At 48.5% G+C, this 72,089-nt stretch overlaps 1 pseudogene; it reads left to right on the top strand.

Moving 5' to 3' along the window:
• The first annotated feature begins 40,728 nt into the window (after positions 1 to 40,728).
• On the top strand, positions 40,729 to 40,863 carry LOC135908906 (U2 spliceosomal RNA; annotated as a pseudogene).
• The last annotated feature ends 31,226 nt before the right edge of the window (positions 40,864 to 72,089 follow it).

Consider the following 72,089-nt stretch of genomic DNA (forward strand, 5'->3'; position numbering starts at 1 on the left):
TACTTAATCAATTATAAAGTATACAATGAACAATGCAATTTCGCTACAAATGCTTTAACCAGAGTGACTAACCAAAACTTTCGCTTAGTTCCGGTTTCACGAAAGCGGTTCATTTCCGGTTGAACGGTGGAGCGAAAACATAATTGTTCAAACCGGTTAGGACTGGTTGAAGGTGATTTGTATAACCAAAAATATTTACCGAAAAGCAGCACAAACGTATTTTGCACAAATACTCGACTCTGCTGCTAAGCTACACTGTAAGATGACACCTGTTTGTTTTTCAGGCCCCACGTAGCTATAGAACTATGCCGATCCAACACCAGTGCTGGAATGTATGTGAAACGACGCTTCATTGAAGAAGACAGAGAGATAGAAAGATGAGAATATATTAAGGAGACGCAGAAAGTCCTTCATCTTGCCACTCTACTCAGGGAGAAAGGGAAGAGGAGAGGAATAGGGAACTGAGGTGAAATAATAAAGACAGGCAGTAGTATTCCATTACATACACATTCCTGTTCGAAGGACCCGTTCACAGCCTTCGATAGGTCTGTGTTAACTAAATATCCTAAGAGCGCCTTGATGGTTCGCGATAGGTCCAGTGAAGGGTGCAATAATACTTTTTCACTGAACGGCTTTTGTCAATTGGCGCTAACGAAGAGACCAGTGTTTGCCGTTCACAATCATACTGGAGACAAGCAACAACTGCATACGTGCTCGACTGTATCCGGCACTTTTCCCACATGACAGTCTCGTGAGTCCGCGCGTCGGACGCCATTCGAATGTCATCATGTTAAGATAAAACCTAGTCTGCCCTCGACACAATAAGATGAAAACCGCACTGATGGTGTTGCTACTTTTAAAATCATGGGAATACGGCATGCATTTAAAAATGAGGTAGCATAGTGGAGCCCCAAGTTTAGCGTTATCAACCGATGGTGCCAAAACCCCCGTGACCAAGTGATGACGTCATGTTGAAGGCGCTGCACCTGCTGCGGCTCACACTGCGAAATGCCACGATGAACAGCCACGGCGTTGGAGATGGCCCACTCCCAAAATTGGATTCAAGGAGGTTACAAACTTCAACTTCTGGAGTGAAGGTGACTCGCGATAAGTGATGCCTATCTCCGCCATCTTGTTAGAGGCAAGAGGCCCCAAGTTTCGAAGCTGCTGTAGCAATACGGCAAGTGCGTTTGTCGTGGTTAGTGATTGTGCGTTGTTGGATGAGTGTTTATGTGATTGTGGATTGCGTTCTGAGGGCATTACAGCACTTCAATAAATCATGGCTGCGCTAATCACGCAGAGATGGTTCCTGGTATAATGTTCTAATTGCAACATAAGCTGTGGTAATTTGCAAGGCCTGTACGCATGTCTTGCGTACCTTCGCTTCAGTTTGGAACTGTTGGGTAGGTGCTCGTACGCACACGCATGCCAATATTAAAGTTACGCCTTAAATACCCGCTGGCACGTCTCTGCGTGCGGTTTCTATGTATTCCATGCCTGAGCTCCATGTTAGAAGAAGTGGTTGGGATTTAACCGCTGGCTTGCATCAAGTTCTTTGTGCTCTAATAAACAGTTGCAAGTGTAGCGGAAGTCCTGTGTGCTATACCTCACTGGTATACGGCGCGTCTGCATGTATCGCTGGTTTCCTGTTCATTCACAGGTATATGCTAATTAACTCGCCTACAGCAAGAACTCTTGTTGTGATATAGCTTGAACACAAGAGCTGTTCTGCTCAAGCCCTATCACACACAAAAGAAAGGAAAGAAAAAGATTGCAGGCTGTTATCTAAGGTGTCGGATACATCACATCACTAAGCAAACTAATCGAACGAATTGTGAAGAAATGAGGACGCACACTGGTTTCAAGGCTTAAAAAGTTTAAAACACAGAACGTGACACAGAACGTGAGTTTCAAACTGAGCTTTCAGTGAACCAATATGTACTTAGAAAAGTTGAGCTATTAATTGGGAATGTTTTCTGCTGTTCTTATGTCTGTTTAGCATATCCGTTACAATAACAATAGCTATCCTAGACGGGATAGATATGTGGCATTAATTACTTAAGGTGCACATCATATGTAAGAGGACGTTCCAAAGTGCGGGAAGTTGGCCTTGTTGGTGATTCATGACTATAGACACAACGCAAGGCAGACAGAATGCACAGAAGAAGACACACACGGCGCTCACTCTCAACGTTTTTTGCTGCTGTTGTTGTTGTTGTTGTTGTGGCTGAGAGTCAGCGTCCTGTGTCTTCTTCGATACGTCCTCTCTACTTTTCGCTGTGCCCATACTTTACAGTAGGGTTTGAGAACGCAACACCTGGCTTCGGTATGTGAATACAAATTCTTCAGGACACTAAATGAATGCATAGTTTGCGGTGCCTTTCTCGTGTAGATCAGCTCGGCAATGTTTTGTACTATATAATAACGAACACTTGATATGCTATTGCGAATTAAATAATGTGTCCAGTGGAGTGAGGCCATTTGTAAAACTACCTGGAGCATATACAAAAAATGAAGTGCAGTTTCTCCACACGTACGCACCCATGCGATAGCGCTCGGTAATGATAAAAGAAACCAATAAAATAGGGCTTTAGTCGCGCTGTATAGTCTTGCATTGGTGAATGGTAAGTGTACTCGGTTTAATACACGATGGCTGAAAATCTCTCAAATCAACTATAGGGGGTAATTCACATTTAATCACAGTTATAAGAAAAACGGCTGCAGAAAGACGCTTCATGTTTTAGCTTGCCGAACAGATGACATCAGATTAATGACGTTGTGTAATAACAGGCGGCCGCCCCTAAAACCGGCCATGGCGTCAGTATACACGTTGCGCCGGTCGAGGTAACATTTTACCTGTGTAAACATCATCCTTTACATTACCTTCCCGACAAAGCTCGCATGGGCAATAGGTGTATTTGATAATAGGTCTAGCGGAGACAACCAGAGCTGGCAGCTAAGTAATCAGCTGGCTACATTTCTATTCTGCAGAACGGTAACACGCTAGCATTCACTGCAGTGATCGAGGAGGAACTGGCGTGGGGGCTTCCTGGGCAAGATGGCACAAGGCGGCATACGGTATCCCGCCGGGACTGCAAGGCCACGACCGTTTTGAGGTAGCCAAACCTTCTTGAAGTTCTTTCATGGAAAACGGCACATCCATATTTCAGTCCTGTATTTCAGGGATATTGTGCGGAGCCGCACCGTCCCGGAGAACTGTCTCGCCAGCTGCCCTCATACAAAATTCGTCGACGGTGTCAACTTCTGTACGGCTTAGGTGGAAGGCCAATACATAGAAGGGGTGATGTTGTTGAGGGGGAGAAGGCCCGGTAAGTTCTCGACAGACACGACAGTGGCCTTCGAGGGTCAAGTGACTAGAAGCTAGCTCTTTCAATGCTGGGCCTGTAACTTGACCATCTGACGCTTCATTTTTTTCTGCATGCGCCTGGCGAGCCTTAGGTCGAGGATCGACTGCGTGCGTGCGTGCGTGCGTGCTTGCATGTGTGTGTATCGTCTTTCAGCTCGCCGTCGAATTGCCTGAAGCCACTCAAGTCCCGCATGAAAATCCGACATACCAGTTAACATTTAATATCTGAAAGGTGCATGATCTTGCATTGTTTGTACGATGGCATCCTCTATGTGTTGCGCTGGCCCGTTTACGTTTCGTTGGTAAGTAGCTGAAACGTTTGCGAATGAATTTGTTGTGAGACTATTGAAAACGAGGTCGTCTTGAGGTTCTTTATGATGAGACAAGCTGGGATATGGTTTCCCCCGCGAGTTTCAATATCTGTGATCCACTGGATGCTACAATGTAGGCTTTGTGACGTTAAAGCTAAGTCTAAACAGATGCTGTATGTTGGGCCGCGAGATTAAGTTGGGTTGCGTCGTTTAAAAAACAATTAATGTCCATGGTCAAAAGCCAATGATGAAATACGTGTGCCTTTAGTATTTTTTTTTCGCACTTCCCCAAAGCGGATTATGGGCGTTAAAAATTCACCGACGATTATCCATGGAGAAGGAGTCACTGTAAAAATGTCAGTTAACTTGTAGCGGTTGAATGCACTCGACGAGAAAAGATGAGCACCTATGAGCGTGAAAGGAAACCTCTTATACTTGATGCGTAGGCACACGTATTGATTAATGAGGCTGAACCACGTGGGGAACAAAGGTCAATTCCTTCCTGACATAAACGATCACTTTGCTTCTTTCTGCGCACGCCGGAGACATGAGCGATTCATATCCAGACATTATGATAGGCTTGTTAGGTGAAGTTAACAGATGACAAGAATGAGAAACCAATAGACAAGAACAAACTGTCGAAAATGGGAAATATTTAATTTAGGCCCGCGCATACCATTGAAATACCGAAGCGCTCGTCACCGTATCCCGGAAAGGTCAAAGTGTAAGTGGACGACAAGCCACGATCATACCGAAGGCTTGCAAGGCCTTGTTCCAAGGTGTCCAGAGCTTGCAGTACGTTGCGAGCTAGCGGAGTTACACTTCGTTGAGGAGTGTTCGAAGTGCGCTTATTAGTGATGCCAAACACCGAGAACTTGTACGTCTTCGCCCTGGAGATCACCAGGACTAGATGCAGAATCTTGCGGCAAATCTTGCATTTGCTCTTTAGGAGAGGGATGTTATGGCAGTGCGGGCCAAGCTAGGTCCGCTGCTGTTTTCAGTGCCTCTCCATGTTCTCGGCTGTCTGAATGTAATGAGTTGGATGGTGGCAGCGGCTGTCGCGATGGGGAATCCCGGCGCACTGCTGGAGTAGGAAAAAATGGGGACGGTGCAGCAGGGGTAGCTGTATGCCTCGGCCTTTGTCGGCGAGCAGGAGCGTCGTGATCATCGCTTTCTGACGACGTCGGCGACCTTCTCGTGTACAGAAACGTAGCGAACCATCTGCTTCAATATGCTGCGTTGTTTCGTGACTAACGGGTAGTCTTGCGATGAACCTTCACGGTATCTATTGCAGTTAGGACATTTCAGGACAGTTTTCCCGCATGATTCTGCATTCTGGAGCTCTGCGCAACGAGGGCAGACCTCTGAGTTCTGGCAAACTCCACTCGCATGGCCCATTTTCTAACATTTGCAGCACTGATGTGGTGTAGGTACAAACGGACAGACTGCACGACCAAAATGACCAGCCTTCACGCACGACGGTAAAGAAAACTCACGCAACGCGAGTTAGCAATACGGGAAACCAGAACGATGGTCAGTAGAAGGTTTTAGCAGTATCGGAAGGTCGTCACAAGGAATGGGATCGTCGACGTCACAGGTAACGCAGTCACCATGTCACTGTGGAGCTCGAAGACGGCACGAAACTTGATGCCAGCGAGGAGCGTGACAATGCTCACAGCATGCATAACGTTCGCGCGTTCAACGACACTGGCCGAGACATTCTTGCGAATATCCTTGATTTGGTTTGGCACCAGCGACTCAAGTTCTACTGCGATGATTTCACGGTTCAGTTGCCTTATGTTGTGCTGAATAGTCACCGGCGCAAAGAAGATGGAGTAGCCTTTGGAAGCCTGAGCATGGTAAACAGTCTATGCAGTTGAAGCCAGCGAAGTAGCAAGTGATCTGTTAGCCTTTCGGCGCAGAGCAGGCACGATAGAGAGAGAGAGAGAGAGAGAGAGAGAGATGAAGAAGAAAGGCAAGGAGGTTAACTAGATATTAGTTTCAGGTTTGCTACCCTAAACTGGGGTTCGAAGATAGGGGTTAGAAAGAGGACAGAGAGGAAAGGGTTAAAAAATGCACACAGAGACACACACACACACACGAAGGGCGTTCCAGTCAGAGACGTTCACAGAGGCCGGTAGATCGCAAGAAGAGCAGTAGCGCTTGCACAGCCTTCTTCTTTGACGTTAGGTCCTGTAAATCGTGCAGAATTCCTTCTTCCGATAATGGTCGGTCGTCCAGCTGGTTCAATTCGTGACGAAGGTATCGTCCGAACCCTTACTGCTACCAGGGTTCGGTGAACTCACTGTCGGCCTCGCTCGATCGGTTATTCCGCTTCATCGACGTGGCCGACGAAGGTCGGGAGGGTGCGCAGCCAGGTCTTCATCTAGCGTGGCCAATTAGGCTGCTGATGGCCTCCCGAAGAACACGGAATATCTGCAAGAAAACTAGGACACGGTGAGCGCAGCGTGTTGGAAGAGCCACACTTTGTCGTCCTTCTGCAAATTTGCAACTAATGTATATATATTGCAGGGATCATCACTGAACAAGTTAGCAATATCGAAAGCACGAGCTGCGACATTGCACTGCGAGCATTTAATGTGCCCACCTCCGCTTCCTGCCATTCAATATATAAGAGCAAAGCTATACCAGCTTTGCTAGTATCTCACCCAAGCTAATAGCTTGGGTGAGATGGTCGTAGTTCATAACAGCGGTATTGCGCTGCGCGTTTTAGCTTATCTCATACGTAAAATAAACAAACAGCCTCAGAAGAAATGCCCAGTCATTATTTATTTACTGGGTTACCAGACACGGCACTCTAGCTCTTGGAACTGTGAAGAGAGCATGGAACGCGTATTGTTTTGTTGTTTTCATTGTTAGGGCATCGAACGAGACATTATTCGGACTATGTTCGACGAACTATATTTTAGAAGTCTTTTTCCGAGACAAAGATTCTTAGATCATGGTTTTATGCGTCACAGGGTTAGAAAGCAACACGGGCATTCCTACAATCCAAGAAATCGATGCCCCTCCGTGACGAATTGTAGGCGTGATGGGCAGCCCCATGTGTTCACCATGCTAGTGCCTCCCCAATCTCCTTTTCCCCCCTTTCTACCTGCGTAGGCTAGCAGACCGGGCACAAATCGTTTCTGCCTCCACATCTATCCTTTCTCTCCTTCTCTTCCTTAGAAAGATTGGAATAAATCGTATTTAATAAGAATACGTTCGAAGGGAAAAAAAACTACTTAGAACCGGGCAGTAGAGAGGTACTATGACTTTGCGCATTGTTGAATCCCTTTGTACAAAAAGAACACTTCTGCGTCTAAAACAGGCTTCACGAAAGGTTCGTAAAACCACTTTCCATGTTCTCAAGAGTGTGCCTGCTTGGACAATGTATTCGCTCATAACATACACAACTCGGTGTACCTGTCTGCAGAAAAAAAAAGGGGGGGGGGAAGTGCGGTATACGCATTTAAAGAACGGAAAGAACAAAATGTATATAAAACCAACGCCCCTTGGCTGTTGAAATAAAGCAACAGCCTGTGGAGAGAAAACCATCGTGCCAACAAGACAAACGCGCTGCTGTGAAGGCGCCATCTGGAAAACAATAGGCGTCTTCACGAGAGAGAGAGAGCGAGAGAGAGAGCAGCAGCAGATCGCCGCCAACTCTGCGGCTACTCTTCGAGCTTCCGCTATCGCCGAATCTTGTTTTACTCATTTTTCTTCAGCGTCGCGATGGCCACGAACGAGCGCAAACGCATACCGGAACCTATACGACCAGAGCCATCCGGCAGAAAACGAAGGAGGCATGGCGCAAAAATCGTGGAAACAAGCAGGTAAGCCCAACTTATGACGACTGGAGGGACGGCGCGAAGGAACTGGCGGCTATAGCGGCACAGAAAAAAAACAAAACAAAAGACGAGAGAAGAAGATCGCGGGGCCGTTCTTCTTCGCAGATTGTTTCTGTCACGAGAGACTCCCACTCTCGCCTCCCTGTCTTTCCTTCTTCCTTCCTTCCTCTCTCGCTCCCTGCAGAAGAGAGATGTACACGCTCCTATACCGTCCTCTCGGTTGTCTCGCGTGTGCTTCTTACCCTGTTGTTCACACCCGCTGGTTTTCTATTAGCCTTAGTTTTTTTTTCTTACTTTTTTCTCCGATCCTTTACATCTTCTCCATTTCCAGTTGTGCCGTTTGCCGCTCTTTCCGCACACTTCTCGTACTTTCCATCACGGCCCTCTGTCGTTCTCGGGCACAATAAATACGCGCAGCGTATATAGAGCCGTATATATCGCGTTTCAGGCGACGTGCCATCAATTGTTTCCCCTTCTATCGAAGCCCTCGCGAGAAAAACAAGCGGGTCATCGTGGCTGTCGCCTGCGTGCTCGTGCGTGGTTCCATGAACCTCTTCGGTGTTTCGCCCTTTAAAGGTGGAACACTTTCAGGATCTCTCACCACACTGGCCTCCAGCGACTGTAGCGGCCAATAATTCTGCGTGACGCGCGGCGTAGTCCCGACTACTCCGAGGGGTTCAGTGGCCTTCCCTCATGGCGCAGCCAAGGGTTGTTCAGAGACGGGTGCAGGCACGGTTCTTCAGTACGCGGATTTGTAGCGTACATGGTGGTGAGGACCACGGAGTCACTAGAAAGAAATCTGCCGCTAGTGTCTATAAAGGAGCCGCAGGCATCTGCGCCTCGGCCACCATCAGATGCACACAGTACGTGGATTTTCCTAAACTTCGCACTTCCGGCTTCAAACGGCTTTTCGATGCTATTCAGCATTAATGTTGCGATATAAATGCTACAATTCACAATGACTCCGCTTCTGTGCCGAGTGCCCTATTGCCTCTGTGGGTATTGGCCTCGAGCTCCACAACTGGAAAAGCTGGCGCCACCGTCAGCGTGACTTGCTAGGAGGGATCACGTGGACATAGCGGCCGCGTCGGCTGCTTCGGGAGCGCCGAAGCGAGCTGAAAACGAGTTTGAATTCCCTCGTACGCTGCGGTCCTCATTTAGTGGCGAAATTTTCCCCCTTCGAGTGTCTCCTTTACAACGCTTGAAAGCACTACAATAGGTGGCTGCCTTTGAAGGCGCGCAACATGGTAGGCTACTGCTCGGTGCCGCAGGGCCGGACGCACGTAACAGAGGCCGGTGTCAGCCTTATTCACACGTAGCTGCAGGACAAGAAGCTGCGTGAAGCTTGGCTCGCGAAACATAAAACCGGCAAACAGTCATCGGCTACAACTCGGGTATGCAGCAAGCACAGACGCGAGGAAGATTTCTGCTACGGCGCTCGGTCTGCGATGTTCTGAAAGCGCGCACTGAGACGCTCGCCCCAGTCCGCTGCCCGACTAATGCCATGATGGTTTGGTCTATGAACTTGTCGATGCTATAGATACTAGCAAGTTCAGTGGAGTGAAAAGGCAGCGGTAAGAAGCACATTTAAAGAAAGCATGGCATATGGTCATGTTTATGTTATGAATTAATGCACTGGATTACAAAAAAGGAGCAGCGGGAAATTTCACGCTGAGAACAGCGATAAACATACAGTGCGACGCAACTCGAGAAATAATATTGAAAGTTCAAAGAATTTAGAAGAAAAAAATATTGAATCGTCGCGACGGCACATCACAGTCCCTGTAGGCATCGAAGTCTCTACAATGAAATTATTTTTGAACAGCTCTGATTGCGCCCACGCAACAATGGTTGCTTGTATACTGTCAAATGCTCATATTCTGCGGCGTAAAGCTCATGGCACGGTGCGAAAACGCGCGCGCGGTGAAAGCGAAACGGTGCGCGGACAAGCATGCAGACGCGCAGTCGGTCGCTGCGGAGTCGACCACAGCCACCCGAAGTGAGCGGACGTGCCGTCGGCGCTCTCCGGACCCCGAAATCTGCCCGAAGAGAGCGTACGTGCCGTCGGCGCGCACTCCGAACCTATCCGACGTGTAGCTTGCCCGTCGCCCCCTGCCCGGGCCTCCCGAGGCGCGAGCTTTGCTCGTCGCCCCCCGCCCGGGCCTCCCGAGGTGCCGGACTCCGGCTCCCCAGCTCCGGAGAGACGCTCAGCCGTCGAGCTAAGCCTCACTCAGACTCGCCTGCGACGCCAGCCGTTAACATGGAAGTAACGGTTGAAGGACACACCGTAACCGCACAAGAGCTCCAGTCAGACTATTGGACACCAGTTATATATAAAGCCTATGCCTCCCGACCGGCCAATTCGCCGAAACCACCTCAACGCTCAGACAACGCTACCTCCGAGGCAGCAAACCCGAACGCCAGGAACGCGGCACCCGACGCAGCAGCCGCAACTAGCAGCGGCAAGACGCCGGCCCGCCTACCACCTGCAACCAAGGAGGCTCGCCTCACAGTGCAACGCAGCAAGCAACTGCCGCCACTCCCACCCAACGCTATTAGGCTGCGTTCACACTTGGTCTTGGAGCAGGCGGAAGCGGAAAAAACTTGACAAAATCCGCCCGCCTAGGCGGAGAAACGGGCGGAAAACCAGGCGGCGAAAAAATCGGTCTCGGACCGATTTTTCCGCCCAGGCGAAGCGGAAAGACGTTCCGCTTTACCGGAAGCTGCAATCGCATGTAAACATCCGGTCGTAAAATTCAACATTTTCCGTTGCTCATTGTCTATATTTAGGAAAAGCAACTAGCTAAAGCTATCGAAACTATGTCTTGTTTATCTTCCATGGTAGACGAAAGTTAAAAACGACACGCGCAGTTGCGCGAAATGGTAGCTTTTAGTAACTGATGGGTCAATGAATGAACGTGTGTCTTGAAATAGTGTGATAAACAGTGCCACCACGCGGACAAACGTACGCAAACTAGATAGATGTGGGCGAAAGCGGAAGTGATTTCCGCTGCAGTGGCGAAACAGATGTGAACGTTTTGTACATGCGCGAAAAAGATTATCCGGCCGCTTTGGCTTTTCCGTCCGCTTGCGGTTTCGCAAGTGTGAACGTAGCCTTAGAGTGGTCGTTCGCCCGCGAGGTGAAGTGCGACTCCTTGACATCCCAACACCTCGACTCTGTAAGGCAGTGCAGACCCAGCTCCAAATCACTCTACCGGACGACTTCTGCCTTCGCATCCACCCCACCAACAATACTTTCACCATGGCAACAACACATTTCCCAACTGCCGAGACTCTGAAGACGCTGACCTCCCTCACCATTGGAGACCGAACCTACCCGTGCGCAGCTTACGTGGCACCCCCACCGGGGGCTACCAGAGGAGTCATTGCAAACGCCTATGACGACGAGACCCCAATGCAACTCTACCAAGACCTGGTCAGAAGAAATCCAGAGCACACCATATTAGCAGCCCGACGCATGGGAAAGACGCACTCCATCCTAATCACCTTCGACGCAAGCGCAGTCCCGAACTCCATCAAATACATGGGAGCCATCCACCGCTGCACCCAATACCGCGGCAGTCCGGAAGCCTGCACAAATTGCAGACAACCGGGTCACCGCCATGACGTATGCCCAAGCCCCAAGACCAATCTCTGCCCCCGCTGTGGGATACAACATCCGCAACAAGAACCTCCTTGCACGCCTAATTGCATTCTGTGCGAGGGCCCTCACCTTACCGGCACGGGATCCTGCAAGGGACGAAACCTTCACCAGACACGGAAACAGCCGAGCCACCCGCAAACGCGGCATCAAGAACTGATCACATCCGGGGACAATTTTCCCCAGTTGTCGCCCAATCAACACAAGCAAGCCTGGACAGCGCCGTTGAAGCAAGCCTGGGACACTCCCCTCTCTTCCCACAAGCACATGCCATCCATGACGGCGACTCCCAATCTGCAACACGCCCTTGCAAAATCCCAGGAGGAGGCAGCGGCGGCCAAAGCAGAAGCTACAGCAGCCCGGAAAGAAGCCGCCGCCCTTCATCAACATATCGCCAAACTGGAAACCCAGATAAGTGCTCTTGCCTCTGGATCTCCCATTCCACCTGCTCCCGCTCCTGCCGCATACCAGCCTCCCACCCCCAACCCACCCACCGCCCATACCTTACCCAGTCACTCCAACCCTACTTCCTCTTCTGATTTGCTAGCAATGGAAGCTGACACCGAACCCTCCGCAAATTCAACTGCATGCACAGCACCCACTCCCCCCACCGCTACCTCACCAGACGACATTCCAACCCTGCTTGAGTCCTTCGCTGCTCGCTTTGAGGCAAAATTGCAGGCCGCTATTACTCACATCAACCAGGAATGTGCAACGCTCAAAAACGCGGTAATCCACTTAACGCAAGATAATACTTCTTTTAACCAACGATTAGACGTGCTAACCCAAGGCTTCTCTGACCGATGTAGCGATCTTGAGTCCCAGCTCAATTCTTACTCAACCGCCCTCCCCAAGCGGGACCCCACCCCAAATAGACGCAAGAAGGCTAAAGCAACGGAGGGAAACGACAACCCTATGCCTGTCATAGCTTACGACTCCCACCCCCCCGTTATTCCTTCCCCTGCTATCGATTCTCATGATGGCAGCTCCAAACCGTAATCTTACACTCTGGCAGTGGAACTGCCGGGGCTTTCGCCAGAAGCGTCATGTGGTCCACCAACTGCTGTCCTGCGCAACGGGGCCCGACATCCTTGCCCTGCAGGAACCCTCCAACCCACTTACCCTCCCTGGCTATACTCCTATTTTGCCCACATCTCCCCTACCCTCCCGGGTAGCATTTCTAGTTAGTCGCTCAATCACCACCATCTCCCATACCCTACCGATTCAAGACATTGATCACCTTCTAATTGAGCTTGTGCCGCAACACGCTCGAGCGAACAGTCTCTTCATCCTAAATGTATATAGCCACCCAAAGTGCCTACAAAGCAACTTCGAACGCCTCTTTACACTTGCGAAGCGCATAGCAAACAAGTGCCCCTTACTCGTTGCAGGAGACTTTAATGCCCCGCATACGGCTTGGGGTTACCCACATGACACACCGAAAGGCCGTCGTGTGTGGTTAGCAGCGCAACAAGCCGGTCTCTCTCTACTCACCGACCCTACCTCTCCTACACGCACGGGAACCAGCGTCTGTAGAGACACTACGCCAGACCTTACGTTCGCACATCGCCTCCCTCACGCCACATGGTGCAACACACAAGAGAATTTGGGTAGTGACCATTGCATCATCGAAATTCTCTTAAACATTCAACTACCCCGCAGACCTCCCAGAGGCTCCACTTTCACGAAGTGGGACTCTTTCCGATCATGTAGAGCAGCCCGCACCTCCGCCCCCATTAAGGACATCACCGAATGGTCCAAACAACTACAAAGTGATGTCCGACTCGTAACTCGTCCCCTATGGGAGGACTACCCCAGCGACACAGTTGACTCCCACCTTCTACATTTATGGGAAGCTAAAGCAAGCCTAGAACGACGCTGGCAAAGGCAGCGTTGGAACCGGACACTTAGACGCCGCCTCGCCCGTCTCAATAAAGAGATAGAGACACACGCAGCGACTCTTTCACGACAAAACTGGGAATCACTATGCAACAAGCTAGATGGCAATATGAGTTTACCTCAGACCTGGAACCTCTTTAGACACTTAATAGACTCCACACAGTCTAAGACTACACAAAGACACAACCTCACCAAACTCATACATACTTCCGATACACCTCCATTGGAACTCCTTCAAGAACTTCGAAATCTGTACTTCCCCACACACCCTCCTTTAACACACCCCGACTATGCAGGCCCCCCTAACGACTTCATCGACCAACCCATTACAGAAGCAGAAGTTCAGGCTGAACTACAGAGACTTAACACGTGCTCAACCCCCGGTCCGGACGGGGTACATAACAAGGCACTCCGGAATCTCGACGCCGAATCCATTACGGCCCTTACCGAATACTTTAACGGGTGCTGGCAAAAGGGCACCCTCCCATCGCAATGGAAAGAGGCCAAAGTCGTCTTCATACCTAAACCCGGGAAACCTCTGCTCACCTCTAACCTCAGACCCATCTCTTTGACATCTTCGGTGGGCAAATTGATGGAACACGTACTCCAGACCAGGCTCTGCCGTTACCTAGAAAGCAATGATCTGATGCCCACCTGCATGTTTGGATTTCGTCCTGGACTTTCCACACAGGACGTCTTCCTACAGCTAAAACATCACATTCTAGACTCTCAAACCAACGACACCAAAGCTATTCTAGGTGTAGATCTTACTAAGGCATTTGACAACGTTACACACTCAGCTATCCTACAAAACCTTACAACCTTGGGAGTCGGAGCCAGGATGTACAACTACATCCGAGACTTCCTCAGCCACCGCACAGCCACACTTACTTTCGGTGACCACAGCCTCCCAGGTATCACAATCGGGGCACGAGGTACGCCCCAGGGAGCCGTCCTTTCCCCTATATTATTCAATATAGCACTCCTTCACCTACCTCAACAACTAGCTAAAATCCCCGACATCCATTTTAGCCTCTACGCCGACGACATCACTGTCTGGACAAACCGAGGCAGTAACGCCGAAATAGAACAACACCTACAATTGGCACTAACCACCATCGACACGTATGTACGAGAGCGTGGCCTGACCTGCTCCCCCTCAAAATCGGAGCTCTTTCTATACCGCCACAAGCAACACGATTCAGTCGTTCCTCCCATCACCCTTACGCTAGGTACTCACCCCATCCCACTAGTATCAAAAATCCGAGTGCTAGGGCTAGTTATCCACTCTCATGGCGCGCACGGAGAAGTCATAAAAACTCTCCAAACACACGCTCAACAGACCACCCGACTGATTCGCCGCATAGCGAACCGCCGGGCTGGCTTACGCGAGGAAAACACGCTTCGCCTCACCCAGGCTTACATAATAAGCCGCACCGCATATGCTCTTCCTTACCTACCCCTTCGACAGAAGGAGAGAGATCGAGTAAACGCGCTCCTACGGAGTTGCACGAAAGCAGCTCTACGCCTTCCTCCCAGCACATCCAATGACCGACTCCTCAAACTCGGTGTCCACAACACCTTTGAGGAACTCAGAGAAGCCACCTTTACGGCACAAATATCCCGTCTGTCTAACTCAGAGCCTGGCCGCACTCTGTTATCCCAATTAAACCTAACCCCTATTACACACCCTACCGAGAGCGTCCCCCTTTCTCCTATCCTCCGCTCTAACCTCAACATACTCCCTGTCCCCAAGAACATGAACCCTGAGCGAGACGGGAACCGCCGAAGGGCAAGGGCTCGGGCCCTCCACAAACAGTATGGCGAGGACCATGAGGTGGTCTACGTGGACGCAGCGGAATATACGTCAGGCTCCCGTATGGCCCTGGCGGTAGCCGACAATCGAGCAAAGCTTCTAACCTCCATTTCAATCATCACCAATTCCACCACAGAGGCAGAAGAGGGAGCCATCGCGCTTGCTCTCATCTCTTCATCTGCCACCAAAATTATCACTGACTCCAAATCCGCCATTCTCAACTATGCCAATGGCTACATATCCCGCACCGCTGCGCGCTTACTACGCTCCTGGCAGCCCCGGCGCCGCATAACGCTAATCTGGACGCCAGCACATGCTGGCCTCCCCGGCAACGAGGAGGCTCACTCCTTCGCCCGAGGTCTCACATTCCGGGCAGTGGGAGCCGAGCCCCCTCTACGGGCCGGGGAGTGCCTGCTCTCCTTCCGTGATATTCTCTCGTACTACCGGGACAAACGAAGGGAATACACACCCCCAGCCCCATCCCTCACCATAGAGCAGGCCGCACACTGGCGTCGACTACAAACTCGGACTGCTCCATACCCCATACTACTACATGCCAGATACCCAGACCAATTCCCCTCAACATGCAAACTTTGCGACAAACCAGGAGACTTCCTGCACACCCTCCTCACGTGCCCCACCTTCCCTCATCCCCCATCACCTGCCGTGGCGGTGTCTTACTGGGAGACTCTTCTGACCTGCACTTCCGCTCAAGACCAGTGCCGGATCATCTCCAGTGCAATAAGAAGGATTGCGCTTCAAGGACTCTCCTTTGCTTTGTAAGGGTGCCCCCTCATAGTAAGGGAGCACTCAAGTGCCATGTAGGGGGCTTCGCCCCCACCATTCACATCATTGGCAATAAATGTTTCTACCTACCTACCGGTCGCTGCGAATCTGCGCGATCGCTGCATTGAGGCTTCGTTCTATTACGCTCCATTTAGTTATATAAAGACTATAAAAACGTATTTGACATAGTTTGCTCTCAGCGTTTACCTACCTTTCACGCAAGAAGCCGGTTCGGTGGACTTCATCGCGGCGACCGTGCGCAGTGGCGTTCACTGTACGTATTCGGTAAAGAGATAGTGTCTGTAAACGATTGTGTGCTTTCAGTTTGCCCAAGATTATTATTTAGACAGTAAAAAACTTCTCTCGTTTCTAAAGTACTTACAGAAATGTCCGGGAGAGCTCGCGCGTGGTGTTTTCAGTGAGCGATGACAGCAAAACCTATGAGGAGCGCGCCACGTGATCCCTCATACTACGCCAGCGAGGCGCTTCCGATAGATGGCGACTCCGTAACTCCTCGCCGCCAATATAAACTACAATTTCTTATAGGATTAGAGAAATAAACGCAGATAAAGCGTAATATATGGAGTCGCAAAACGATTCAAGCCACAAGAAGAAAGGTTAGACCAATCTATGCGCTAGCCATCATTATTCACGCTAATTCAACGATCGCAGCACTAGACTTCCCTCGAGTAATCTCTATAGGAGACTCCGGGAGGCAGCAACGTTACTAGACTAGCTTCAGTTGTAAAACTCTCCGTCCGTGTGCTTACGCACACGGGCGTTACGCACAGCCGCTGTCGCCACTTTTGTGACAGCCGCCAGATGGCAGCGCCGTTCCATCGAGCTCCACTGCAGACGCCTCGCCGCAGCCTTGAGCTCATGGGGACGGGTAGTTTGTGCCTGTTTCACGCTCGCTGGCGTTCTCCCTTGTCCGAATTAGTAATACCATGAGAAAGCGGTAGCAACCGACAGCAATAATATATTTTGGGTCAGTTGGTTCATGCTGAAACAAGGGTAAACTGCACGAAAGGAAGAAACGTATACAGCGAAGCGCAGAAGCTGCGTTTCGCGCAGTTTCTTAACGTTTCGCGCAGTTCAGGCTCAGGAGCCTGAATATCTGGCCAAAGTGCGTGATTGTAGGATAATCTTCATCCCCACCGAAGCTTCTCACCACGCCAAAGAAGCGCTACAAAAAGAAAGATGAGGTCAGGCTTTGAACACACAAGCCACAGAGAAAAACAAAGAAAAGAAAAAAATCGTCGGCCCTTCCACTCCGTGAAAATGGTTAACCAGCGAAACTGAAACGTGCGGCCCCTGTGTTTATCACTGGGTTAATCCCAAGCGTTCATTAAAGTATTTCTCAACTATGAGGTAACACACACAATCGGCTGCGACGGGGAGAACAACGTCACTGACGGTATGCCCGTAGTTCGCCACTGTCGCTTGTGTTCGATGTCTCGAGTTTGCTCGGCGGCGTCGTTAGCAGCCTTCGCCCGCCATTTGCCGCTTGTGATTATTCGAAATTAAATTTCTTAAAAATTAAATCTGTCCGTTACGCAAGACAATGAGTGGCTCATACGCCCGTAAACGCGGCGTCCCCATACGACGACAGAAGAGAAGTGAGATTCTACGCTGGAACGATGAACAGCAACGCAGCCAGCTGTGGAAGACAACGACGACGAATGCGGGAGCAGTGGTACAAGCGCGTGCCGTGGATTTGGTATATAGTTGCCCGTCTGCACGAGGAATCGCTCTGTTCCACGCCGAGCGAAGCGTCGCAGTGCTGGGAGCACAAAAAAAGTGGCGCGCCGAACTGTCGACATCGTTCCTATAGCCGCCTATGCAGCCAGGTACGCAGCACGTCGCCATCGTCTGCTGATATTCTTAACCAATTTCGCGAAGGTTACAGTTTAGGGGATGATATGCTTGCTGAAATTCGCCGTCAACAACGAATCACAGAATACACCAACGCTGCACCGCGTGCTTAGCCCGGCCCACCCGCGTAGCCGGCTAGTGAGAGAGAGAAAAAAACTTTATTTTCATGTTGGGTGGTATGGTGGAAAGGCCCTCAGTCCAGAGCCTAGTGAGGAAGTGAAGCTGTGCGCGACTGCAGCGCCACGAAGGCGCGGGCGGGTGGCGGTTCCGCGCAACGGCGCCGAGTTTGAGAACTGAAGCTAGTCTAGTAACGTTGGGCGGCAGCGCGTATCAAATTGCCCACGGAGAAATTACCTCAGTTTCAGGTTTTCACTGCACGAAAGTATGTGTACGTGGTTTCGTAGGGTTAATTTACGCACCTGCAGGATAGTTTTGTTCGGCCGGCGCGTGAGAGATATCAACTCTCTGGGGCCAGCAATGTCTTGCAACATGCCCGCTTCATCTCCGCGGTTTTTACAGATGTGTGTAGGTCATGCACGGGTTGTAGCGGTCATGAATAACGATTTCACACGTAGACAGTAACGGTAATTTCAAAAACGTACCAGCACGTAAAATTGATGTTTATTTATTTATTTATTTATTTATTTATTTATTTATTTATTTATTACACTCGCAAGTGGTTTTAATTTGATAGCAAGATAGAATTTGATGGAACAACTGGACAGAGGTCAGGGCAGCCCTACAGAAACTCAATACCAATTCGGCACGCGGACTAGATGGGGTAACGAATAAAACGCTAAGGAACTTTGACGATCAGTCTATAGCTAAGTTAACCGAATATATTAACGAATGCTGGGAGGCAGGGAAGATTCCGCAGCAACGGAAGACGGCACAAATCGTGTTAATACCTAAGGGAAAGCGACTGCAAATTGAGAACTTGAGACCCATACCTCTCACTTCTTGCGTGGGGAAATTCATGGAGCACGTGGTCCTAGCGAGGATAACCACCTACCTCGAAGACTGGGACGCGCTCCCACCCATGATGATAGGATTCAGGAGAAATCTCTCAGCGCAGGGCGCTTTGTTACAACTAAAACATCAGGTCATAGACAATTCGGGCAGATCGACAACGGCAATTCCCGGGTTAGACCTAAAAAAGGCCTTCGATAACGTAACACATGCAACGATACTAGATAGAGTAGGAGAACTAGGACAGGGAAAACGGACGTACGATTATGTACGCAATTTTCTAACGGGCAGAAACGAAAATATCACAATAGCGGACCTAGTTTCGGAGGAGATCGAAATAGGCAGCGCAGGTACGCCACAGGGCTCGGTCTTATCACTGATGCTATTCAATCTTGCGCTAATCGGGCTGCCAGCCAAGCTACAAGAAATAGAGGGTCTCAATTATACTTTATACGCTGACGATATCACCCTATGGGTGAGAAGCGGAAGTGACGGGCAAATAGAAGAAACGCTTCAAACAGCGGTCGAAGCAATCGAGAAATATCTAGAGGGGACAGGGCTAACATGCTCGGCAGAAAAATCGGAGCTGTTGCTGTACAGACCGACTCGCAGAGGTCGCAAACCAGGCAACTCCAGGGAAAATCTCACCCATAGAGAGGAGATACAGTTAAAGACGGCCGATGGGAAACCCATACCCAAGGTCGATAGGATCAGGGTATTGGGGCTCCTCATTGAAGCCAAAGGCAACAACGTAGAAACCCTCGAAAGAGTGGAGGGAACTGCAGCGCGAATCATGAGGCTATCAGAAGGATAACAAACAAACATAGCGGGATGAAAGAGGAAAATACGATCAGGTTAATACAGGCCTTCGTAATAAGTAGAATAGTATACGTAGCGCCGTACTTAAAATGGCAGGTAGCGGAAAAGATCAAACTAGAATGCCTGATTCGGAAAATATACAAACTAGCCATAGGACTACCGATCAGCACCAGCACGGACAAGTTGCTGCAATTAGGCCTAAACAGCACGATAGACGAGCTCATTGAAGCGCAATGTACGGCACAATATGAACGCCTTTCTAAGACTAGAGCAGGCAGACACATCCTAGAGAGATTAGACATAGGTTACCACACACAGCACGGTGTCAAGCTGGACATCCCGAGAGAGACGAAGGAAACAATAGTAATACTTTCCATACCAAAGAACATGCACCCAGAACACAATAACGACAAACGAGAGAACAGAGCGAAGCAAATACAGAAGAAATTCGGCAGCGACAAGGACTTAAGTGTTCGTAGACGCGGCTCGATACAGTCGCAGACGGGGGTTTACGGCAGCCGTAATCAATAGGGAGAAACGGTGCAAGACATGCGCGACGATACGCACCACAAGTAACGAGATAGCGGAAGAAGTAGCCATAGCGCTCGCAGTAGCTCAGACTAACGCAACCGTAATAGTCAGCGACTCTCAGACGGCAATAAGAAACTTTGCCAACGGCCCAATTTCCCCGGAGGCACTAAGCATTCTTCTTGCAGGAGGCCAAAATTGCAAAAGAAAGATATACATCACCTGGACACCCGCTCACACCCTCGCGGAGGACGGCAACAGCGAGGCCGCACACGAAGCGGCTCGAGCGCTTACGGACCGCGCCGCAGTCGCAAGTGACGCCCCTACACCCTCCGGACGTGACGGTGCGGTAAATGAGTAGGAATGGGAGGACAGAATGACCCCATATAATGACATCACGAAACACTATAGGTTACAGAGGTGCATATTTCCGCGACCTCACGCGAAATTGACAAAAAAACAGTCTGTCGCATCGCGGCAGTTACAAACCAAGACGTATCCGCATCCTGCGCTCTCGCACATCATATATCCGGATGTATATCCAACGGACAAAGGCAAAACATGTGAATCCAGAGCCACTCTGGAGCATATATTATGGGACTGCCGAGGAATACATAAAAATAAAGAAAACGCGGCCTCTAGCAGCAGTCTTCGCACGCGCTGGGAAGCCGCGCTGCTCAGCCCCGCCCTCGAGGATAAACTATGGGCCGTCCAGCGGGCCGATGCCGCCAGGACCCAAGAACCCCTGGCCGTCACCTAGGCGGGGCCTTCGGCCCTCCCCACCAACTCGCAGGGCCCACAATAAAGTTATTTCCTCCTCCTCCTCCTCCTTCTCCTCGCTCATTACCACCAGTAACACTTTTGTTGCAGTGGTCATTTTATATCTACATGCTACGCGCGTCTTTATTCTTTCGGGTTGTAAGTTTTCGCAGTGTTGGAAGCAGTGTTGCTTTAACTGGAACACTCAAGGCACGCAAGACTGAGAAAAAAAATTGATTCTTGGGTTTTACGTGCCAAAACCACGATCTGTATAGGCATGCCGTAATGAGGGACTCCGAGTTAATTTTGACCAGCTGGGGCTCTTTAATGTACCCCCAATGGATGGGACACGGGCGTGTTTGCATATAGCCCCCCTAGAAATGCGGCCGCCACGGCTGCTATTTGATCCCGCAACGTCTCGCGATCAATCCGTCTGCGCGTACTTTCGTTGCACTGGGCCAGAAATGGCGGTCGGAGGGCACTGGGAAGAAAAAAATATATACAGAAGCGCGTCACGTGCTTCTACATGACATAAATTGGCCAATGGGGGAGCGGAGGAGGCTGGGGCGACAGGAGGCGTGGAGGAGGAAACATCGGGGACAGCGAGGAGACGGAAAGATCTAGGAATGACGCTACTTCTGGAAAATTGAGGGGTTTTAGCGCCGTCGTCCGTTCGCCGATGGCATGCGGCGAACGCGTACCATATAGGGAAACAACGTGCTGCGTGAGCGGACGTCTGTTTGCGGCGGCTGCTATGAATCGCGCCCACGCGTCACCCACGCGCTGTGCGTCGTGATCTCACGACTAGCCAGGCAGTCAGGCAGTCGCGTCACACTTCGTTCCGTTTGCGACGTGCCGCATGAGACAGATTGTCCGCGTCAGCAAATATATCGTGAAAAAAAAAATGTGCTAGCTCTCCCGCAATCGAGAGTAGATGTAAGCATGAAATGCGAACCGGCAAAGCAGATTGGTTGTAGACGATGCCAGCCACAACCTTAAAATGGGTGCAGTGCATGTTCGCAACGGCATACCCTACCACAACACACCACGCCATACTGTGCGCTCGCGCATATGGACGCTGCCCAGCTAGAAGAAGAAAACCGGTTGAAGGCCGCACGACAGGCAGCGAAAGACGCCAGGGAGACAGAGTGCACTGCCGAGCTAAAATAAGAAAAGCACATCAGGAGGCGCCACGCAGGGTGGTGCCATCTCTTGAGGCGACTGGTGACTTAAGACGGAACTGGCGGACCACTGGCGTTCAAACGAGCACAGGCAAACTTGTATCAGCGCCAAAGGTGACAATGAAGTGTACGAAGCTCTGTATCTGCCGTGTTATTGTAAACGACAAGTAATGATTCAGCGTACTAGAAGTTACAGCTTGAGTACTATGGCGAACAAACATTAGGAAGAATTCGGAAGCAATATTTTTACGCAGTAACAAGTCCATGTAATGCGGTCCTATACAAAGGGTTGAAGGCCAGAGACCGCATTTTTTAATGTTTTGACTGGTTGCCCGGATGATCTCGTTCTGTTCTCATACCTTGCCTGGATGTTCTCGCTTGAGTGCCCAGATAACAGCTCTGGCTTGTGGCTCGTCACTTGAAGGTCGCCTACAAAGCGGGCTATAAGCATTTCGTGTTTAACACATACGGAGCTGCACTCAACTTTCGCATTAGGAAGTATCATAATCATCGGTGATTTTTTAGAGCGCAGGTCCTAGGCGCCCGTTCCTGCCGCGAGCGTCGGCGTAACCGAGCGATCACAGCGAAGGATGAAAGAGCGAACGCGGAGCGCAGCCAACACCCTCTATAGAACTCTTGTCTACGATGTGTTGGCGCAGCGGGGGTGACAGACGCGAGGAGGAAAGCGGAGAAGGAGTGTGCAGCGGGATCATGAGGCGGAAAGCGGAGGAGGAGGGTAGGGCGAAACCGTGAGAAGAAAAGCACACTGCGGCGACGGTGGCTACGAGATGACGCCATGATAGCGCGCGTCGTCTGCGAGGTCTGTCGGCGGCGGCTGCCGTGAATTGCGCCCACGCGACACCCACGCGCTGGCTCTCGCGATCTCCCGATTAGCGAGGCAGTCGCGCCGTACTTCGGTCCTTTTGCAACGTGCCGCACCAGGCAGATTGTCTGTGCGAGCCAATATATCGTGAAATCAAAACACCTAAAGAGGTGCGTTCAATTTCGTATTAGGGAATATCGTAACCGTCGGTGATATTTTATTCACCCCAACCGAAATAACAGACATCAAATTATTCGTTCAATTAACCTGATTATGCACGCCCCGCCACGAAACGAGGCTAACTGTCGAAACCCTTTGTGACGTAGAAGCATGGCGTAAAATAACACTGACGATGCCAATCCCTCTTCCCACGATCTTATTTTGATTGGAACTGTATACCAGTCCCGGTTAATTGCATACTCACTGCTGCTACAAGGGCATAGACAGACCGCTTTACCCGGTCGTGTTGCCAAGCTTCATTTTACGCCACCTTACTATTTGTAACATAGAGGGGGGCTTGTTGTTGTATTGCGAGCCGCACTTCGCACGGCTGCGTGCGTAATCACCTAAATTAAACGAATAATTTGACGACGGTCATTTTAATTTACACGGCCATTTTCAAATGCTGAAACGCGAAATTAAGGTTTTATGACAATTCCCGTCAACTTTCCAATTTATACATGAGCCGTAAAGTTTGTAACTCAGAAGTTAACAATGTAATTAGTTTAGTTTTAGCCATTCATAATGTCAGTCTCCGCTGGCAAATAATCTGGAACGACGCGAGGCCTTTTCTTAACGAAAGTGTTCAAAATAAACAATAAAACAAAACACACACGCCCACATAATATACCGGATGTTTCGGCGAACACATTCAAGGCTTTTTAAAAGTTGTCTTTGGTAGACAGCACAATTATCGTCCATGAGCTGGTGCACTCGAAGAGGCGGACATTACTTGAAAAAAACATTGAAATACATAATCTACAAATTAACAGAAATTCACTAATTAAAATTTTAGCTAATTACCTTATGGCACATATTGCAAATGATACATTTTAGCCGGGAACTTGGAACGAATTCTCAGGATGACAAATCAGCGGAACGACAGTCCATTTTAACCCCAAGTTTGACGGTGTATATCTCGTAAATGGTTTCGTTCACACATTTCTTTTAATAGCGCGAATCTTAGTACCACGAATAAGCCCTCTGCGCAGACGTTCTTTGGTAGAACCGGACTATATAGAGATTTCAGTTCTGATAGTGGACTGTCTAACTGGTTCATTACTCTTCACGTATAATTTTGGGCACTATAGCACGTATAATTCGGCACTATAGCGTTGGCAGAGACAGATAATGTGTGTGAGCGTCTCTTCACAGCTGCATGTTTCGCACGTGGGGCTGCTGGTCACTCCAATAAGGAAGGCATAATTGCCTAGGCTCCAACCGCTTAAGGCAGCTGCCAAGTGACAACTGTCTTCTGAGCCGGCGCTGATCGGTACAAGCAGCGTGAGATGTCTCGAGCGATCACTTTGTGGAGATTTCACGTGACTCGGCAACGGACGCGTCGGCTTACACGACCGACAGCTTTCCTGGCATTGCGTCAAGCTCGCTATCACAGTGCCAGGAAGGCGGTCGTGCGCATACTTCGACCCGTCCGGTGGCGAGTATTTTGAAAGTGATCGCACCCCTGGAAGTGATCACTGGAGAACACCAGGCCGGGCCGCAACTAAAGGCGTTTTTCGCTGTGCAGCGAAGACGGCCGTTATAGTGATAGGCCTTGCACAGTGATAAGACAAAACTATGCTTCGCAAGGTCTTGCTGAGGATCCGCAGCTGACGATCCCTTCAAGCCTGCTGAGCGCATTACGCGTGCGCTCTGTAGGCTAGTGTTCCGCAAGAGCCTTATTTAGTATATGATCCACTTCATCTTTCATTTGCCTCGTCCTCCTTCATTCACCGCGACGCTACCATTGCCGACAGAATAGGCCACTTAGCTTGGCGGGACGGATGGTACAAAAAGAATGGAAATGAAATTGAACGCTAAAGGTACTTTCCGCGCATCAGCCTTCAATTCGATGTCACTGCACCGGCGTTCTCACCAGGAATGACAACCGGCTCGACGCATGATAAAAAGATTCACTGAGAATTACGATTCTCCATAATGCAAAATTTGAGCGCAGTATATACATGTTTTGATTTCGAAACATATTGACTAAAAGAATTCAAGAGAGACATGTTGCAGAGTCGGCAACTGTAGAAAATCTGATCAACGGGTTAAGTGCGCCGGCTTTTACACATGACTAGTCGAAGGTTCCAGCGTAATCGTTGGTCCCGCGTGGCTGCCAAAAAGTACTACCCAATTCGCGTAGCGCATACAGTCGGATTACAAAACAACCACAAACCATGACGATCGAAACAAACGCGAACGAGACCAAGCCAAGCTAACGAAATAAGCGCGAGCGAGAGCTGACGCGAGCAGACGATAGTACGAAACGGGCGGTCCGGCTGAGACCAGATATGAGTATGCACCGAGCGGTCGGGCGGGTCCGCATGACACCAGTTCCCGCGCTTACGTCACTGTAGTGGCCGCTTTCATTGCTCTTCGCCGTTCACGCTGGCATCTTTCATCTCCCACTCTGTGTTTGCTCTTTCAAATTTCGCTGGGCTAGTTCGCTCGGTTACGCCACCGACGCCGCCAACTCCAACGCTTGCTGCAGCAACGGGCGCCTAAGCGCTGCGCTCTAAAATCTGAGGACGCCTAAGCACTGATGAGTTGTGATTGCGAAAGTCACAAATGGAACGCGGCTGAGCAGTCCTTCGAGCTAGCACTGACAAGGAACGCGCGGATAACACAAACTTCCGAGAGTGAGGGTGATTTGGTGTCATGGAGATACCCTCTCCTCTCCCGAAATACCTGGTGCGCTACTGCAGCAGCAAGTGTTCCCTTTCACCCGGTCTTCTCTGTCGAGGCGTGCTCGTCACGTGGCCTCGCAGCCAACGGGAATTTAGGTGTCGTTTTGCTGCTACAGACGCCGGACGCCAGCTTTTCCCCCCATTGGGCCATTTGACGCTTTTGCACCAATAAGATAGATTGATGAGCAGACTGCTGTCTTATCGCGTGAGTTTTGGACAAATCAGTGCTGCGAAGAGCCTTGAGGCAGACGAATGGGTGAAGCGTAGCATTTGAACTACATAAAGGTCACGCAGTTTTCACAGTCACGTTAATATGCTACCTTGTACGGTTTGCATAATTTCTTTATCCTCTCGGGAGCACTGTCATTCAGAAGATTATGAGGAATACTGTGGAGCAGCTGCCTTTGTGTGCGCAGAAATTCAGATTGCTCGTGTTCTTTTGAATCGTTGCTTTTGCTGCCCCTTCCGGTGGCAGTTGCTAGCTGCTCCTCGCTTTCCCTTCCTTATCAAGTGTGAACAACAACAACAACAACAATATTAATAATAATAATAATAATTCTGGTCCTCACAATGACACGGCTCGCTAAATAATTGACGTCATGCTGGTGTATATTATAATATTCTAAAACACCTGCGTTACCTAAAATTGACTTAAATGTTTCAGCGACATTGCACCAAAATTTAGCGGGGCATTTAGTGACATTTTGGTCTCAACTTAGCGACACGCATAAAAAATTATGTCAACCTTGATGATACTTGCTATTCTCTGTTATGCAGCATACGATTCTATAGAAGCCATGAAAACGACAAGAAAACAGTAGCACAGTCTTAAAGTATTTTGATTATGTGCTTCCTGTGTCGTTTTCAAAACGAAGTGCAGTTCTAAAACGTGGAGGAATACAGAACACCCTCTGGGTTTAGGTCCTAGGCGCGTCAGGGAGTCCGCCAAGCATGGGGAACTGTCAAGTTGGTGGCGCGGCCTTCGCACTAATAAGCAGCTGACACATAGAGAGAAGTGGTTCTTGTGGGGAAGGAGAAAAGGCAAGCGTTATTTTCTGCAACCCATGCGGGAGCACGGCTCAGCGCCAGCAGGGTGGAGGGGATGGGGTCAAAAGAGAGAGAGAGGGTAGGAGGAAGAAAGGTAGAGGGTCCTAGCTTCCATGCTGCTGCAGATACCTTCGTCCTCTGACAGTTGAAAAGTTTGCACGGAAATGATAATGACAAGCTTAGCAACAAGCTGTTGCGGCTAGGGTGGCGTTCAGGGAATGGAATCCGCCAAGCCCATCGACAACGAGGTGAAGTTGTAGAAAATGAAGGAAAAAGAGATTTGTTTAGCTTAGGTACACGGCTCCAGTGCGGAAGCCCACTCCATGCAGGAGCAAGTTAACGTCTCAGTTCACATCAGGACCCTCTGTCCCCACTCTGGAAAAGTGTCTGCCTTTAATCCCGTCGTCTTCCCTAGGCGACGCCGACTGTGGAATTTGAAGATTGCCCAGTAGCAAATCACCATCGTCGGCTCCTTTGCGATACCAGGCCCGTACTATTCATAACTCACAGTAACTCCGCCTCGAAGAAACCGGTTTGGAATTTGTGGAATAAAGAAATCATCCGGCGACACCTGGTCCTTTCGTCGTGGCCCACCCCGTTCTTCGCTCAGTCTGCAAGGTGAAGGCGGGCTGAGGGCGTTTCGGGGAATCCTGCAGCAGCCGGTTTACACGCTGCATTGACGGCTGGATAAGTGCCAAAGGATGGGTGGTGATTTGACTCGTCTAATTAACTGCGCTTATCCATTCGTTGTCGTGGTTCCCTCCCGTTCATCTTTTTCTGCGGTTTTCAGGTAATAGCGGGGTGAGCGCTTTTAGTCGTTGTCCACGCTGCACTGACGTTTGGTTAGGAGGTGGGGTGGTTTGCCGCATAACAAACGTTCAATTAACACCCTTGGTGGTGTTGAGGCGCAACAACGCTAACACGTTAACGTGTTCGAGAACTCGTCCTACGTGTAATCAAATTTTAATGTGGAAGCAGCCACGATCGATTCTAATGCGAATGTGTGAAGCGAGAGTGACAACGACACTGAGTTAATTTTTTCTCAGTTATCAGATTACAAATGTTTCGTAGAAGAGAACAAGGCATTTATACCATTGTCTTCACCTTTCTCGCGCAATTACCGCAAGTATTTAAAGATAAATATTTTTTACTGCTGGAATAATAAACGTAAACCTGTGAAACGAGCTAATCACAAACGTCTACTAAACGAGCTCTATAGTGATCTTAGTACCATGAGCATTATGCTTATCGTACTCGGCTACGCAAGCAACTCGCTGACGTCATTTTTTTTTCACTCCATCAACCTCTACCGACGCAGCGAAGCAAAGATCAATTGCTGGGAAGCTTGCAGAACCTGAAATAGCATCACAAGCCAGCGACGAACGTGGCTACGAACAAATGGCTGCCGTTTACCGGGTTCTCGATTTCGACGTTCGCGTGGAAGAAAAGCGCGCGACGTGATTCGCTGCTTTCGGCGACAGCGCGTTAAATCCTGCTGCAACACGCGCGGCGAAGGCGCCGTACGAAGCCGCCCGATCCGCTTTAGAACGCGAAAAGACAGCGTGAAAATAACAAAACGTAAGGCGCCGTCAATGCGGCACCGCCGAAAGCAAACGACTGCCGTGCACGGCCGACTACAGGCGCTGGCCGACAAATCTTTCCGTCAGATTGCGCCGTAAAGCGCTTAAGCAAGCAACCTTTCAACCTGCCTTGTAGGGACGACGGGAGAGGACGTAAAAGAAGTCGGGAAGCAAGAGCCTCCTGACCTCCGCACTTCCCGAACTCCGGCAGCGAAAAAGATAACAAGGAAATCTACAGCATTAATATATATATATATATATATATATATATATATATATATATATATATATATATATATATATATATATATATATATATATATTGCACACACGGATGAGACCAGGCCTGTGCCGTGTTCGTGTCCTAAGTTACACAAAGTTTAAACCACCGTTAAATCGTTTAAAACCGAAAATCGTTCGACGTAGAAAGGCGAGAAGAAGAAAAAAACAGGAACTACGAGAATTAAAAAAGAAAAGCATCGGAGGGATGAGTTTCGTGAAACGGAAAACGAAGGAAAAAGGCAGCACAGTTGGGAGCAGAAGAGGAGGCAGTGAGGAGACAAGGACTGGGGGGATAATAGAATCGAGGAAGGGGGGAATCAATAATTTGTAGTCTGACATCCTCCGTCTGAAAAATCAATTACGTTTCTTGTTTCTCCCCGCTCGTTCGGCACGAAGGCCTCGCGTTCGCGCGGCTTCCCTCCCGTTCTTCTTCCTTAAGCTTCTTTTTTTTCATTCTTTCCTTCTTTTACGGGAAACGCGCGACTATTAGAGCCAACGTCAAGCTTAATTTTGAACCTACTCTATAAAGCGGCGACAGCTCAAGGAAAAAAAACAAGGGAATCATTCACTCAGCTTGAGCTCTTTCCATCTTGTTCAGCTCCTTCTTTCTGTTCTTTTATTTTCTAAAACCCACCCGTGTCCGGCCATCCGGCACAGCTTCACGCTTTAGATGTCGGCTGACCCTCACCTCCAACGTCACCGTTTTTCGCCGCACCGCTGAAGGCTCGACGCAAACAAAAAAAAAAAAGGATTGGTCCGCTCCTCGTGAAGTTTCAAGCTCCGTAAGATCATCTCATAAGAGACCACGCGCGTGCTGATTAAAGAAGAAGCAGATAGCGAAGCAGATAGGGAAGCGGCTTCCTTCGCATCGACCCTCGAGTCCAGCGAGACCATTTTACGTACATCTAAAACAGTCCCATAAGTGAAGGGGCTCGTGCAGTGGCCTCACAGTCTCGTAGACGCTAGTCCCGCCGGGGCGCCCTGCGATTTCACGGCGTGGCTTCGGACACAATCGGAGGAACGGACACACACACTCGCAATGAGGGGTTCGAACGCTTTACCGAAGCGAAGCGGCAGTCACGCTTTAGGAAACGAAATCAGGCTTTAATCGCGTTCCACGTGTGGTTCTCGTTTAGCCACGTTTGTCCGGTTATATATATTGCGGTGGGAACATCGCATTCCGCGCGACCGCATTCCAAAGCGTCGGCCGAGAATGGAGCGTCGCCGAGACCAGTACGTCGTTTTCTGTGCGATGTAAAGACACTGATTCTTGGCACCAACGCAACGCGGGAAGGTGACAAGTTCCTCGCTAGAGTATGTACGCGCACCGAGGCTGCGGCAAACTGACGACTGGTCGAGAAGAGACAGGTCAGGCACTTTCCCGGGTAGGGACCTACCGCCCTAGGATGGAAGAGAAACCGCGTTGCCTTAAGTAGTTATGCAGGCCGTTTCACGTAACCTGAACCAAGGAATTTAAAAAATGTGGTTAGTAGCAACTGAATGAAACCAACGAAATATGGTTTTCCTTGATGTGGCTCTCGAGACTTAGAGTGTCTGTCTTTCTTATGTTCCTCCTTAATTATTTATTTGACTCCAATTATGCAAAACTTTTAGTATTCCTTTTAAGGCGAAGTATGTTTCGTTGCGTTGTAAAGAGGGTTCACAAGCGACCGATTCAATATTTTGTGGCAACGTACATGCTGCGTGGTGATTTTCTTCGGCGTTTAAAGACAGCCCACGAAATATGAAACAAAACCACGTGATTGCGCTCGTGCGCTCACCGTGGTCTCAGCCGTGGTCGAAGCGAAATAACCGTGCACGTGGATCGTGGCGAAGTGAGCTGCCGCGGCTCTAGCCATGGGCTTCACAGTGCGTCAGCATCTTTGGCGGTATGGCATACGGAGAGGAAGCGCCGTCGTCCCTGATGAGCGATAGGCTCGGCGCACGGTTGAGAGCGCTGCGATACGATAGCGCATGAGCGCAGTCACGTGGCTTTAGTTAATGTTTCGCGGGATTTCGTAAACAGCGAAAAAAAAAAAATCACCACGCAGCATGTACGTTGCCACCAGAACATTGGATTTGTCGTTTCTCAATCCCCCCTAGAACGTAGCGAAATTCACTTGGTCTTCAAATGAATATTAAGAATATTGCATAATTGAACAGAGTTAATAAAGTAATTACGTGGAATATGAGAAAATATTTTGAGCAGCACCACGCGACGGCAAACCACATGTCTATGGTTTCACCCAGATGTGGTTAACCACTTTTTTTTTTTATCCTTGGTTCAAGTTACGCGAAACATATAAGACGCGTGAAATTCTCTCGCACTCGCATCGTTTGCATAGTTCCGGACGTGTTGGTGGGCGTGCATTCCGTGATCAGTTTTACTACGGTTCGCGTCACGGTCCGAGCCTGAAATTGGATCGCACCCGTGAAGGGGGGGGGGGGGGGGGGGCGAGCGGGACCGGCGTCGGGAGTTTGTGACGTTGGAAAAAAAGGCTCGCCATGCCTGCAGGATAGCGCAGGAGAGCAGTATGGGATAACATCGCTCCTCGCTAACACATTTGTCCAGTTCACTTATTAAATGAGTACAAAAGCGTGGCGGGCCACAATTTCCACGCAATAAATGTAAACGAAAAATAAGTGAGTTTCTCGATTTTACAGGCTTTCGATACGTCCCGTAGAAGATTGACTTCAAGCTTCTTGAAGCCTTAAGGTTAGCGGAAGGACAAACACATAAAGAGCACGGTATCTCTGGGCTGTACAACTCAAAACTTGTGAACCTCTGACACGCTCCTCACTCTTTCAAGAGGATGCACAAACAAATGAACACAATATTGATGCAAACATAGCTCGCCATTTAGCGGAAACTATCGAAAACTTTCGAGCTGACGCCGGCTAGCATTCGAGCGACAGGTCTTAGCGAGTCGTGATGGATCACAGCCTAGCTCGATCCTGGCACGGAAGGCGGAAAGATGCTCCGGCTGCGAGAGACCGTCCTTCTTATGCCTCCAGCTATACGTGTAGCGCCCAGTGACAGCGATTCTTTCGCAACACTTTCCGCCTGAGCATTTTTGAACGAACAGGAACTGACGTCGCTGCTGCGAATGCGCCCTCCAGCGAGACGCCCGGCTGTTCAGACGGATCCGAAGCCTCCGCCGACGACGACGCAGTCACCCACGAACGAAGCAACAAAGCTTGCGTGTCGGCGCCACTTGTCGGGACGGTGATTGTTTAGCTGTTTGTCATTCAGGATCCTATATGATGGAAAAATCTGCGGCCTTCAAGCGATTCTTCAGGCTCTTAACTCATTTACTGCGACAGCCGCCGTCTCCGGCCGCGGGTACTTCCATCTTTCCAATAACACATTCTTCTCCGCGATGCACAAAATTCACGTCTCCGTCCGCTACAGTACTGCTTGCTGCGACCGCAGAGTTGCATGCACGGACGCCGCCACTCATAGAGCTCGAGTAACGCACGAAACCCCGAACAAGCTTGCAGACTGCACAGGTGGGCGCTACCCTCCCGGTAGAGAATGCCTCCAAGGTTCGATCCCACGTGATGGTTGACAATACGATGACTCGTATAGCGCTAGAGAAACACGGATTGGCAAAAAAGACACGACACAGGAGCGCTAGTGCTAATTTTACTCAGCGCTCGTTTGTTGGCTCTTCTTATTTATTTATTTATTTTTTACGTCTCTGCGACTCTGTGCTTCAATTTGCCATAATGCTGAACAAACATGTCCTGTCATCCACGATCGTTCCTCGCCGGGCGAATTTTTGTTGTTCTTCGTCATATGGCGGGGATGAAGCTCTTGAGAAGGAGATTGCCGGACGACGACAATGCGGTAACGTGGACGACGGCGCGACGAAGGTGGCCTAGAGCCTGTGGTGCTAAACATGATGCTTTAGTGGCACAGTGAAGACGTTCGTTCCACAACGTCATGTAAAACTCGTGCAACAATGCGAAACGCAGGCGAACAGCCTATTCTTATGTAGGTAAAACAGTAGAAGCCGACACAAAAGCAATCAAATCAAAACTGTGCATTGAAATCAGCCAGTTGCATACCGTCCTGTGAATGATTGCATTTACCCTTTAAGTATAAGATGTTCTTGGCCATCCACAGCTAACATAGTGTGCAGAAATATCGTTTCTAATAAGTTTGTGATCACATATTTATTGGTGTGCAAACTCACACAACGTTATCCTCTGTCATTACTACCTTTATAAGTATTGAAGTACCATGCTTCTTGCAAGAACATTTCACCCTAGGATTTTATAAGAAATTTCTGAATTTCAAGCATACACAATATGCAGCCTCTTGAATAAACGGCAACTAACACCTTTTTTGTGATCACACTTATTGATTGCAATTTTTACCTACAAAAAGGCAAGAAAAGAAAACCCAAATCTGTCGACAATGGCATTGTTCGTCAAGTTACTCACCTGCCACAGTGGCTATGACATTCTACTGCTGACACAGGGTGAGGGGATGGATTACCGGCCGTGGCAGTCGCATTTCGATGGGGAGTCACGGGTAAAATAAAAGCTCTTGCACTTAGATTTAGTTCATCATTATTTACTGAACTCTTCAACTCCCAAAGGCTATTACATAAGAGGGCCATGCATACACAAGATCTAACAAGCAATACTAAAACCAACCGAACGCAAAGGGCACAATTGTAAAAAAAACATCTTTCGGATGCTTGGCAAGTGGAAAACATTCATTGCGTCAATATGTATTGCTCAACAGCACTGTACAAATAAGCGTGACCAGGTATAGTAAGTACTATATCAGGTAGCTCGTTCTACAGACGTATAAGTGTCAAAAGACATGAATGCTCATGCCACATCATGCACACAGCAAAAAGAAAATATTTTTCAGGAGTTGTTCCTTGTGGCTGATATGAGTGGGCCATATTCAGCAGAAACTTTACTTTATTAGAGGGCATTGTGTAATACCGCTTATGAAAGAATGAAGATACTACCGATAAGCAATACTTTGTAGAGAGAGCCTCCTTTACGACAGACACTGCTTTTTCCCAACGTAAAAGGAAAGAATCAAATGGTACCCGTCGTGGAGGCTTAGTGGTTATGGCGTTGCGCTGCTAAGCATGAAGTCAGATGCAATCCCGGGCGCCGCGGCGACATATTAATGGTGGCAAACTGAAAAAAAAAAAAAAACACCCGTGTACTGTGCATTGAGTGCACATCAAAGAACCCCACCTTGTCAAAATTAATCGAGAGTAATTCACTATGGCATGCCTCCTAATCAGATCGTGGTTCTGGCACGTGAAACCTCAGAATTTATAATAATTTTGATTAAAGAATAAGACGAGCTACTTTGTACTGTAAAGATTCCGAAGGATTTGTGTAGGTGAATGAATGATAATTTCTATTATGTATGCACATTCAAGCTGTGAGTTATAACCTTGTACGCAACTAATTTACTGTCACTGTTAGGGGGAACACAAAGGGCGGCGAAGGGTAACCAACGTAGAGCTGGCAGGCTGTTGTGCATCGTATGACAAGTGAGATGAACACCCAAATACATATAAAAGGAACAGTATTGATACACTCGCCCTGTAGAGCGCGTCCACGTAGCAAACGAGTTGTGTGCTTGCTCGTCGAAGTATTGATACTTATAAGCCATATAGTGCAACATGAACTTGGTTTGTCCAGGTTGCACTGTAAAGCACCGTAATCACAATAATCAAGGACGCGATATGAGTTAGATGATATGCTATTGCATCATGAACTCAGTATGCTTCACACAATCATCGATACATTGATGCACAGTAGATCAAATACTATCGGGGAGATCATTCATCTATATTCAGAACAACAAACATTAGTGCCCGAGAAGCTCCTTAATGCAGCGGAACATGAGCGGACGCTCTGCTACTGCTTACAAGGTATTGAAAATGGCTTCGAAGAAACGCTGTCCAGGTGATCACAGAGGAATCAATTGGCATTGCTTTCATTTCAAAAATGAAGCGTTTCTGCTATACCTTGTCGATGGCTTTAACGCAATCAATATGTAGCGTGTAGACGTCTATAACAAAATGTGTGCTAGAATGTAAGTAAGTGAAAATATTGAATTTCAAAACACAAATTACATCCCACGTTCAGCCATCAGGCACAGATAGTTCGCGGCTCCCTTCAGGGACAGACCTAGGCTAGGGTTGCCGCTTGCCGCTGCGTTTGGTGCGAGAATGTGGTTATCAGCAGGTACCGCTTATGCGCAAACAGGAGCAATATACATGCATCATTGCGTGAGAAGGTGATGCTGAGCACGGGCAGCGCGAGGATCTCATTGCGCTGACAGGACGACTTTGTTTCAGCCGAATACTGCTTATGCGGTGAGGGCTTGTTGACAAGTCATTTTGTAATTGGTTGCATCGCAGTCAGAACGACGCGGACATAGAAGGCACATGAGACAATAAACAGTGCTGAACAACCAGCTGCGAACAGGTGTTTACGTACTTCGTGTCTCTTCGCACTGAACTTCAGGAACCGCTGTTGCGCACTCCAAAACAAATCTTAACTCGGAGCGGGTTTACATGACAAAACAGCGCGTATTGTTTGCTCCTAATAAGCACAGGTCAATAATAATATAACGTAGACATTCCTTTTTTCATTACATTAAATGAATAATGCAGCGCTTGTCAAAGAACCTGGCAGCAAGCAACCCTGGGCGTCACGCCAGTCACATTATTGAAATCACAATCGTGTGAAATTAGCCCTCTCAAAATCGCATTGCGACGCGTGCGATTGCACCGATTTTGTTTTCGATTCGGCCGCAGTATGTGAAGCAGCCTTACGGATCGTACGAGCGGACTGAGCATATCCAGCTTCGAGCTACTAGCTGCTACCGTAGTAAAACACGCGAACTTCTTGATTTAATAATGGTAGCGTGGACCATCTAACATCTAACATTATTGCTCTACTTGGGCACATCGGCTATACAGATAACGTTTCTCCGTTGACGTTGTCACCTTTCGCGAAGACAAAGAAAAAAGAACTGGCCAGCGCCGAAATCAGAACATGCATGGTCATGCCGGATGCTCGAGCTGTCCGTGCGCTACAGAACGAACAGATCAGAGACTCAGTTCACAAAGATTCTCGTTTGTAAGTGTTCTTTGCCACTGGGCGGCCGCCTTTTATGTCCAGCATCGCGGTTGGCCAGAATTCGCTCCTAGGACGAATTGTTGGGCAAGAGATTTCTGTGAATATGGGCCATGGAATGCAGCAGCTAACATTATATGTCTATAGCTGCTGCGGACGCCGGCGCTGTCCGCAGCCGATTACTCGAGCACACTAAACTAGGGTGATATCACTTCGTCTGCGACACCGTCGACAGTTGTGAATTCCTCAACTAGCAGTGCTGTGTGAGCTTGAAAGAGCCGACCGCCGTGGCTTTTTCACTGTCTCGTTTTCACTGTTTTTCACTCATGCTCTGCCCGTATTGGTCGGCAACGATAACGTTTCGGCGCACTGCATGTCTTAAAGAGGACTACTGATGAAATGTTTAGGTACTGCTGAGTTCTTGCACAGCAAACTTGAAGTGAGGGAACAGGAATTGAGTTCATGCAAGGAGTTCTTACGTTTTTACGATTGTTTGTGGCAGTTCCTAAGGAACAGGGCTGATTCGGAGCATCCGATGTAGAAGCTAGAACCACATGTTTCGGCTGTTCTGTTATGTCATTCATGTGCGGCCATGATAGACTACGGCTAATACACAACAAAAGGACGAAAAAATGAGGCAACGCATAAAAGAACAGATAAATATTTTCTTCTAATACAATAAGTGGTGGTAGAGAAGAGGATGCGAAAGAGAAGGGGAATAAGAAGGAGGTGAGAGAAAGAAGACGTACAGAAGTAAAGAAAACGGGCGCCCGGTTTGCTACCCTAAGCAGAGGAAGTACGTTACTAGATGAAGGAGAGATGATAGCCAGTAATTGTGTACTAGGTTCGGTCACAAATTGCACGTTTGTATACTTTTACGTTGCCCAAGGATTAAGAGGAAGCTTTAATTCGGGGCCCACTCAAATGTTCCTATTTTAATACATGTGAATCGCAGATATGCTTTGTGAGCCAACCGCTGGACCAATGTGAAAAAAAAAGATTTGTTAAGCCTGACAGAGAAAGTTAAATTCTGGCGACTCTAAGAAGTATTATTTTGATTTAGTGCCTGAAAAAAAAAAGAAATCGCGACAATTATTACATTTCCCAGAAATGTAAGCGCGAAGTTTACATACAAATACCAATCTCTGCACCAGGAGCCGATATCGAAGTTATGTCAACTGCATACTTTGGAACATCTAAAGCGGACAAATATACGAAATGACTGCTTACAGAAAATGATGACACAGTTTGCGAGGATTTTGCAAAAGTCCTGTTCACAAATTAGTGGTGTATATTGAGCGTTGTATAAACACACGTATTCTATACGCTTTAGATGTATTATCAGAGGTAGTTTACAGAACTGTGACATCGTTTTCATCGCTCTGTTACAGAGTTGTAAAGTTCGCTCATCGTACGTATCTTGCAATATTCAGAAAATTTCGCAAAAGCATTTATTGTCCCAATAAAAAAATCAGCGTTAGTAAATTTTAACCTGTCATTTTACATGCAACAAGTAACATTAAAAATCAATGCAGTGGTTGCCGAGAAAAGCAATTTCTCCGTTCCCATGCATTTGATACATGAGCTCCCGAGCTAATGCTTAATTCCTTTTAATTAGCCGGAATACATTGCATCTGCAAGAAAGGACACATAAAAGACGCGGCGGCGCTCACTTTGTAGCGTCGTGGACACGCATTACTTTTTGTTTGTTCGTTTGTGTTTTTCGTCGGTACAGAGAAAACTATCAACTGCGCTTCGAAACGCCAGTTCAACCTTCCCAGCTCTCGTCATATGCAACCAAAAGCTGCGCGAAACTGGTTGCTTGCGATATAAGCGAAGTGTGATTTCAGCAGAAACTTCTCGACGTCAAAGGCTGCGATATAAATCTGCTAGCATAATATCCATGTAGGAATCGAGGCTTCCATAGGCAACTGAAAGAGACAAAATTTTGCACAATGGGCCCCAGTTTAATTTACACAAACTCATTGTTAAACTCATAGTTAAAGCCCTACTGACGTTTATAGAACTCAGTATGGAAACGTAGCATTTGCGCGCCGACGCATTGCGATATCATGACCGAGAAGCTTACTATCTTTACTTTAGAACAAATAATTTGGCCACAGTCACGCTTCGCGTAGCGCTGGATTTACATGATCATAGACACAACTTCCAGAAATGTAGCAAGAAGAAAAAAAAGAACAAGCAACAAAATGACATATGAAATATGCGAGCGATGTCACAACTAGTGCATTAGATTTGCTCACGCAAATGGTGAACCAACGCAACTCATTCTAAGAGCTCTACGAAATATAAACAAAAGTCGACACGTACTAGTGCTTTCTCTTGAAAGGAAGGTCACACATTTGACAGGCTAACTGGTCCCCCGATCTCGCTTCCAAACAAGTTAAATCAAATGCAGAGGAAGAAAAAGTAAAAGTTCAGTTTTCATACAAGTTCAACGATGGGGATATGATGAAAGTTGAAAAGAGTATAACGTCCTGCTTTTTCATCGCCGAAATCATGCAAACAACCTCTCCTGCATAGGTATTACAGGTATTAGACATCTTGCGCCTAATATAATGCTTCAAAAACGAGAGCTAGACGTAGCTCTCTGGGCCACATGCACTAAAGAAGAAGGACTTTTTATTAGTTGCATTTTTTTATTGTAGTGGCCTTCAATAAAACTTTCTTCCGAATTCTGCGACCTGTTTCTGAGAAGCGGTGGCTAGGAGCCTAGGATGTTAAAGCGCGCTTAGTGAGTTGCATGCATGGTTTACCGCTGTTTCTGGAGCGTCAGCCGAATTGTTGTCGTCGTAGGAAAAAAAAAAGAAGAAGCAGGTTGACCGACAAAAAACAAATTGAGGATCCATTCCGCTCTGTGAAGGTGGATGAACAGCGAAGCTGTAGCGTGTCGCGCAGGGTCAGGCAAGGGTAAATGTATTTATTGTAACAGGAGTGTTCGTCTCAGCAACGCGGGCACGGCGTCTGGAAAAGGGCCGCTAACACAAGGCAGCCACAGCCCGAAAAACCGACAGAGCGAGACACACACGAACGTCAGCTTGTTTCTCCGTGCTGGCACAGAACTGGCGCCGAAGCGCTCCGGTAGAACACTCCGCGGGTAGGAAGGAGCCAACCTGGCGACCTAGGCAGAAGACAGCGCGGGCGGGTCGTAGCACGGTTTAAGCCGTGCGACATGAACTGATTCGCGGCCTCGGAAACGATTGTCGGGAGCTGGCTCGACCGGCTCGATGGCATATATATATAGTTTACGGGCGGCGTTTGCTCTAGGACTCTGTAAGGACCGTGGTATTTAGGCAAGAGCTTGGTAGAAAAGCCGAGAGTGGTGGATGGAACCCATAGCGAAACCAGCGTTCCCGGGGAATAGTGGGCAGTAGATGCACAGGCATCGTGGCGAGATTTTTGACGACACTGGTTTTGCGTGGTAAATGAACGCGCCAGTTGACGGCATTCTTCTGCACAAGCAGCCGCTTCAGAAACGTCAGGTCGGTATGGTAGAATAGTGTCAATGCAGTGTGATGGTTCACGTCCATAGAGAAGAAAGGTGACAAACCAGTGGTAGCTTGGGTGGCATAGTTCAAGCGTAGGTTATGAATGGAAGTACCCGGCCCCAATTCATGTGATCGTCGGACACGTACATCGCCAGCATGTCGGCCAGGGTGCGATTGAAACGTTCCGTCATGTCGTTAGTTTGAGGATGGTAGGCTGAGGCGGTGAGATGTACAATCTGACATTCCGTTAGGAGGGCTTCGATGACGTTTGAGAAAAACACGCGGCCACGGTCGCTTAGCAATTCACGTGGTGGATCATGTCGCAGAATGACGTGATGAAGAAGGAAGTAAGCAACGTCTTTCGCGGTGGCGGTCGGCGGCGCCGATGTTTCAGCATACCGTGTGAGCTGGTCAACGCCGACAATGACACACCGGTTGCCGTCAGCACTGTTCGGAAGGGGACAGAAAAGATCGACTCCAACGCGGTCGAAGGGTCGGGCAGGGCAAGGCAAAGGCTGTAGAGGACTGCCGGTGCTGTGAGTAGGTGTCATGCGGCGCTGACACGAAGGGCATGACCGAACATACTGGCGAACGCAGCTATAGATGCCGCGCCAGCAATACCGTAGGCGAAGACGGGAATACTTCCTGAATGTACCAGCGGGGCCACATTGGGGGTCATCGTGGAAAACGCTGCAAATGTCCGAGCGCAGATGACGAGGAATAACAAGGAGCCACCTGCGGCCATCGGTTAAGTAATTGCGACGGTACAACAAACCTTCGCGAACGGCAAAGTGTGGAGCTTGACGACGAAGGGTGCGTGAGGGAGAGTCAGGCGAAAATTGAGATATATGGTCAAACCGCAAAGCGATCCAGGGGTCTTTGCGCTGTTCTGCCGGCATGTCGGTGATGGTAAGGGATGACGAATCGCAGTTGGAAGTGGTCGAACAGACAGGTTCAGAAGGTAGGGGCGAACGGGACAAGGCGTCAGCGTCCGAGTGTTTTCTCCCCGAGCGATAAATGACACAAATATCATATTCTTGAAAGCGTAAAGCCCAACGAGCGAGGCGTGCAGTGGGATCTTTCAACGACGATAACCAACACGTTATTTGCATCATTTGATAATGACAGTGACGATAGCCTTGTGATTATTGTGATATACACTGATCGGTTCGGCTACAACCTTACAATTTCGGCTAAACTTAGATCTATACACGACCGTTACTGAGTAGCTGAGTGATTTGGACCGGTGTGGCACTTTAAACCAAACTCTTCTAGCACAAACTGAGGGAACCATTTCTTGTCTGGTTTTGAAATGTCCACATTGAAGTCTTCAACAATGATCACAGGGGTAGTGTCATCACGGCTCACCCACGCAAAATGCGTGGTCATGAACTTCTCGATATCACACATGGGTGTGCCTAGAGATATATAGACAGAGGATATCACAATTCCATCTTTCATTTGTACCGTACGCATATCCCCTCAGTCGTAGGCATTGCCCTCTTGCGAGTCAAGGGTCTGTGGTTGTACATACATTTTGTCATTTGCGTATATGACAAGGCCTGCTTCTGGTGAGTCCATGTGCTCTTAACAAACGATTCCAGTATACACATCGACTTGAAACAATGCCTCTTGATTCATTTATTTTATTTATTGTTATTTATTATGATTATTATTAGGGGCGGAGTGCTTGAAGCCTGCTTCACCTCCGCCGTGAGTCGGCCCAGTCTTGCACTACCTCTGGGAGCGGCCCACGCTCACCTTTCCTTTTTGACGCACAAGCACAAAAAGAAACATGGAACCCTAGCCACATCCAGCTTCGCTGTAAATTGTCATACATGCCGAACAAAACTCAAGTAGCATTGAGGCATAAAAGCGTTCACATGCTCAGTATAGACAAATTTTCTCACACATGCACTCGCACTGTGCAGTAAAAAGTGGCGAACAGGAACGGAACTTTGATACAACTTCGCTTCTCGGAAAGCGGTACACATTGCGTCGGCCCGACAATCATATCCCGAAACAACAAACTTCGAGGGCCAACGCCACAAACAAATACGTCCGGCACCGGCCACATGTGGCACCGGCCACATGTTCACGCGTGCCTGTCATCCTTACTATAGCGCCGCTTTAGCGGCGTCGCCTCAGTATTAGAACTGCGATCCTGCAGCGGCAACGTCCTTACGGTACGGCATGCATGCGCCGTTTATGCGAGGCACCAACCTATATATATACTCGAGCTTAATTTCGCGACATCAGAAAGCTAACCCAGCCTTCGGCCAAACGCGTGATTCTAGAGTATACGGCATGATGCAACAAAAGGGTCACTTCTACTGCAAGGATAAATCAGCGAATTCGGGGCCTCGAAAGCTACACAGAACGAGCGCGGCTTCATGGTAACACGGACAGATACGCACTTTCCAATTAGGCTGTGCCTACTTCGATCTTCGGCGCGTACGGCGAGCAGGAGTCGAAAGTCATTCCAACATTACGACGCGCACAACGGACTGCGTTTCCTTAAGTTTGCCGGCATGTACGACGGCCGCACTCAACAAGAACGAAGGCCCCAAATATAGGCCCTCTAGTATTGACTTTGTTTAATCACTTCCCCCTTATTACTTGATCCATTTTTCTAATCTCAATTAGGCTTGGGCAACCGAGTCAAAATTTCTATTTGAGTTTTCCGAGCTTCGACACGTCGTCCACCCTCCTATTGCTCAATTGTTCCAGCAAAAAAAAGGAAGGCCACGCCTTTCAATACGCGGCCGCGTTGCTTTGCCCGCTATCGTTTTCTAAATATCCGCGTTCTCTGTTCGGAACAAACGGGCCAGCAAAGTGCGACGGAGCCGCGCTCGCCGAGGAAGGAATTTGTACCCGGTGCGGCAGCGTATGCTCATCTCCGGGAAACGAGGAAACCCTCTGTAGCAACACATGGTGCTCGTGTACGCGAGGGGACGCAGATCCCCTCCCTCCACCTCCTCCTGCGGCGGCACAAGTTTATGTCCCAATTAGGCGGGCTCAAGATGAGCGAGCAATCGATGCGCATTTTACGGCCGCCCCGTTATGGAGGCGTGCGAGCTCGAACGCCGAGACCTCCGACGGCGTCGCGCTTTTTTTTTTTTTTTTTTGCTTCAGCGCGGATCATTAGGGAGGTCCCGGGGCGCGCTTTTACACGCCGAAATTGAATGCTCCTTACATTATAGGCCTCGCCGCATTTTAGATCCCAGCAGGGAAGTAGGAATATAATCGCGATACTAACAGCACCCCGAGGAGTTAACAAAAGCGAAACTACGTAGGCATTTATACTTTTATGTTGCGGCCGATTCGAGAAGTTCAAGAGCTGCCACTACGATCGCTTATGCAGAGCACGTGCTCATAGATTTTTCTACAATTTAATAAAGCGCTCAGATGCACACCGTGGATGCGCGGCCCTTGTGGATAAAGAACGCGCTCGTACCGTGATCCTGCCATTTCCATACGAAGATGCGAGAGTTCTCAGTTGTTTATCATTATTTTTTTTCTATAGTGACCTGATTATTCCCTTGCAAATAGCACTGTGCGATTAGTGCGACGCAATTTTTGTCCAATTCTAAAATGATTAATATTTTCACGTGCCAGTGAGATCCTGTGGGCTGAGGTAGGACTTCTTGTTCCTGTTCTTCTTCTTCTTATTATTATTATTATTGGTATAATAATAATAATAATAATAATAATAATAATAATAATAATAATAATAATAATAATAATAATAATAATAATAATAATAATAATTAGTAGTAGTATAAGCAGCAGCAGCAGTAGTAGTAGTAGTAGTAGTAGTAGTAGTAGTAGTAGTAGTAGTAGTAGTAGTAGTAGTAGTAGTAGTAGTAGTATCTCAATTTACATAGACAATGACTATCCTGCGTTATTGAGTATTAGTGAACTTCGCTGTGAACTGAACATTTCGGCATTATGGGTACTCATGCTTGTCACTGGTCATGCAATGATTCTACATTGTGCAAGAATGGCGTGCAATTGCAACGCTGTGCCATGTTAACACATAGTAAAGGTTTCTCTTTTTCGAACCCCTTTCTGAAAGGTTCTCCTTCTTTCCTTTGATTTCTCTCCATATTTCTCTACTATTTAGCGCTCTCTGTTTAGCTGCAATTTGGGGGTGTATGATTTCGGGCTCTTCAGTTCCCCGTCCCATTTTGTTACACTTAGTGAACGACAACGCCAATTTGAGAGAGAAAGAGTCCGGTCAACTAAAACCGGATAGCCACGCCTCGGGGTCCGGCATTCCCTATCACTTTCCCTCCTCACCCTTCCCATCTCGAGCAGCAATAAGAGGCACGTCTCAGTCCAGGTCGAGCGAATAATTTTGACTATCTGACACACATGAGTCCTTGCATTTCCGCCACCGTTGAAAAGCGACCGCCGCAGTCTGGGATAGAATCCGCAAAGTTGTAGGTAACGTAAAATTTAGCTCGGACGCTGTTGCGCGTGGCACCGAAACCACCGCTACTGAAAACAAACAAACAAACAAACAAACAAATAAATAAATAAATCCATATTCACTGACAATTAATTAATAACCTGATTAATTAATTAGATTCAGTAAGCGATACGCATCAGCTATTTGTGCCGAGTGCACCTGCAGTAAGGTTCAGGTCAAAGTTGTCGCTTTGTAGCGCAAATAAACAAGTGCAATCGCGTCGTTCAAAGCCAGCGTTGAACTCTGGTGACCAGCGGGTCGACTGGGAAAAGTACCCGCGACACTAGGGAAAGAAAAATGCTTCCATCTCTCATACGACGCCTGGTTCCTCCATGAGTTCGGCTCAGACTTTCTGCAGACTTGTTCCCCAAACTGGCGCTCCGTCACAAAGCAAGGGAAGGGACTAATACGGCTCATGGCACGGTGGAATTAAGGGGCACTTTATCAGTATCTCTCACGATAGGTTATAACATAGGTATAGTTGAGCGCAGGCAACTCAGGGCACGACAAATGTTTTGCATATCACCATGCGTGAAAAAGCAAACACGTTTCATTTCTTTACTTCTTCTTCCTCATTGACGTTTCATTTTATTTTTTATATTTCTTGCAGTGCGTAGATGAAGAGCGGGCGACACAGCACGCTATGCTAATCTGCGGGTCACGACGCGCGAGACGACCGCCCCGAGCGACGGCGTCGAAAAACCCGTCAAATGCAAGATGGACGGCATTCAATGAAAGTGCAGGAGGTGAGTATTTGTGGCGGAAACCCCTCTGGTATGCTCAGGGCCACAAAACGCACTCCTGCGTTTCGCGAAGGCAAACGGACTAGGCTGGCGCCCGTGACTGCATACTCGAGTGAGCTGCTGGTGTACGCAGATTGGATCTCCTTCTTTCTCCTATCCATCTTTCCTTATTTCCCCTTGCAGGCGTATGGGGTACGCAATGGAGTGCGACCCTAGTTAACCTTCCCGCCTTACCTCTTCATCTCTCTCGCTCTTTCTGGGCTTTCCTCCAGGTCTCAGGGGTAGGCTTACAATGCAAACCGAGTTAAACGCGGACGACCCATTTCTCACATGCATGTTACTGTCGTATCAAAAGTCATATGTCCGACAACGGTGAAGTAGGCGCACACAAACTTCCTACTTCACCTTCACTGTATGCGAATGACGGCATTTTTGTAACAGTGCTGAAATAACCGAAAATGTGGCGGTACGTAAATAGTGCAGCCACGGTGTAAACTTAGCAGGCAGGCTGCAAGCCCCACGCGCAGAGAAAGTGTGCCAAGAACTTTCAAAACAGCTTGCGTGACGGAGTCATTTGACATTTCGTCATTTGTTTCCATCGACAATTCGATCTTATCTAAAGGTGAGTGTGTTAGCCATTGGACAAACGAAGCACCCTTCCTGCATCTATAGGGGTGTTAAATGTTGTGGAACACGTTTACGTTTCGCCTTTTAAAGTGGAATGCAATAGCATTCAAAGATCCTTGATTGCTTATAATACTGGCGTCGCACGTACACTTATGATCGCGATAGAGGCCGATCCGGATCGGATTTATTGATCACGATCAACAGTGGTCGCTTATCGAGGTATTATCGTCTATTGATCGTCAGCAACTCTCAGAACTGCATAATGTAATGGCTACAAGCTCAGATTTGCAAAATAATGTTAGATTTGAACAATATTTGTTTTACAGCTTACTTTTGCTGGTAAAAAGGCCTTTAAACGTTTTTTTATTGCGCTGCCTTCACTTCTTGCTTTCGCGTTAACAGAAAATTGTGCTAGAGGGCGCGGGCGTCAACCCGCGATGGCGATTCACGGATCGCGATCAACGAGATCCGGATCCCGCAAGCCCGTGATCGCAAATGACCGTGTAGTAACACCCAAACCGGATCAAGCTCGGTCCGGATCGGTTGCGATCGTGATCAGAAGTGTACATGTGGGACCAGTATAACGCTTCCCGGAGACTGCAGCTTACGTAACCATAACGTTTTCCTGCAAGCGCTGGCGGCGAAAGCTATGCACGACGGCAAGCTTTCTGGTTCTTTCTGTTCTTTACACACGGCGGGCACCCCCGCTGCCGCGGATGCGCGAAGGCGAGCGCCATCTGGATGGCGTTGCAAGTAACCGAGCGGGGTGCGCAGCTCCTACTAAGACGGACCTCAAACGGCCGCTGAAAAATGAGTTTGTGTTTGCGACATCCCGATCCACGCGGAGGGCCTGCGTGGATCGGGATGCATGATTCGGGATGACTTTTGTCACACTGAAATCACCACCCGCGCCGACACCGACACCGGATTCTCTGCGGCAAGGAGCCTTTAACGTTATTGCGTTCAAATTTTTATTACGCAGGGCGCCTTTTAGGAGTCCAAGCGCAGAGCAATAGAGACTTTTAGCGTGTCCGCTAGTCCGGTAAACGGGAGTGGTTTGGGCGGATAGCCGGATTACCGGGGGCGTAAACATGAGCGGCCAGAGTGGTGCAGCCACCTGGTAGCGTAGAGTTCAACCAGACAAGCACAGAGCTAAAACTGCAGTGACCCGCTATATCCTACTTCGCTACTGGTGCAAAATTTTGGCCGTGGCGTGATTGTGAACACGATTACGAAACTGTCGATAATTTACACCAGGAGTTAAGCAGAATATATTAATTAACTTTGTGTTTGTGTAGTTGAGTTTTGCGCCACCAGCTGGCGCTACCAATCTGGCCGCTCACGTTTACGCCCCCGCTAGTCCGGCAAACCACCCGCGCTTACCGGAATACCGGACACGCTGAATGTCTCTACTATCGCAGCGCGTGGCCGATCAAAGTGCACGCGAGACTCACCTGAGTGGCCGTCCGGAGTAGGCTGGAGGAAGGGCTACTTCTTCCACGTGGTACCAAGGACGACGTCCGACCAGGGCCCGGTAGATGACTTTCAAGCGCTCTGGGCTACTCGTTGGTGACGTCGCATGGGTTGACAGAGATCGAGGAACGCCCTGCAGTGATACATGGAACTATATACTGAATGCAACAAATGCAGCCTATTTATACGCTAACCATTGTCAAACTAACAAGCGCGACGTTTCCAAGCGCAATTTCAGACTTGTAATTACTCTATTTATTAGAATGCCGCTTTGATAATTTAAAGCATTGTCGAGCAAATTTCAGCGCTCAGCTCTTGTTCGTTGCAGGAAGCACGCTGTATGGCCGATTCAGGAGAAGGAGTCACACTAAGCCGTGGGAAGTGGGTCCGCAAAGGTTTTCTTTTTGATCTGCTGCGAATTACACTAGGAAATGTCACACAAAAGAAATAATAAATCACAGAAAGTCGCCTCATCATACGCTAAAGAGCGTGAAGGCTATAGCGTGCGCGCTCAAGAGACATTCATTAAGTTACTTGACATTCTCATTCGAATGCATTGTTACTTCTTATCACTTGTTGTCGCCCACCAAAGGTTGCGGGTTCGAGTGCCTTAATTGACGCTACCTTATGTAACTGTGACCTAATTAACTTCGCCGTTAGTAACACCAAAGGTCGTGGGTTTGAGTGTCTCAATTCGCGTTAACGCCAAACGTCGCGGGTTCGACTTGCACATAAGCTCGAGGGTTCTACTCCCACCGAAATTCGTGGCTTTGAGAGCCTGAATTAACTCCATCTTAATTAACTTTCTATTTATATTGTTTTTGGCATGATGAGCGGCATCGGAGCCGGCTGTGAAAAACGACGACGACGAATGCCCGAGCAGTGGCACGAGCGCGTGCCTGCGCGAGGCCAGATCACATGACTTGCTGTTCCGCACGCCGCGTTTTCCCGATCATCGGGGGTATGAGCCACTTGAGGCTTTCGCCTTAAAAAAGAAATACTCGCACAAAGTCTTTGAGCAAAATTAATATGTCCGCACAAAGTAAGACGGTAGTCGTCCAATTATACGGTGCCGGCCACATTACAATACCCTTATAGGAGCTCGGTGCCGGTGTTTCCCACTTTTAAAAAAAATGAAATTCAAACGCTAGACAGAATCGCGGATCCAGTCCGGGGACTGAGCATGGTGTCTCAGCATTGTCCTCTACGCCTCTTGAATGATGTCACAATCAGGTGGCCTAGAAAACTCACCGACGAAACTTGCCAATGGTTGCAACAGACATCACCAGATAGATAGATAGATAGATAGATAGATAGATAGATAGATAGATAGATAGATAGATAGATAGATAGATAGATAGATAGATAGATAGATAGATAGATAGATAGATAGATAAATAAATAAATAAAATGGCGAACTGCAGCTCCGCCGCTGGTCGGCCCGGTATTGAACTATCTTCAGGATCGGCCCACGTTTGAAAAATTGTTGGTCTATGTCCACGGAGACTACAAACGTCAGGATCTAGCCATAAACAGCTTCGCTGTATTAGATAAGTAAATAAAGGCAGCATTTTTATTTTTGGTTTTCTTTCGATGCGTTCATGCTGTCTGGTTATGGTATAATCACCATGTGCATGATAATAGGTGCGCATAGCAATTGGAACTGGCTGGTGGCAGTTGTACACCACAGGACAGCTCCTGCTACGGTCAAGTAGCTTCACTCTTAACATAGCACGAGACTACCTTAAAGACACTTAACACTGAGCACTGCAAAACAAACACTGCTTTTTATGCATATTCAATAAAGTAATCTTAATATCGCTGTAAAATAAAACGAGTATTCTCGACGTGTCAGCCCTCTGTCAAAGTGACGAACGAACGGATGACGTCTGCAAGTGTTCAGCGGGGACTTCGAGGCATCCAGCAAATCAAGGATGGTGCCTTTTTGCGATCGATTTAGGATTGTCTTTCAAAGAATCTCAACGCTTCTTGCAGATCATCCTTGGTGGACCGGAGCACTGTTGGCCGCGCAAACGGGTGCAATTCGAGAAGCAAACCGTAGTGTGGGAAGCGGTGTACACAGAACAACTGATCACGTTTCGCTCGAAAGTGGATCACGCTATGTGTACGCTCAATAAACATTTTACTACCATTGCTTCTTATGTTACGTCGAGGCCGGTCAAGTACCAAGATCCCGTTGCGCAAGGCTTAGTGACGCGTATTTGCATTGTTTGGCAGAATACGCCTACACTGAAACTCACTCGCCAATATTTTCGCAGCCTTTTGTACTCACTGAAACTAACGTGTACTCGCGTTCACCGGTGCTCATTCGCGTTCTATAATGACGTTTTGTAATTCATGCTCGCAAACAGTCAATGGTGTTCATATATATAGTGACTTCGATTCCCATTTACGGGCATCCACTCTCGCTGCCTACTCCCACTCACTGGCACACCCTAACATGTATACTGACGTCCATTCAATATCGCCGCCGCTGACCTCCGTTCGTAGTCACATCAACTGGCACGCACTACTGTCCTTAGTCAGGTCCACTCAAACTCATTCCCGTTATCCACACCCCAATCCCCCCCCACCCATGCGTCACTCACTAAAGCTCTACCTGACGTCTGCGAAACGGGTCTGGAGCGAGTCAATCAACTCGTGACTGAGTATGCCGACACATGTTTATTTAACAACACGCGAGTACACGATTTGTCATGGTGCTGAGGCGAAAGGTGAGTCAACCGAGAAGGCTCCTAGCAACAAGTGCCGGTTGAACACAGGCAGAGGAAAACTAACAGGATATTAACTAGGGAACAACATATTGCTTACAGATCCGAGCATAGAAATAGGGCAACATAAATTTCACAATAAGGTACCTGCTGGGACAGGAACATCATATGCTAAACGTGTACGAAATAACGAGTTTAACCGATATTTCACAACGAAAAGCAGGCTAATCGAAAAAATAAAAATCATGAACCATTCCACTCTGCAAAAGTGCTTGACCCGCCAAGCTGTTTAGCACATGACACGGAGGTGACACAGAATTTTGAACAAAGGTACGGACTCATTTATTCTCTTGATGGGTGGTTATCGTGATGAAAGGTACGCATATTCAATTATTGTCTTGATCGGCGGTCATTATTTCACTCGGAACTGCAGTCACACTATTTGATCATGTCAAATTGATGCACGTACGCCGCTGGGTGGTCGGTTGGGCCGGATCGATGTAGCATCCCAAGGGATATGTCTGCAACACGGAACGCGTAAACCGCTCCCTTTTCGGTACCGACAAAGCCACATTGAAATCACTGAAAACTACAACAGGGGTAGTATCATCGCAGCTAATTCACGCAAAGTGAGTAGACGTGAACCTTACGGGGCTATGATTAATTGCAATTTTTGCTCACTTACGGGGGTATGAGCCATTGCTCACGGTGGCATGAGCCATTGCTCAAGGGGGTATGAGCCAATGATAATCACAGTTTTCGACATGCTGTTCTTTGTGTCATATGCGTGATGAGAAAGAATTTAACCTCTGTTCGCTTCACTTTGCTGAGTGCTTGTAGCCTCTGCCTTACGGGACTAGGAGCCATTGCATTTTTTGCTTACTGAGGAGGTATAAGCCATTGATGATGATAGTTTTTGTTCATGGAGAACGAGAACGCACCCTAGCCATACACAACTTCGCTGTAATAAATCATGAGGTATTCCAATCGTGAAGGCGGGTGACCAGCGAAGCTTTGCAGCATACGATAAAGGCGTGACACACAATTTTACACAAAGGTACGAGCACATTTATTGTCCTAATCAGCGGTCATGATGACGAAAGGTACGCGAACACATTTAATTTTATGCATTCGCGTTGATTCCTGTTACACATTCGTGATACACAATCGTTATATACATTCGTGTTTTCATTTGGCGATATTAGGGCTGAAGACATATTGTGGCGCCGCCATGAAGAGTCATCCGTGTGACGCGCAAAGTGGAATTGCTCCGTCAGCCCTTTCTTGTTCAGCCTGCAGCCGTTTTCGTGTCCTCTATTTATTATTATTATTGTATATCACTTCGAGGAAACCAATAAAATAGTGCTATAACTTCGTCACTGACTGTACAATATGTTACATAACTGTTTCGAAAGAATAAGCTTCCTTATAAAGCCTTAGAAAACGCCCCGATGGCCGGCGTCGTCGCCCAGTCCGCTGCTTTGTAAAACGTAAGGAACCATTGTGTCGAATTAAATTTAAGTATCAAATGAGCTTTAGCGTGTGCTTGCAGTAAAGAAACATATGTTTGCTGCAAGAAAGGCGTGCGACATGTCACCCGTTGTTTGAACCGCACCGATGGCACCGGCTGTTGGAATCTCAGCGCTGCCACCAGCTTTTGGAACCTCACGGATGGCACCCGTTGTTGCAACCGGACCGTTGGCGCCCGTTGTTGCCAATGGGTCGCAAGCCCCAAGGGTAGCGTTGGCCTGGCGGCCTGGGGCACACTGGAAGCATCCGAAGGTCCCGGCAAAGCATGAGTCGACTGCTTAACAGAACAACTTGTTTATTCTAGCATCGCAAAGAGCGGGCGGTCAGGTCGACCGAAGTGGAGAGACGGGAGAGCGCGTTACTCAACAGAAGAAATCGGAGCCTCTCTCCTGGCGTCCGGGGGCAGCTGCTCTTATACTCTTGGGGTCGCGGGCAAGAAGGAAGGTCACGGGACGACACCACGTGACAGCGAGGCACGGACGGACTGAGACATGTAGAGACGAGTGTAGTGACGCATCAGCCGGGCCGGCGCCGGTCAGACCTCCTCGCTTCACACTTGGGGAGCTCCTCTCCCCGGTTGCCGCGCTTTGACAAGCGTGGGCACACACACACACACGCACACACAAAGACACGTGGCACTGAACATGCCGGGACGCGCTCGGCGGGGATGCGTCGCGGCCGCTCCGAACGGGCCAAAATGTCCGCCGCTTTGAACGAAGCCCCGGCGTCTGTTGTTGCATCCGCGCCGGCTACACCGCACGTCGTAGGCGAAACGTAACACCGTGTAATTTCATTCATTGTAGGTTTGCATCTAAAAACGGCGCGCGGTTGACACTACATAGAAATGGCATTCGCAAATTTATATTCTTGTTTAGCACGCATACCCCAGTGGAGCACGACGCAAGTGGTTTCTCCCTCTTGTGGGAAGTAACCCCACATGCTTTGAGCTGCATGCAGCCGCGATCCTTCTCACACGATTTCAGGCATACACACGAGCAACATATGCATCTGCGCGCGTCATTTAGAGAGTTTAGCCTTGCTATTTTTCTGACTTCGTGACGTCGAAGCTAGACAACATTTTACATTTTCGCCGGTGTGACGACGAGCACACGATTGTCTGCGGCACGATTTTAATATCTATCTGTTGCTTCTTACTGGGCGAATCTTATACGGTTGTCACACGGTGCATTTTCGCTCGCGATCGAGCCAGATCGGGATGGAATGTTTCGACGACAGACTCCCTTCCGCAGCTTGCACAACGGGGCCAATCGCAATCGAGATATATAATGCCGATCGGGTTCACTCGCGATCGAAAATACGCCGTGCGACACACGGCCGTATCACCTTGCGCACTTGAATGCACTAGCATGCTGCCACTATGTGGCCTCCGGATTCGGCGACGCTCAGTGGGCGGACGATCCAATGAGGGCGCGCCGGTAAAGACCTCGGCGTCATGGCTCCGGGCGCAAGGCAGCGCTTTTTCCACTCTGCTGCGAAATGAACAAATGCTATGCCGGCGGTATGCGGCAAACGAACAGTGTTCAGCGACTGAAACGCGATACGTTGCTGCCGGCACTTGCGCCACCGGTTGGCTCTGGGGAGACCTAGATGGTGCAGTTCTGAGCATCATGACGGCGAGGGTCCCTTTTGAGGCATTGTGACTGGATTCGGCCTTTTGTCAATCACCCACGGCTCTCCAGCGGCGCAAAAAGCACCGGCCGCCACGCGGTCCAAGTATTGCGCATCGCTCGCCGAACACTTGCGCTCCTATAGTCCATACACAGAGCCTTCTTCGCGGAAGTGCTTGCTGCAAACACGTGCGAAGGAGCTCGGTTTCTTACCCATTCGAACCTTTACCAGCCATGCGTAGAGCGGTTCCTTTGGGGCCAAAGTGAAAGATGACGCCCTGCTCCTTCGCGTACGTAGCGCACTGCGGCGCGGAACAATAAAGTACCATGCCGCCTATAACTTCGAGCGCACTTTCCCGGCTCTTGTAGTGTCTGGTTGCCCGCGCACACGAAGCGAATGCAAAGCGGCGCTGTTCCGAGGGAAAAACACTAGGAAATCGCGGTTAAAAACGCGTTTCAATCTTCCGCTTCCCTTCATCGGAGCAACGTGGCATCACGGGATCCAAATTTGCGCGTCAAAACAATTGCAGCGCCAGCATCCGCAATGTTGGGCCTCGCCCGTTCGCGCTCGCGCGGTTATGCTTAGGGTGGACAACGAGCCAGCTGTGGAAGAAGGCGACGACGAACGCGCGAGCAGGAAAACGAACCACTGCTAGCGATGACAGTTTTTGCTCGCACACATGAAAATTTCACCTAGCCATAACCTAGCTAAATACAGCTTCGCTGTAAACCGAAGTTTCTGTTAATAGCACCTGTCTACCTGATACCTCGATAACATCACACTACTCGGGACGTAACCTTATGTATGGATAAACTAGTTGAAATGTTACAGGGTAGCTCACGAGGATGTTTGTGCCCTTTGGGCTGCCCACTGGGGCATCAGCGCAAAGCAGTGGGCGTCGGCCGCACGCTGCGCATTCCAGCGCGGCGCCCTTACGTAACGTCTCGCGGCGCGATAGGATCGAGCCAGGAAACGCGGCAGGTTGGTCAGGCCTAGCCGCTTATGTAAACATGAATATACGAGATGCGAAATCGAGCCGCAGCGGCGCGCCGGCGGCCTACGTGTTTTCTTGCCTTCATCTGGTTTACTAGACTCGTCTCTTATTGCGTTTGCCGGCTCGGTCGGGTCGCTTCTTCTTCGCCCACATCGGCCCCTCTTTGTGTTGCCGGGTCCCGCCGTGTTGGCGCAGAGGCGGCGCCAGGCCTCGTTGTCTGCCTCGTTATGCAACGGCCCTGCCACGAGCACGCCCGAAAGCCGCATGAAAGAGTGACATGGATGGACGGAGGCTGGCCGCGAGGGAAATAGGCTGCAACGAAGCCGACAATAGCTGCTGTGGACGAGAAGTATAGGATCCGTTTTCATTGTCAGTGCAAATCCGCTTTCTCTTCGAGGTTCGGGGCGTGAAAGCAGTGTAAAGCACCGAAGTGTGGGAAGACAGGTGTGTGGTTAGAGGAAAGTCGTACAAACGCAAGCGCTGAATGTTGTTCAAAGAACGGACGGACGGACGGATGGATATTTAATTTTATTTTGAGTGTGCCTGAACAGTTATTGGCATAAACGAGCGCACACTAGGTAAGATACAAACACCACGACGTGAACCAGACACAATACAGAAAAAAGAGAATCAGAAAGGCAATATAGACATTAAAATAATATTATTAATAATAATAATATTAATAATTCAATAAGTAATATTGAACATTATCTTTGTCTTTTTCATATTAATCTTCAACCATACTCTTAGACTTCCTGGGCTAAGGTTTTCAATAATTTGTTGCAATTCATCCCCAGTGTTGTTGAATAAGACAATGTCATCTTCAAACTGAAAATTGTTGAGATATTCGCCACTGATGCTCCCTGATAAGCATTTCCAATCCTTTAGCTTTAATACTTCTTCTAGGTAGGCAGTGAATAGCATTGGATAGATTGTGTCTCCTGGCCTGACCCCGTTCTGGAAAGGTAATTTTCAACTTTTTTTTATGAAGAACCAAGGCAGCTGTGGAATCTTTGTAGATATTTTCCAATATATTCACATATGCCTCCTATACTCCTTGATTAAGCAAGGACTCCATGACAGCTGATATCTCTACTGAATTAACTATCAATAGTTTGAGATACACCTACCTTTCCACAAATTGGGTATTTACTAAGGGCAGCGGATTCGAATCCCAGCCTTTTGAGTTGTTAACCTACGTTCCATACCTTTGCCTCATTCGATTAAGGATTTATCCCAGATATGTACCTCTCCCAATCCGCTCTCTTTGCACGTCGACATGTTCTCCTGCCTTGTGATTTGACCTGTTTAAAATTATTAAGGTTTTCTGCAGTTCGGAATCCCCAAGCGTTGTTTTAATCTTTGCGCACTTTCCGACGGTCGTAGTTCCACCATGAGATGCGACGCCTATTAGCCAGTCCGTTAGTTTGCTTAATATATTTCATTGCAGCGTCAATATTAAACCCTTTAGGTATGTCATCGCGTGGTCTACATTATAAGCAGAAATGACATCTTCGCCTAAATATGTGAGCTCTCGAAACAGTTTCCAATTCGCTGATTCGAAGTTCCATCGAGGAAAATGCGACTAGCATGCATCTTGTTTTGTTAGCTTTAACAGAATTGGGAAGTGGTTGCTCCCAAAGGGGTTCTTGAAAACGGACCATTCAAGATAAGGAATTAGTATACTGGATACTACGCTCAAGTGTATAGAAGAGTATGTGTTATGCGTACCCGCCGTGGTTGCTCAGTGGCTATGGTGTTAGGCTGCTGAGCACGAGGTCGCGGGATCGAATGCCGGCCACGGCGGCCGCATTTCGATGGGGGCGAAATGCGAAAACACCCGTGTACTTAGATTTAGGTGCACGTTAAAGAACCCCAGGTGGTCGAAATTTCCGGAGTCCTCCACTACGGCGTGCCTCATAATCAGAAAGTGGTTTTGGCACGTAAAACCCGATAATTTAATTTTTTTATGTGTTATGCGTAACGCTGTAACACGTGAGCAAGATCTTTCTTGTTAAGTATACATGGACCAGAAGAAAACAGAACATTTTCTATTAAGCGTCCTCGTGCATCACAACGAGAGTTACCCCATAGGGGGCACAGAGCGTTTACATCCCAACTACTATGCACGGCGGAGGAAGTTTATTGATAAAGCCTTGAAACTGTGTTTTAGAAAGTTGATAACAAGCGGGGATGTAAATCGAACTAATCGTGACTAGCTAACCAAACAGTACTGCTCGGATAACAACTGCCTCAAGAGAAGTGCGGAGGTTATATTGCTAAGAGGCACCACCTTGACAAACTATTGTGGCCACACCGCCCAACGAGGCGGTAGCGTCAGTCACGGTCATTGCGAAAAATAGAATATTGCCTCGGGATATTTGTGTGTGTTTGTTTGAGATGCGCTCCCTAGGCAAACAGCACCCTCGGACTATATTTACAAATACGCTTTTGACGTCATCAAATTTATGAAGGAGACCGCTAACACTCCGTTGCAATATTTGCGTGTCCGTATTGAAAACAAGTTTGTGCTGTGTGTTCGGGAAATGCAAATCAGCTTACAAAGCCCTTGTCGAACCCTGTGATGCAGGATTTAATTTTTTTTTGAGCGATCGCGAGAATCTCGCCGCTCCTTAGGCGCTGGCGAAGCCGTCTGGCTGACTGTTATGTCCATCGCCTCTTGCGAGGTGCTGGACACGCGCTCTTGTAAGCGCTGCGTTTGACGTGAAGGTCTCGTCTCGAGAGACGAGACTCTTGAGACCACCAGCAAGGAGGTCGATGACCCCTTCTTCTGGGTAGGTGTTACCGCTGGCGCACTATTTGTGGGCCGAACGACCGCCGGGAGACGCTGTGGCGCTGCCTCCTGACACGCCACTTCGGCAAAGCTGAGCTTCGGCAGCTGGAACCCCCGCCTTAGTGCCTCCTCGAATGATATGTTCTCCTTGCAACTTTACTTCTTACAATATATTTTTCTTTCTTCCATGATCGACACTACCGCAAGTGCGCGGCGTGTTCCCCGTCACAATTAACACAGTGTGGAGCGTTCTCACGAGCTTCGGACAGACGTTCATGGGCGCATTAGGCACAGGTTAGTTAGCCTCAGTAGTTCTGAGAACTGTAGCTAAACCTTTGATATTTTAAGCGTCGAAAGGGATTGTGGATATAAGGCCAGATCAGTACTGTTACGTTTCGCCTACGACGCGCGGTATAGCCGGCGCGGATGCAACGGACGCCGGGGCTTCATTCAAAGCGGCAGACATTTTGGCCCGTTCAGCGCTTCCGTAGCGCTCCTGCCATGCGCGTCCAGGCATGTTTCAATGCCACGTGTCTTCGTGTGTGCGTGTGTGTGTGTGTGGATGTTGGTGCCCACACTTGTCAAAGCGCGGCAGCCGGGGAGAGGAGCTCCCCCAACTGTGAAGCGAGGAGGTCTGACCGGCGCCGGCCCGGCGGATGCGTCACCTACTCGTCTCAACGTGTCTCTCAGCGTGTCCGTGCCCCGCATCACGTTCGCCTCTGACGAGGCGTTCCTTCTTGCCCTCGACTGCGAGAGTATAAAAGCAGCTGCCCCCGGACGCCAAGAGAGGCGCTCCGATTTCTTCCGTCGAGTAACGTGCTCTCCCGTCTCTCCACTTCGGTCGACCTGACCGGCCGCTCTTTTGCGATGCTAGAATAAACAAGTTGTTCTGTTAGCAGTCGACTCATGCTTTGCCAGGACCTTCGGATGCTTCCAGTTGTGCCCCAGGCCGCCAGGCCAACGCTGCCCTTGGGGCTTGCGACCCAGGTGCAACAGTACCTTAACTTTGCCTGTTTCAATAATTTCAGGCAGCACAACTGAGCCAAATGTTAGAATTATATACTTAGTTTTGATCTCTCGTTCATCAAACCTCATAATAATTCTTTTCCCGTTCATGACATTCCGGTCACTGCATCTCTCCAAAGTTCAGCCTCGGCTAGCTCCATCAGATGATCATCGGAGATGACACCACGAATGGTGTTGACAGTACAGTGCGGGGTGACACTCACGGGAACGTCCGCGAAAGACAGAAGATTAGGTACCTTTTCATGCTGCTTTTTATCACGGGTTTCAAGTAGCGCATCACCACTTGCCAACTTTGAAACTTAATTAGCTGGGCCAAAAGCTTCCGTCAGTGATTTCGCAACCAGGAAAGGTGAGATGATTCTCGCTAGCTTTTCTGCTTTCTCAGAATGTTTTATGTGAAATCTAGGAAAATTATCAAATTGTTTGTCAAAAAACTTGCAGACTTCTACGGTGTGCACTCGTTTCTGACGGTAATCAGACAGTGGAGGGAAAGAACTTTCCATAGGTACAGATGAAATTTTCGGCCACAGCACGAGCCACCCGCCGTGGGGCCCAACGAGGGGCCGTTCCGAAAGCTGTAAAGGTCAGGTCCCACACATTCCAGCTGTACGCCGCAGCTATAACCAAATACGAATAACCAAGGGTGGCATGTCACACAAGGTTAACCCTTGCTGTCCGGAAAACCGGAAGTAAGAGGAAATAAGGAGATTCCTGGTTGAAAGTGAGCGAGAAAGACGAAGATCTGAGACAAGTGCAGGAAATGGCAACTACCGATTTTCGTCTACCTGAAGCCGAGGACAAACGGCTGTGTTGCCTCCGCCGAGGGGCCTTAAAGGTCCAAACATTCATCATCAGCTTAACCCACAGGATCCGCCTTTGCCACGGACACGGCCAAGCCAAGCACGGTTATACGCGGGAGGGCCCAACCCTCGTGTGCTCGGGTACGTGGTGTCGCTAAGCACCAAACGCCTGCTAACGCAGACACCCCTGCGGGGGTTAGGCCAGTCATCATTTCAGCATCGTGATATATTTGTCGTCATACCGCCTTTGTCGTTACATAGACGTCATTCCCTCGAAATTCCATTATCGTCACTTCATCGTCGTCATACAATCATCGTCATGCCATCATGCTCACGGGCGATCATTGCAAGCCGTGGGTGATCACTGGCGACTTTAATGCCCCCATTACCTATGGGGAAGCCCCAAAATGAACTCTAGTGGCAGAACGTTGGTGTCCTTTGCCTCTGAACGCGAATTTTGCATGTCAAATGATGGAAGCCCTACTTATCTGCGTGGTTCAGCGTATAGTAGATGCTTGGACTTGACCTTCGTTTCACGTTCGCTTTCGAGAAGAGCGCACTGGTTTTCGCATATAGAAGCGCGAGGTAGCGACCACATCCCAACTTATTTGAAGATCGAAGGTTTGACTATCTCCCAATCCTCCAGTGCACCGAGTGGCCGAAATACAACATATTCATGGAAGACTGTTGTGGTGACGGCAGCCACTATAACCTACAGGGCGCGATAAAGGATGCCCTACAAACAACCGCGCATTCGCTTTTGACGTGTTTCGCCCACCCCGATTACGACATCGAACTCGAGAAACTTCGAGCAATTCGCCGTCGTACGGAACGAAAATATAGACGAACGAAGACCAATCATGATTTGAGATTGGCTAGACGAACACAAAAGAAAATACAGCATCACATGAACAAGCTGGCTCCGCGACAATGGGTATCCTTTTGCGAGTCCCTGGATCCACGAAAACCTTTGTCACCTATATGGAGGACTGTTCGGGGCCTTCGCACGACCTATGGTAAGCGCCAACCGTTTAAATCTCTGGCACTCCATCTACAATGTAGAGATATTGACGTCGCTGAATCTTTCTGCAGAAAGATTGCTGGTGAAGCCAATTCCGGTGGAACGGGTACAGGAACGCTCGACCACCCACTGTTCTCACGCGATCCCCGCATGCAATGCCCTTTTTATATGGAAGAAATAAAAGCTGTGCCGGCTTTGTACAGGCGTTCTTCAGCGCCAGGACCTGACGGCATTACATACCATGCCCTGTGCAACTTAGGAGACCAAGCTCGGAAGGCACTCTTGCTACTGTACAACGACTCCTGGCGGAAAGGTGCGGTTCCGCAAGAACGGAAGTCAAGTCGCTCATTGCACTTCTCAAAGCTGGCAAGCCATCACATTTCCTCATACCGTCCGATCGTACTCGCCAGCTGTGTCGGCAACACAATCGAAAGAATGATTTTAACACGTCTGGAATGGTACTTAGAGCACTGTGAAATCTACCCAAATGCTATGGCCGGATTCAGGCGTGGCCGTTCTTAAACAGACAACGTTGTTGAATTGGTAACATTTGCGCAACACCAGAAGGCTTGTAAACGACTATCTTCTGCTCTGTTTCTAGACGTTAAAGGGGCTTATGATAATGTCACCCATGAAGCCATCGTTAGCGCGTTAGAAGCCGTAGGACTTGGTGGTAAGATCTATAAGTGGGTGCGCAACTACTTACAGAGGAGCTCATTCTACGTGCAGACAGAAAATGGCCTGACATCCGAGCATTACGGTAGACGAGGAGTTCCCCAAAGCGGAGTGCTTAACCCGACGCTTTTCAATGTAACCCTCATGGGATTAGTTGAGAACCTGCCAAGCACCATACGACTTTCCATCTATGCGGACGACAGCTGCATTTGGGCATCAGGTGTAACACGGCTCCAGCTTCGCGCTCGGCTTCAGAAGGCAGCCACAATGACACCTTGCTAACTTACCTTCGTCAACAAGGTCTTGAAATTTCATGCGGAAAGTGCGCGATCGTGGCATTCACGAGGAAGCCAATGTCTGCTTACGGCATATCAATCAACGGACAACTTATACCATACAGCAGAAGTCACAGGTTCTTGGGAGTCGTAATTGACAGAGACCTGTCTTGGACTCCGCACGTGATTTACGTGACAAAGCAGCTGACTGCTATCTGTCACCTGCTCAGGTTCCTTGCAGGAAAAACTTGGGGATTATCTATACACGCTATGTTACAGCTGTACATGGCGTTATTCGTTGGATTCCTGTGGTACAGCCTGCCTGCAATATCCAACACCTGCAAGACTAACCTGCGTACGATTCAGAGCATTCAAGCCCAAGCCCTCAAGATATGTCTTGGCTTACCACACAGTGCGTCAGAGGCTGAAAACATTGCCATTGAGCACAATTACCAAATCCCGACGCACATTACCGTTAAGACAATGCGTATGCATCTCAGACATTGTGCTAGGACCACCACCTGGTGAGCCGCACTGCTGAAAGGCCCTGCTTGACATTTAGCGCTACTGTCAGTGCACATCGTGTGTCGTTTACTTCAGAGTACGCACGTGCAAGCGAGCCAGTATTTCCTCCGTGGTGTTTTAGCTGTCCACAAGTACACATAATGATTCCACGAATACAGAAGAAGTCAGATATACCGGCCCCTGCTCTAAAACAACTGAGCTTACTCTTCTTGCGTGAAAAGTACAGCAACCACGTGCACATCTATACCGATAGATCGAATACGTCGTCCAGTTTTGGTGGCGCGGTGGTTATACCAACGCGAGGAATAACACTGCGGTTCAAGACATCGCATGTCACGACCTCAACGGCGGCAGAACTAACATCTCTGCGTCGTGCCTTGCAATTAATTGATTCTGAAAGGCTTAGAAAATGGGCTGTATTCTCTGACTCAAAACCAGCATTACAGTGCACGCAGTCAGTTCTCCGACGCGGATGTCATGAACAGCTAACATACGAAATCGTGAAACTTCACCATCACGTCCAACAAAAGGGTCACGAAGTTGTCTTTCAAAGGGTATCTGGCGTTTGTCGAATCAGTGGCAATGATTCCGCCGACAACGCTGCTCGCGCATCACATCAAGAGCACAGCGTTCCAATTCCGATTTGGAGGACAGACGCCGCAAAGCGGCTTCGACACCTGGCACGCAGTCTCTCACTGACCAAGTGGAACTCGATAAATTAAGACTTACACGACTGCATCGATTAAACCCCTCACTGCAGCTCCAACCTCCATTCAGACTTCCTCGACGTGGAGCTACGCTTCTCTGTCGCCTTTGGTTAGGAGTTGCCTTCAGAAAGGCATACTCTACATTAATTGGAGTGGCCGACACTGCAGCATGCGAGGCCCGCGGCACCAAAGAAAATATCGACCTCCTGCTGTGCCACTGTCCACGGTATGCCCCAGAAAGACAAGAACTTGCTAACGCTCTCCAAGAACTGGACAATCGGCCGCATTCCGTGCAGATGCTGCTGGAACACTGCCACCATCGCTCGTCGGCCTATAAAGCTGTGAAGGCACTTTTGTGCTTCCTGAGGACGACGGCCATGTCTGAACGTCTGTGACTATTAGTGCAATTACTATTAGACCACACGCGTCAGCGAAGTCACCGCTAATTTCCTTCTTTCCTCCCCTCCTCTATCTCCCTGTCATCTTTGTTTTCTCCTTTACCATTCCCTCCGTGTAGGGCAGCCAACCTGACGTTGCAAATCATATTGACCGCAAAAAAGACGGGGACATAGGAAGAAACACCTTTGTGGTAAGAACCACACCAAGCCGTATGCCAAATGCAATGTAGGAGTTGTGTATGAAATCCCCCTGGCCTGTGGCAAGTCCTACATAGGGCAGACTGGACGGTGCCTAAATGATCGAGCCAGGGAGCATGAGCAAAAGTTAAAGAAAGATGAGTTGGCGCACTTACCTGCGCACTGCAATGCCTGTCGCTGTGCACCTCTTTTTGAGGAGATAAAGATTCTGGGCAGAAGCCATGACCAGACTGCACGTGAACTGATGGAGGCTTACCATATAAATAAGAAAGGCGAAGATTGTGTTAGCGATACCTCCATTAGGTTGTTTCAAGCGGAAATAGATTTCTTTGATAATTGGTTGCCACGATAAGCTGATGTGCATTCTTGTTTGCCGCGATCTGCGCACGTTCCTTTTGCCTATATATGCCCACTGGCTGCTATACCGCCTGTGCTGTTTGTGTGTTTTCTTCCTATGTCCCCGTCTTTTTTGCGGTCAATATGATTTGCAGTAAATACCAACTAGGCCAAACTGAAGTTCTTCTCAACCTGACGTTATTCTGGTTAACCTCTCTGCCTTTTGCTTTTCTATTTCCTTCCTTTGCAAGCGAATGCCATAGACAAAGAAGGCCGACACAGACAGTGCGTGTCACACATAAGCGAATCAACGGAAGTATCAAAATGACCACCACAGATTTTAGGTAAACGTGACATCAGCAATACATTGTGTCTTTTTATTGCTTGAATCCTAATCGCATTACAGTCGACATGGACATTCATCGTGAAATGGGTTCTGTCGAAATTTTTAGTAAGAAAAGAAAAACAATAAAATGTTGCTACTCAGTCATTCGCCCTATCACATTCTCAATCAATCGTTCGGTTATTGATTCGTTTCTTATGGAAATGAAAATTTAAGAGAGGAAGTCGGTCAGACACTGGGATGCGCAAGAACGGGGGAGAAATCAGAATTGCACGGCGATCGAATGCAGTCAATCAAGCGGCGAGGGAGCTCAGCGGCCTAAACAGCAGCGGCAGCGGTTCCAACTAAAATGAGAATCGGGCGTGACACGCAGGGGGATCATCCCCGGCACAGCCGCTGCCGAGGCAGTCGGCGAAATGCAGTCGGTGAAATCGGAAAGGAGAAGCGCGCGAACGCGCTTCCCGAACGAACGAGGAAATGGGGAAGGCGCGCGCGGACAGCAGGCACCGGGGGCAGCGCCGGCGCATGCGCTTTGCCGGGGAAGATGCGCGCGCCAGGGAGGCAGACAGCAAAGAAAAGATTAGCGAGAAAGCGAGATAAATTCTCTTTACGCGAGCGGGCATGGCACGTAGGGAGGAGAAGTCGACTCCGTGGGGGTCCGCCGAACAGAAGCGAAACGAGAGGCGCGAAAACCGAGATGAGCTTCGCCTCTATTTGCGTAGTTTGCTTCTTTGTTGATGTGCATTTTCATCTTTTTTATTTCTTTTTTTTTTGTCGGAGGGAAAAAGAGGCTTCACCGAAGAGTTGTCGGCGCCACTTTCCGGTCGTGATCGCAGCGATGTGAAGAGTAAGAAAAAAAAAAAGAATGAACTGAAACTACTTAAAAAAAAAGAAAAGAGAAAGATTCTGCATGTTTTCTCGCGCTACATTTATCGCTAGGCGTAAATTTATTTTTCTAGCCCACGCATATCTTCATATTTCCTTCTGAAACGGCGCAATACCCTCTATACTGTCAACGACGTGACCCTATTTTTCAGACAGCACGCCACCTCCGTGAATGTAGAGGCAGCTCAACACAATTGCATGTAACTAAATTAATGGATTAATGAATTATTGTTCACCTAGTGCGTCTTCTGCTATCCTTGTTTATAATACGCTGTAATATAGTGTCGATAAATAAATAAATAAATAAATAAAATATGCACATACCACGCGCAGTGGGAATGGGTTCAAGCGAAGATGGCATGACGGGAATGACATGGCGACAACGTTGTATGACGACAATGTAACGGCCACGACGGAATCACGACGACAGTATGATGGCACGACGAATTAGGGACGATGACGACGGAATGATGACAAAATCAGAGCTCAGTCACGACGACGCAGTGGAGAAGGCAGAATGATGACGACAGCCTGACAATGAAGAAATGATCGCAATGAGACGATACCGTTGAAATGACTATGACGGAATGGCAGCGGAGGCGCGTTTGTGTTGGAGGTCACCTCTGCGCGCATACGTACACATGTATGCGGTGCCAGCTTTCGCTATGTCCCGTACCAGCCAATCGTGCAACACAGCAGCTGTCTTTCATGGTACCCCTCCCACCAGAAGTGGGGGAAGAGACAAAGGAAGCGTCGCTTTAATACCCTATCACTCTTTACTGCTGGCTTCAGCAAGAACGGCCACCATTCTGCACTTGATTTTTTTTTATTTCGTAACCACACATATATACTGACACGATACCCTGTTACTCCGTCCAAACCTGAAATCCTTTCTCATTCACTGCTGTGAACACAGCTCTCCTGTCAACCAGCGCACCAATTTCGCTTCCATTTACATGCAACGGCACGTAAACGAAGTTCGTATTCTCGATACGGAGAATTCTCAAATGAGATTTTTACGAGGGGTAACCAGATGCCGCGTTAAGCTGCCTACCTGCTTTCTTCCTGACTCGTCACGCCATCCACAGATGCAGCCACTTCGTCCTGGAGTTTCAACCTCTTGTGTCGAGCCCCTATTGTTTTCCCCTCGCAGATCTTGTTGACGTTACCACAAGTTGCATGAGGCTGCCCACCGCAACTAAACAACTTAATAATGTTCTGTAAGCTGCCCTACGGTGTGCGATGTTCGAATATAAACACGATGCGTCTTGCCTGTACAAACTCGAAGGTTCATGACGAGCGTCATAGAAGCCTGTGATTGTCAGCTAGGTGCAGCCGCTTCGCTTCTCGAAGTAGTGGTTAACGGAAACTGACCTGCACCTGCATAATACAGCCTCCAAGCAATGAAGCTGTTTCTCACCGAATGAAGCTTAAAAAAAAAGAAAGAAAAAGCTCTCATACTACTCATTCCATGGGCGTCCCACCTTCTCGGGTAATTCAGTCTTTCCATTGCTGTCCAAATACAGCGGGGTATTCATAATTTTGTCCAACTCCTGCCAGTAATTGCTGTTACAGGCACACTCATAATGATACATGCATATTGCGTGTTTCTTGTGGACGATGCACGCGGGCGCCCCGACGAAGACGACGAACGCTCTCTGGCTCATAAGCTGTCAGCTGAACTGGCCAGCGCTGCAGTTATCCTTTGTAATTAGACTCCAGTTCGCGACGAACAATACGTGTGACCTGCTCATTTAAAGGTGGTGAAGCGGGAAGGTCGACGCCAGACGACGTCGCAGTTGTGTTAGGCAGTCGGGAGAACTGTGGAATGACGCGACGGCTTTTAGCGAGGTCAAAGAGGCGGCATTCCTTGACGATGATGTCGATGGTGGACACATTGTTGAAGATCAACAAGTTTAACGCATAGTCCGCGATCGCTTGCGTACGTGGCCGACTTTGTCAACCTCGGCCATTTTCTCGTCAACTTTCCGGCAAAGAGAGAGAACGTCTTGTATGTACGAGACATACGATTCAGTAGAAGACTGAACTCGGGTAGACAGCTCTTTTCTAGCAGCCAGCTGCAGACCGGTGGGATTTCTAAAAATGTCACTGAGCTTCTCCTTGAATGCATCCCAGCTACAGATCTCGTCCTCGTGTGTCCGGAAGCAGACACGAGGAGTTCCGCCCAAGTAGAAGAGGACATTCGCTAGCATAATGGCAAGGTCCCAGCGGTTGTTTCGGCTAACACGCTCATACAGGCTAAGCCAGTCCTCAACGTCGACATTAGCTTGGCCGGAGAAAATGCCAGGATGGCGGGTGTTGTTAACCGTAACGTACGTTGTTGTCGAGGCGCCCGCGTGCATCGTCCACAAGAAACACGCAATATGCATGTATCCTTACATATGCATGACTCAAGCCACGCGTGAGCAGTTTCTGAAGCTGACCACTCGAAACGTTCATGCTCAACGAGGAAAAATAGATAGAAACACAGAAAGGTTAGTCAGTATGAATACCCGCGGGCTATCCCATGCCGAGAAAAGGGGTAAGGAGAATTAAATGTGATAGGAGGAGAGAAAATATTAAAAGCAAGGCAGCAGACTTAAGCGATTTCTGCGGATCTGAACTCATTTAGTGCAACAAGAGCTTCATCTCACTGCAAAGACCAGCATATTCTATTTGTTTGCCTGCTTTTTCCTTAAATAACTGCACTCACTCGCTACTGGGAACCGGACAAAGAGACATAGGGTTGCAGCAATGGAAGAATGTGTTCACTTCAAATAAGAACATAAAACAAATAATGCTATTTTTATTCATACTATAAGAACAAATTATATGACATTATAGAAAGAAAAGTGCGATTTAGATAAGTTTTTCTTTATCTTCCTTGCGGCGTACGCAACTTACCCTTTGTGACGTTGTAGCGCATGCTGTGGACTTCGATATATGTACATGGACATACTTTTGCGCTCTAAGGGAAACTAAGCATCACACAAAGAGCGATGGAACAAAAAATGTTAGGCATAACGTTACAAGACCGGAACATAGTGGAGTGGATCAGAGAGCAAACGAGGACAGCCGAGCTGGGGAGGCCATGTAATGCGTAACGTAGGTAACCAGTGAACCATTAGAGTTACAGAATGGGTGCCAAGGGAAGGGAAGCGCAGTCGAGGACGCCAGAAAACTAGGTACGATGGTGGAATTAGGAAATTGGCAGACGCAAGTTGGAATCAGCTAGCGAAACACTGGGGTAATTGGACATCCGTCGCAGAGGTCTAGTCCTGCAGTGGGCATAAGAAATAAGCCGATGATCATGATGATCATCACGAAGTGGCATTGTGGCCCGTGCAACAAGTTTTGGAAAGTTGTGTAAACAGTCATGTTTTCTGTTTCTATAATTCAGTACGACAATGCCCAATCACTTGCCTCGCCAACGTTACGGCAGCGCGGCATTTGATACGTAAATATAATTCTCCTACATCATTTATCAAATTGTTTGTGCAAAAGAACGCTTCTGGTTATTATTATTAAATTGTGGGGTTTTACCTGCCAGAACCATGATCTCATCTTGAGGCACGCCATAGTGGGGGACTCCGGATTAATTTTGGCCACCTGGAGTTCTTTAACTTGGACTTGAATATAGGTGCACGGGTGATTTGCATTTCGCCCCGCTCGACATACGCCCGCCAAGGCCAGAATTTGACCCCGGGGCCGCGTGCTAAGCAGCGCAACACTAAAGCCACTAAACAACCACGGCGGAATTTTTTTCTTCTTCAGAAGACAGCGAATACACACAAATTGCTTCGAGCGGCCAGTCGCACGGCAATTTTACATGTATTTGCTGGCATATTACACGCTCGGAAAAACACTTTTATGCAGCACGTATTCAGCAACAGAAGGCTGTATCGGGTACAGTGTAGCCAACCGGAAACAATTTCTGGTTGACCTCCCTGTCTTACCTTTGCCTTTCTCTCTCTCTCTCTCTCTGTATCGGGAGTTCTATGTTTCTTCACAATTTTCTCATGGGACATTTTTCATCTAATCATATTAATTGAGAGGTTGATTTAAGACCAATTATCTAATTAGGCGCAATGCAAAAAATAATCTAAATATCCCCAAGTGACGGTAAACAAAATTATCTTGGTTCAGTCCAGCTACATGGCAATAGCATATTTTAATAGCTTAGATCAAGTTACATGAAACGCCCTGTTCGAAATTTACTCCTGAATCGAAAATCTTGAAGCATAGGCAAGCTACTTTGCAGAAGACACCAAGAAACAGCCACGCCCTTTTCTATTACTGTGTATCTGGTAGAAGTCCTTTAAGGGGACACTAAAGGCAAATATTAAGCCAAGCTAAAGTGATAGGTTAGTGCTCGAGAATCTCCAAGGCGTCAATATTATCGCGAACAGAGCCTTCATAATCGAGAAACATAGGTAAATGTAGGACATGATTAGAGCCTCCCCCGGGATATTCAAGCACTTGTCCGATGACGAAAGCACTCCTTAGTTAAATTCTGGCACTAGTACTCAACCACTCCTTGCCGAAAACATCCTTGTATTGTATTATAAGACGAAATAAAATGCTACTTTTCCGGTTCTATTCCATTTCTAGAAAAAAGAACTTGAAATTACCATGACAAGGACGCGGGCGGCCGAAATGTTTCGTTTTCGCTCGGCTCCACGCCGCCCACGTTTTCGCGTTTCAATAATTTCGTTATCGCTTAGTGCTGCGCTGGTTTTTCTGGCTCGCAAAACTCGCACAAACTGCAAGTAGCAGAGAATTTAACTTCCATGTGATGTCGCGGGATGCTCGAACGGTCCACGCAAAACTGACCAAAAATCAACTGCGCAGTGGAATCCGTCGCTCTGTCGCTCTGGGTTGAGGGATCTTATGAGCCTCCCCTTTGGAACGGGGCGGTGCCACCGAGCTCTTGCTATTATACTACCTAATGTCCTACCTAGATTAAAAAAGAAAAAAGAAGCAAGAAAAAAAAACACGATGAACTCCCACAACCAAATTTTCTCACACCCTATTGTAAACTTTGCTTTTGCACGTCACCGTTTTTCGTCATTCTCCTTTCTTCCACCAGTCTTCCACCAAGTTCTGTCTTCGCTCGGTACCACCGTCTGTGGGCCGCCGTTTGACTCACCGACGGCAGCAAACGCTGGATGTAACATCACCACAGTGTTCCCTCGATCCCGCTTTCTTTCTTTCTGTTCCCCCTTTCCCTTCCCCCAGTGTAGGGTAGCAAACCAGACGCTCGTCTGGTTGACCTCCCTGCCTTTCCTCTCTTTGCTCTCTCTTTCCAACCACTCCCCTGTTTGGGTGGCGGGAGATTTGAATTCCGAAAACGGTATTCGGGCTCTTCAGATGCAATTTTCTCGTAAACTAAGTCGTTTCTTGGCACGAAACAAGCATTGCGAGGTTTCTGGAGAGATATTTAAACAGTCGACGTCGACTTAGTATATTTGCCTTTAGTGTCGCTATAATAATTATGATCCAGTTCTGCAGCAGCATCAACGCGAGTTCAAAGCTCCGTTCTAAGTGTGGCCTATTTTTATTGTTGTATTTTTATTTTTCATTTTCTTCCACATTTTCTTTTTTTCTTTTTTTTCTGCAGCTTTGCTGATTAAGTTAATCCAGCGACAGAACACAAAGAGACATGTCAGCGTTTGCGTCGTCGTGTGAACTTGGAGAGCTTCGTGAAACTATCCTCTGGAGGGGTGAAGATTGCGGTACTGTGCCGCATGGTGGTAGATGGGCAAACATAAATATCGAAAATTTGTCGCTCGTTCTTTTATTGACCACCGTTAGGAACATATCGCCAAAGTAAAGGTTAGACTGAATGCGCTAGGCTTGATCAATCCCTGTATTATGACGTCGCAAGTTACGGCAACCGGGATGTCGCTTGCCTGAGTAAGTGGGACGATTATTTCGCAACCTCACATGTTCAGTTTAATTTCACGACATTAAACCTCACCGACCGACAGCCGCGTTTGGGCGCTACGTTCGGACGGCGGGCGCCCGTATCTGAAACGACGCAGCGCGCTCTACCGGTCTGTTCGCAAACTGCTTCACTATTTCGCGCGTAATTGCGATACGTCACGACGATCTTAATCAGAAACTAGACGGGCCCGGGAGCGTTCGGGCGAGCGCGACGCACCCTCCACTTCACTAACTTCGTAATTCAGATTCCTTATTAATCTGGGAACGAATGCATCCTGGCTGCACTTGCCATCGGCGAAGCAGCGGCGTTATTTCTCCATTTTATACATATACTTTTTTTTTTAAATATCGCCTCGATCCGCTTCGTGTTTTCAGCGTACACCATGTACGCTATCACGTATCACATAGCGGGAGTTCGCGGAACCGATTGGGGCTGCTCCGGCGACGAAGCCCTTCCGTGCACGGGCGCAAGAGAGAGAGAGAGAGAGAGAGAGAGGGGGGGGGGGGCGACGCCGCAGTACCGCGGCGGCCCATTGGAGCACGGGTGCCGCAATCCAATTTTCCGAAGCCTCGCGGGGCACATAGCCGCCCGGCGCCGAGCAAGCCTCCGCGCCGACGGGTCGCGTGCCTCCAATAAGGAACAAGTCGCTCGCCCGCCGACGCGCGCGCGTGCTTTCGCGCCGGGAAAAGAACACAAGCGCCCTCCCGCTCCCGTGAACCACTCTTTCGCACATCGCCTTTTGCTCTTTCGACGACGTCTGCCATATTATTCCACGAGGTAAAAAAGAGAGAGTGACGGTGGAAAGAAAGAACGAGCGGAAAGCACGAGTCGTAGAACCCCGGGCGAAAGAAAAATAACGGCGAGAGAGTGTACGCGATGATGGGAGTAAGAGGAAATGCAGAGTTAGTAGGGAGAGGGAAAATCAGTCCAGATGTCACGGAAACTGCGGGGAAAAAGGGGCTATTCGGGAACGTGACACGCAAATGACAGAGAAGGAGCGGGCGACAGGCCGAAGTGGCGTGCGCCATTGCGAGAAGGTCGAAGATGGCCCGGACGAGGAGGTGGGGTTGACAAAGGGGGTAAAAAGTGTGTGTGGGGCGGGGGAGGCGAAATTGGGGAGGGCGAACGGGAAGACGTACGTGACGGAGTGTGGAGGGAAGGCAAGGGAGAAAATGCGCACGGAGGCGACGCGAGGCGTCTTGTTTGAGGTCGCTGGCTCGTTCGCCGCGCGCCATTCGTCGACGCACGCGCGCTCGCTGGCTCGCTCAGGCCGATTGCGAACGTGATTTATAAGCATTTTTGCCCGCAACGAGTCTCCTGAGATGAGCGACCCGCGGCAGTAAAATCCCGAGTGTGGCCCTCTTTTTCTTCTTTCCCCTCTCGTCCTACCATAGGCTCCGTTCTTCATTTTTTCTGCCTAATACAAATTTCTCATATTTGCCTCGCTTATGCTGCGTCAATCCACCGCATATCACGCGTATCCCTTTTAGGATTGATATTTTATTTACCTCCCACGCGAGGCGCAGCAGGTCTCGTTGTTCTCACAATCCAATGCCGAAAGGGAGCGGCTGCTGTTCTATTCAGGAGAGGAGGTCGTGAAAGCAGTTGCTGACGTCACGTGCAGAAACACTTTTCCGAGGTGCAGGCGAACAAGCCAGAAATTATTCAGTAAGCTTAACAATTTGAACTCGTTGCTTCGGGCTGAAATATTGCCTTCTACTAGCGGAACGATTTATATACGCAGACAGTCTCTAAGCTTAACAACTTTAACTCGTTGCTTCCGGTTGAAATAATGCATTCTACAAGCGGAACGATTTAAATACGCAGACAGAGAGAGAAAGGACAGCGAAGTCGCTAGACTGTCAACTAGGGGTTTGCAGGTAGAAAAATCAGGGTGCACGAATCTACAGGCAGGATCATAAGATTACGGCTTGCCGGTTTCGCGAAAAAGTCGGATGTGAGCGCAGTTTTAGTTTTGTCGCGTACGCTGGTACCCGTAGCACATATTGGAATCGAGGCAGCCTGCGAAGGCTCAGGACACAGTCAGCTTTTTATCAGTTGCCACGTGCCGTAAACATTTATCCCCTACCTGTACGTGACAAAGGCCAACAAAAACAGCGCAGGTAATTTACACATGCGCGCCATTGAAATCTGGTTGCCTATAGTATTGTATTTCTCTTTGTTGTAAAGATGCAAATGTCACTCTAGCACCGTTGTCCCTAATTATGCCTCCATCAAGAATAAAAGGTGCGTAGGACGTCGGAGCCCTGAGCCACGTCTGCAGCTGTCTTTAGAGCGTCAACGGTGAGCGCCGCAAAGTATCAAACTTTTGTGTTGGTGTAACGTGGCTGTCGCCAGTCACCCAGCAGCAGGCACAGAGATGAAGCGGCAGCCAGAAAGTGCAGGCAGTGGAAGCGTCACCGTAATACGTGGCAAGTATTAGACTATCAGCGCCGCAGTGTCGGCACAGCGGCGGGTGAGATGGAACGTTAAATGTGAAGCTGTCACTAGAAAAATTGACAAACTAGGCAGCGAGCGAACGAGGGGCAACCAATCCTGCTCCTTGCGCTTGAGATCTCTCCTTTTTCTTTAGGCTTTATACATGGTTTGGCATATTAGTCAAGCGCCATTTTTAGAGCAGGCATCAATAAGGTTGAGAGGCCGTGATATAAAAAGACTATTTTCCAGCTCAGAATTCAGGCGTTCAGTAAGAGTTCATGTACAATGTACAGTAAAGCAGCACCATGCGCATAACACAAACATGTATTTCCTGATGTAGTCCAGGTCCTAAAACACTCAACTCACATATAGTTCATGAAAATGTGCCGTTCAAATCATATTAATCAGATTGCTA

This window comes from Dermacentor albipictus, chromosome 1, assembly GCF_038994185.2.
Source record: "Dermacentor albipictus isolate Rhodes 1998 colony chromosome 1, USDA_Dalb.pri_finalv2, whole genome shotgun sequence".
In the NCBI taxonomy this organism is placed as follows: domain Eukaryota; kingdom Metazoa; phylum Arthropoda; class Arachnida; order Ixodida; family Ixodidae; genus Dermacentor; species Dermacentor albipictus.